The following is a 71609-nucleotide window of genomic DNA, read 5'->3' as shown; positions in this document are numbered from 1 at the left end:
AAAATGTGGCCTATATACACAATGGAATTTTATGCTTTCATCAGAGAGAATGATTTTGCCCCATTCATAAGAAACCGGAAAGACTTGGGAAAAAATGGTATTAAGCAAAGTAAGCCAGATCCTAAGAAACACAGGGTACATGGTTTCCTTCATTTGTAGTAATAAGACTATGCCTATAAATCTACAAGTAAACACAATGGATGGTAAAAAGCAAAAAATTATACTTGGACATGATAAACTAAGCAGGACTGTAAGCATTCACACAACAAAACCAAAGGAGGCTATTCTTTGGAGAGAATCACAAAGGATCAATAGTTATTTGCATATGATCACATACAATGTTTGTCAAAATGACTCCAAGAAATGGGACAAGAGGTTTTGTAATTTATTTGCTCCTTTTTTATTGCTGTATTCAATTTCTGAGTTGTTTGTCTTGTATGTATGTAAGTTTATCTAATTTGGGGAGAGTAAAGAAAACACAGAAATAGTGGGATACTGGACTGGAAGTTTGGCCTACTGGCAAACTTTTGCATGCACAAAGCCCTGGGTTCTATTCCTCGGTATGACATACATAGAAAAAGTCGGAAGTAGTACTACAGCTTAATTGGTAGAGTGCTAGCCTTGAGCTGAAGAGCTCAGGGACAGCACCTAGGCCCAGAGCTCAAGCCCCACTATTGATTAAAAAAAGAAGAAGAAAATAAAAAAGAAAAGAAATAACAGGAGAGAGGGTGAACTAATTCAGCAGTGATACTATATGTTGAAAATAAACTATATAATTTGTAGGGGAGGGAGTTCCAGAGGGAAAAAGTGGGGAGAAATGAGGGAGGAGGTGACACTATTCAAAAAGAAATGTGCTCATTACCTGACCTATATAACTGTAACCCTTTTGTACGTCACCTTCACAAATAAATACATAAACAAGCAAATAAATAATAAATGGATGAAGCTGGGTGGTGGTGGCTCATGCCTGTAATCCTAGCAACTCAAGAGGCTGAGATACGAGGATTGTGGTTTGAAGCCAGCTCTGGCAGGAAAGTCTGTGAGACCCTATTTCCAATTAACCACCAGAAAACTGGAAGTGGAGCTGTGGCTCAAGTGGTAGAGTGCTAGACTTAAGCAATAGAGCTCAGGGACAGTGCCCAGGCCTGGCTTCAAGCCCCATGACTAACCAAAAAAAAAAAAAAAGCTCAGACTGGGAGTTTAGCTTAGTGGTAAGAGTGTTTGCTGAGCATGCATGAAGACCTGGGTTCGATTCCTCAATACCACATAAAGCCAGAAGTGGTGCTGTGGCTCAAGGTAGAGCTCTATCCTTGAGAAAGCCCAAGGACAGTGCTCAGGTCCTGACCTCAAGCCCAGGACTGGCAAATAAATAAATAAATAAATAAAAGTGGGTGGGGGCTGGTGGGGGACAGATGAAGCTGGGTGCCAGTGGCTGGCACCTGTAATCTTAGAGACTCAGGAGGCTGAGATACAAAGATAACATTTTGAAGCCAGCCTGAGCAGAAAAGTCTATGAGGCTCTTATTGCCACAAAACTACCAAAAGCTGGAATTGGAGCTATGGCGCAAGTGATAGAACCTTAGATTTGAGAAAAAAAAAAAAAAACCTTAGGGACAGGACCCAGGCCCTGAGTTCAAGCTTGGGATGGCAGAAAAATGAACAAATAAAAAACAGAAGAAGGATGAGGTTTGAGATCAAATACGTTTGGATTAGCTGAAGTTAAATAATTTTGTTTGGGACTGGGAGTTTGGCCTAGTGGTAGAGTGCTTGCCTAGCATGCATAAAGACCCGGGTTTGATTCCTAGGTACCACATACATAGAAAAAAAAAAGCCAGAAATGGTGCTGTGGCTCAACTGGTACAGTGCTAGCCTTGAGGAAAAAAAAAAGCCCAAGGTCAGTGCTCAGGCCCTAAGTTCAAGCCCCAGGACTGGCAAAAAAAAAAAAAAGTTTGTTTGCTGCAAAACATCTTAAATATTTCCTCTGCTAATGTGCATTATGTACTTCTAATTAATCAGTATCAATCATCTGGAATGAGCATTTCCTTAACTTATTTTTGGTATAATTATTTTCTCATGAACCATTATTAACATTTTATTACATACTTTAATCTTTGTTTTTTTATATAACAGGATGGGAAATTTGGAAATACCATTCTAGCAATCCCGAATGAGAAAAAGGTTTTACTTAGATAATCAAAATAAACTCAAAAATGAAAGGGCCTCTTGCCAGGGAACACCTGTCCCTGGAGATCTTAGGACTTTTCTGATCTGCATAAACTTCAGAAAATTAATCAAAGTAAGATTTCAAGAATGGATTGTTCATTCATTCTGGTCATTTTCCATTGGTGAGCAGTGACAAGTAGTTTCTTGGGGATAAGAACTCACTGGATACCTTGCTATTTGTAGGAGTGCTGGTGTGTGTGTGTGTGTGTGTGTGTGTGTGTGTGTGTGTGTGTGTGAAATTCTATAAGTAGGCAGTTGGTTTGCAACAGAACTCATCGCACCTTTGCTTTGGACCTGAGATGGACCCAGCTGATAACCTTGTCAGCACATTCCTAAGCCAGTGCAAAAGGTCAGTGGCTCAGTTGTGCAGGGAAAGTGACCCTGCCCTGGTGGGTCTTCTCAGAGATGAGCCCTCCACAGCTCCTGCATTTAGTATGGGCCATGGAGGAGATGTCACAGACCTTAATTCCACACCTTAACCTCCCCTCTCTCTAGCTGCTTCTCCACATGTCTTGCTCTGTGTCTGCAATTCCAGTGCTACCTCGTTAGTAGATTTTTCCTCTGTCATTCTGTAAGGATCTCTCATCCACCCAACTGTTTTGACTGTCTGAAGGGAAGAGAGCTTTCATGTGACTGACAGGACCAGTCTGATTTTCGTAGTGAGCTGTCTGCAGGGTTTAAACGAACTTAAAGGTAGGAGGATTCCAAAATACTCTGAGAGGAAGGGGGTTGATCCACTCAGTGAGGACGAGTATCTCTAGGCTCATAAGGACTGTCAGCCTGTCGCCCATTGGGCTGTTGTTTGTGTATTTCTCTGACCTTCTGCAGTCTCCCTCCCTCCCTCCCTCCCTCCCTCCCTCCCTCCCTCCCTCCCTCCCTGCCTCCCTCCCTCCCTCCCTCTCTCTCTCTCTCTCTCTCTCTCTCTCTCTCTCTCTCTCTCTCTCTCTCTCTCTCTCTCTCTCTCTCTCTCTCTCCTTTTCACTATTTCTTCATCCTCTTTCAATAGGACCAGCAGGAAGGACACTGTTTCAGGAACTAGATAGCAACTTTTGGTTCAAGTAATTTATAATCAGGTGGCCTTGACGCTAAAACATCTGGCCTCGGTGGCTCTTCAGCTACTTGACAAATTAAGTTGCTTAGCCTTTTAACTCTTTCTCCATCCTAAAGTCATACCAGAGGCATTTTCTTCAACCCTAATTTCCCATGCATCATGAGGTGCACACAAGAGAATGAAAACTGTGGTGAGTGAACTTTACAGTTGAAATTGTGTTCCCTTATTTCTGAATTTTTTCTCCCTCTTTTATCTGCCTCATAATTTATTCTTCTTCCTCAGTCTGTGCCTTTGTCGCATAGCACTTCCTTCCACAAATAGTCTTTCTGTTTATTTGTGCTTTTTATTTCTTGCTTCTTTGGGAAAACATGGTAGAAGTGTCTTAAAGTGGTTTATGAGTACATTCCAAAATAAGATAAAGATCATGGATACCCAGCCTTCCTCATTTCTTTTATGATCTAGAGAATAAGTAGAAATAAGAAGGGTTTAAGACTTACAAATAAGATAGGAATTGAATGTGCTGCACACACACAAAGAAAGCCAACTTCTGAAAAACCCAGAAAAGTAGTCTTTTCAAAACCATAGCTTCTGCTCAGTGGAAATGGAATATTGTTGGAGTCTCTGAAAGTTCTTCTAACATGTAGCATGAACTAAAAAGAAAGGAGTTAAGAATGAAGAAGAGAGCTGGGCATGGTGGCTCGCTCCTGCAATAATTAGGTAATGAGCAATTATTGGTCATCATTTACATGAAACATATTATATAAATTTCAGTCATCTTTGAATCAACCCACAAATAAAAGAGATTATACCAAAGTTCTACCAGCAAAGGAAAACTAGAAATGTAAGTACAGTTTGAGAACCCCTAATCTGAAAAGCCAATATTTACAGTACTTGTTGTCGTTGACAGTCCTGGGCTTGAATTCAGAGCCTTCGGGCTGTTCCTAAGCTTTTTTTTCCTCAAGACTAGCACTCTACCACTTGAGCTACAGCTCCCCATCTGGCTTTTTAAAGTTTTGGGGTTAATTGGAGATAAGAGCCTTATAGATTTTCCTGCCTGGGCTGGCTTCAAGCCATGATCCCCAGAACTCAGCCTCTTCAGTAGCTCTAGATATAAGAGTGAGCCACTAGCACCTCGTCCCAAACTATTATTATTATTATAATCTACAGTTATACAAAGGAATGTTAATTCAATGTTAGTTTATGAGTGCAGTCCATCTCGATCAATGTTCCCCTTCCATCATTCTTGCCCATCTCTCCCAATCCTATCCATCCCCTCAAGTCACCCAGTTCTGTTATCTAAAGTGCAAAAAAAAACCCTTTTTAATCTAACTTGTTTTGTCTATTTTGTATTCTTTATTCAAGTTAATTATCATTTTCTTTTTTAATTTTTTTATTAAAGAACTTATTAACATTGATTTTTATATCATATTTCAAATGACATGTTTAACAAACAAGTGTTCAAGAAGGGAATCTCTATATCATTTTCTTTTTAAATTTTTTATTGTCAGGGTAATATATAGAGGGGTTACAGTTACATTCATCAGGTAGTAGGTGCATGACTTCTCACACATTGATACACTTTCTCATGGTTTTTGTTCCCATTTCTTTCCCTCCACACCCTCCCAATCATTTTGTTCTCCCCGCTTCCCTTTCCTATTTCAAAAAAAAATACACGTATATATAATATACCAGGTAACAAAGTCAGATACAGTAACAATATGAGATTAACCAAATGGCAAAAAAGAGAAGGGAAATCACATAGTACATTAAAAACAAAAATCACACAAGATAAATCTCTTGCTTTCATATCCTAGAGTTCATTTCATTTAGTCTCATCCTATATGACCTTATGTGCATAGCTTTTGAGCTATTGAAATCTTCTGCTAGGCAAGTCCTAGATGTGTACTAATTATTACAAATGAGGGAAACCATTGAGCCTATGTTTCTTTGGGTCTGGCTTAATTCACTTAATATGATTTTTTCCCAAGTTTTTCCATTTCCTAACAAATGGGGCAATGCCATTCTTTCTACTGGCAGCATAGAATTTCATTGTGTATAAATACCACATCTTCATGAGCCAATCATCTACCGAGGGGCATCTGGGTTGGTTCCATATCTTTGCTATGGTAATTAGTGCTGCAATAAACATTGTTGTGCTAGTGGCTTTAGTATGTCCTTGTTTCTGGACGATTGGGTAAATGCCAAGTAATGGAATTGCTGGGTCATAGGGGAGCTCTATGTTTAGTCTTTTGAGGTACTGCCATACTGCTTTCCATAGTGGTTGAATAAGTTTGCACTTCCACCAACAGTGTAGTAGTGATCCCTCCTGGCCACATCCCTTCCAGCATCTGTTGTTATTAGATTTCTTGATCCTGGCCATTCTAACTGGAGTGAGGTGGAATCTTAGAGTTATTTGATTTGCATTTCTTTCTTTCTTTCCTTCCTTCTTTCCTTCTTTCCTTCTTTCCTTCCTTCCTTCCTTCCTTCCTTCCTTCCTTCCTTTCTTTCTTTCCTTCTTTCTTTCTTTTTGTCTTTTCTTTTTTGGCACTGGGGATCGAATCCAGGACATTGCACTGTCTAGGCAAGCATTTTTACCATCGAGCTACATCCCAGCCCTGATTTGCATTTCTTTTATAGCCAGAGATATTGAGCATTTCTTCATATGTCCGTAGGCCATTCTTATTTCCTCTTCAGAGAAGTCTCTCTTTAAGTCTTTAGCCTGTCATTTAAAGGGATGGTTGTTTCTTTGAAGATTTGTTTTGTAGAGATTCAACTTTTTTAGCTGTAGATAGATGTTAGATTTTGGGGCCTTTGTCTGTTATATGGCTAGTGAAGATCTTCTCCCACTCTGTGGGCTTTCTGTTTAACGTGCTAGCTATGTCCTTTGCCATTTAGAAGCCCTGCAGTTTAATGCAGCCCCAAATGTCCAAACTTTTTTTTAATTTGTTGTGTTTCTGGATCTTTATTAAGAAAGTTTTGACCAATGGAATAGAACTGAAGACCCAGAAATCAACCCGCAGACTTACGGCCATCTAATCTTTGATAAGGGAGCTAAAAAATAAAAGAAAAGAATGGAAGAAAGACAACCTTTTCAACAAGTGGTGCTGGCAGAATTGGTTAAACTAAAGTTGGCAGAAAACTAAAGTTGGATCCTTTTATGTCACCCTGCACCAGGATTAATTCCAAATGGATCAAAGACCTTGGGGTAAAAGCAAAAATTTTATAAGAAGGAATAGGAGCTACACTAGGTCTCCTTGGCATAAGTTGAAAGACCCAGAAACACAACAAATTACTCTACCTTTTTTAAAAAATCTTGATTGTTGTTTTAGAGTGATCTACAGTGGGATTACCTTTACAGATGTCAGGTAATAAGTGCTTTTCCTTTTGCCTAGTGCCATCTGTTCCCTTATTCTCTCCCATTCCCTCCCTTGCATCTCCACCCATGAATTGCATAGTTCACTTTCATTAATGTCCAGTGCATTCCACTGCTGTGCTGTTCACCCTTTTTCCTCTGATTCTGTGCCCTCCCCCAAACCCTCCCACAGATGTGCACGTGAATACATCGTGTATAAGGTAAAGAATTCAGTCAGCAGAAAAAAATAATTTAAGAAAGACACCTTTTGTTTCCATATCTTTGGAATTCCTTTCAGTGTGTATATTATTTTCTATACATGTGAAGTGGTCTGGGTATTGTACTCCTAGGACTACCCTCTTTTGGTCTTACTGTATGGATCTAGAATTCTGTGTAATTTGTGTTACTCAGTGCATTTTAGTTCTAACTTCCACACAGCAGGGAGAATATGTGCCATTTGTCTCTCTTATCTTGACTTACCTCACTAAACATGATTTGTTCTAGTTCCATCCATTTCCTTGCAAATGGCATTATTTTATTCTTTCTGATGGCTGTGTAAAACTCCCATTGTATATAGGTACCACATTTTTAGATGCATACATCTTTTGGTGGAGCATCTGGGTCTATCTTTCCATATCTTGGCTATTGTGAACAGTGCAGCAATGAACATGGATGCGCAGGTGTCCTTTTCATATTCCGGTTCATGATACTTGGAGTAGATGCCTAGGAGTGGTATTGCTGGCCCATAGGGAAGGTCTAGGTTTAGTTTGTTTTCCGGACAGGTTCCTGTCTACTGTCTACTCTGCTGTCTCCTGTCTACTCTTGCCTCTAGGACCTTTTTAAAGATTTTTTTGCCAGTCCTGGGGCTTGAGCTCAGGGCCTGAGCACACTGTCCTTGGGCTTTCTCAAGGCTAGCACTCTACCACTTGAGCTACAGCACCACTTCTGGCTTTTTCTATGTATGTGGTACCGAAGAATTGAACCTGGGTCTTTGTTCATGCTAAGCAAGCACTCTTACCGCTAGGCCAAACTCCCAGCCCTCTAGGATCTTTTTGAACACAAACTAAAAGGAGCCCTAAAGTAACATAATATATCTCATTACTCCAGAAAACACTTTTTAGCATTTCCTGGTTAGTCATTGTTATCGTTTCAAATCCTTAATCAGGAAGCCTTCCTTTGTCTAGTCTAATACTCTGTATTTATCCCAGTATTTACTCAGTCCAATCTTGTCTTATAAGAGATGGAAAATAGCTGATGATCATATTTGAGTGAGGATATCTCCAGGATTGTCTTTCTTAACTTCTGTATCTCTCTTTCAGCATTAGTTTGATATAGTCTCCTATAATATAACATAGTTTTTTTTTTCATTTTAGGGATTCTTTCTTCAATCTGCACATTTTCCTATTTTACTTTTTTTTAGTTTTTCTTCTTTTTTTGGTGCTGAGGTTTGGCCTACATATTGACTTTCAAAGGCAAATTGTATGTGCTAATTTAGTTGTTCTTATTATAACACCTGTGTGTCTTTAGTCAATATCTTTCTTATTTTTTATTTCTTATCTTGTTAATGAGGAGATAAGAATAGCAAATTATAGTAAGAGAGCCTGAGGAAATAGACTAAGATGATTAATGTTTGCCTTTAGATCTCCAAAGGTTCATTTTTTTTAACCTGCAAAGCATAATAAATCACTTCTTTGTGGTGATAGTACAGATTAATCCCAGGACCTGGTGATGTCACAAAGAGCTCTACCACTGAGCCCCATTCTCAGCCCTAATACTCATTCCTCATTTTGTGTTAAACCAAAGAATGAGAAGCTATGGGCTGGGAGTTTGACCTAGTGGTAGAGTGCTTACCTAGCATGCGCGGAGGCCTGGGTTTGATTCCTCACTACCACGTACGTAGAAAAGGCTGGAAGTGGTGCTGTAGCTCAAATGGTAGAGCTCTAGCCTTGAGAAAGTCCAAGGACAGTGCTCAGGCCATGAGTGCAAACGCCAGGACTGGCAAAAGAAAAAAAAGAATGAGAAGCTAGAAGAAACTATTTTATTAGCTTTAAGGAAATGCAGATTCTAATGTGTGTGTGTATGTGTGTGTGTGGTGTGTGGTGTGTGTGGTGTGTTCCCAACTAAATGGACATTCATTAATGGTAAAAGATGTAACAGACCTAAGAGGGATATCTTGATGTAGAAGAAAAGTATTCTAAGGATGAAGAATGCCTCCGCTGTCTCATCATTTTCATTTACTAGCTGAATGACCTTAGCAAAGGTACTTCAGTTTGTTGAATTTCTGCAAAATGGAGATAGGATCTGTTTTATTGAATTGTAGTGTATTAGGTGGGATACTATGTACTGTATAAACTACATGGATAAATAACTTTGACCTAGGAGATACTTTCTAAGTACATATTTCTCCAAAATAGTGGTGAGTAATTTCACGTGAAAGACTTTCCTTTTCAACAAGGGCATCTTCTTCTCTTCCAGAAAGGATCCCATATCAGATGCCCTGTCTGGTCTAGCTCATCCTCAGGCTCCACGTCATCATTGCTCTTACCTGTTTCAACAGACACTTCCATTCCTAGCAACATAATGGGGTAAGACCTGATTTCTGCAATCCTCTCCCATTTTGTGCATGAACCATTCACATAACCATTGCCCAGCTGAAGGCTATATCAGGTTATTTCTAGACCAAAAATAAACAGTGTGGTCAGAATTAATGTCTGCTACTCTCACCTACTGGGAAAAATTTAGGTAGAATTTCTGGCCTTATTACAGTCTGAGGCTGTAAGCACTTGCAATAAACACTTGCAAATCATAAATCTATCCATTCATTTTTATTTTCCTGATGTATTGAAATGCAGTTGTACCAACTCAGAAAAGCTAATTATTAATTTTTCATGAATTTTGAAAATCGGCTATTAGGGGCTGGGAGCTTGGCCTAGTTAGTAGAGTCCTTGCCTAGCATGCACGAATAGCGGGGTTCTATTCCTCAGTACCACATATATAGAAAAGGCCAGAAGTGGTGCTGTGGTTCAAGTGGTAGAGCTCTAGCCTTGAGAAAGCCCAAGGACTGTGCTCGACCCCTGAGTTCAAAGCCCAGGACTGGCAAAAAAAAAAAAAAGAAAAAAAGAAAAAAAAAGAGAAAATCGGCTGTTAAACACAGTCACTTCTAACAAATTACATAAACATATAATTAACCTATACTTAAAAACAATGAGAACAAGCTCAAAATTCATCACTTCCTAATCTTCTTGCTGTATTTTCCTGTTATCCATATCATCTTGGTTATTTACATCTACTGTATCCTGGTGAGGAATCAGTAGTGACATTATCTCTTCTCTACTGTCACGTCCATAGCAGGACCTCAGGACCAGGATGCTGTTCCTGAATTTCTTTTGCCCAAGGCTAATGCTCTACAACTTGAGCCACAGCTCAACTTCTGGTCTTTTTGGTAGTTTATTGGCAGTAAGAGTCTCAGACTTTCCTGCCTACTCTGGCTTCAAACCATGATCCTCCAATCTCAGCCTCCTGTTTAGCTTGGATTACAGCAGTAAACCACTGGCACCCACTTATCACAGAATTTTTAAAGCATTGTTATACCATTACTATCTTTTCTTTGAATCTAGTCCTACTCATTGAGGCTACACAGAAAAGCAAATTTTCTATTCTAGATAGGAAAACGTTGATATTTAAAGTTTTCTCAAGGGTCTGTTACATGATTCCTCCATCTTCCACTACCCTGTTTGGATCTGAACACAGACCCATCAGTGGATAACCACAGAAAGTTAGAGAACTTATGAAAGCTACAGAAAGAGCAAAACACATCCGTGAGGGGACTGGGCAAAAAGCAGGGCAAAACCCCAAATGATATCAGAATTGCTCTTAATTATTAGTATGGTCAGCATGGCATTGCAAATCCACAAAGTGTGAAAGCTGAAAAGGGAACTCTTGTGTAAACTTCAGATACTGATGGGGCAATGTAGATATCTGAATGTAGCACAGTGTGTCACTATGCTTCAGGGCGACCATAATAGGAAGTAGCAGATACCGAAAAAAGGGAAATCTGTACTTTTTTTTCTGCTTAGTTTTGATATTGCTCAAAAACTGCTTTCAATGAGAAAGCCTATCCCAGGCCTGGATATAAAATTTCAAGAGCAATCTGATCACCAAAACCTATATGTCACTTTCCAGGGTTTGGGATCTGATTCCATCCCTGTAGCCTAAATAACGGGGACATATCTCTGAGCCTGATGCAGCCATTTCCTATGGTTAAATGCAATTTTCATTGACAGTCAGTTTTATTCACTGACTCCCCTGACTTCTTTTTATGGAAGAGGATAAGCATAGCTATCTTGCCTGTGACCTTCTTTTCTTCCGCCTTCAAACAGACCCCACCCAGTGGATCTAAACAACAGCAGCACAGTCACAGAGTTCATCCTTGTGGGCTTTGCGAAGAGCTCCCCTTCTACCCAGGCCTTTCTCTTCACCCTCTTCCTAGCCCTCTACAGCCTCGCCATGGCCATGAACGGCCTCATCCTCCTCATCACCTGGACAGACCCCAGGCTCAGCAGCCCCATGTACTTCTTCCTTGGCCACCTGTCTTTGCTGGATGTCTGCTTCATCACCACCACCATCCCCCAGATGCTGGTCCACCTGCTGACCAGAAACCACAGCGTGTCCTTCGTCTCCTGCCTGACCCAGATGTATCTGGTCTTCTGTGTGGGTGTGGCCGAGTGCATCCTCTTGGCCTTCATGGCCTACGACCGCTATGTGGCTATCTGCCACCCGCTCAGCTATGCCCAGATCATGAGCCGCCAGCTCTGTGTCAGCCTGGTGGCGACTTCCTGGATGTTTGGGATGCTCAATGGCATCCTTCTGGACTACATGACATTTCAAGGTCCTTTCTGCAGAGACAACCACGTTGAGAACTTCTTCTGTGAGGCCCCCATAGTGATCGCCCTCTCGTGTGGGGACGTCCACTTCAGCCTGATGGTGATCTTTGCCGATGCCACCGTGGTGCTGCTGAGTCCTGCGGTGCTCGTTGTCACCTCCTATGCCCGCATCCTGGCCTCCATCCTCAGCAGAGCCTCCTCCGCCTCAGGCCGGGGAAAGACCTTCTCCACCTGTGCCTCTCACCTCACCGTGGTCATCTTTTTCTACACCTCGGCTATGTTCTCCTACATGAATCCCCGCAGCACGCACGGACCTGACAAAGACAAGCCGTTCTCCCTCCTCTACACTATCATCACCCCTATGTGCAACCCTGTCATCTACAGTTTCCGCAACAAGGAAATGAAGGGGGCCATGGGGAGAGCCCTTGGGAGAACTGGTCTGACCCAGGCCGGGTCTGCGTAGTACAGAGTCCTGGAGAAAACTTGGGGCAGTATCCCTTCCCAGGCTTTGACAGACGAGTAACTCCCCAGTGCTGAAAGGCTCCAGTGCTAGTGCTTATTATGTCCTTGGACTCAGACTTGCACTGGAAGTTCATCATGTTGTCTGAAGCCCATCGATGTGCTTTTACTTCCAGCATAGATTAATCTTCCCTGGCCCCTTTTAGTGACACATTTTCGTAGCTTGAAGGGACATGTGCAATGAAATGATTTATTTTCTAATTTGAGAAAAGCAGGCATGCTTTTCATAGGAACAGGACTGAAGAAGACCATCAGACCATAGTTGTGACAGTATCCATTTCTAGGGAAAACTCAAATAGTAGGGTTTTCATTTTCAAAAGGCATAAAATTCTTCAGTCAAGATCCTAGGTAAGGGGCCAGGAGTTTGGCCTAGTGGTTAAAGTGCTTGCCTAGCATGCATGAAGACCCGGGTTCGATTCCTCGGTACCACATACGTAGAAAAAAAGCCGGAAGTGGTGCTGAGGCTCAAGTGGTAGAGCTCTAGCCTTGAGAAAGTCCAAGGACAGTGCTCAGGCCCTGAGCTCAAGCCCAGGACTGGCAAAAAAAAAAACAAAAAAAAGATCCTAGGTAAAAGATAAGATTTAATCAGTGGGTATGTATTACCTGCCAAGGCAGCCCAGCAGGTCACCTCTACCAAACAGATATGAATCGACGTGGAAGAGGGAAGAAAGCAGGGAGCTTGCCTGTATGCCTGCCTCGAGTTGTAAAGTGGGGTTTGACTTATATCACAAAATGCCTTTGGGTCACAGAATCTTGGAGAGACATTCGCACTTTACAAAAGTAGAACAAGAGCACTTTAGCTTATTTTCATGGTTCAAGCCCCAGGAATGGCACATACACACACACAAACACATATATAGTCTGTCTGTCTGTCTGTCTGTCTGTCTGTCTGTCTCTCTCTCTCTCTCTCTCTCACACACACACACACACACACACACACAGAGAGAGAGAGAGAGAGAGAGAGAGAGAGAGAGAGAGAGAGAGAGAGAGAGAGAGAGAAAGAGAGAGCATATGTTAGGAAAGTTGTGAATTATCCCCAAAAACACAGGACAAAATAATATGAAGTCTAAGATCAACAGTGTCAAGTTGAAAATACATGTTTTAAAACCAGAAAATGGGGGCTGGGAGGGTAGCCTAGTGGTAGAGTGCTTGCCTAGCATGCATGAAGCCCTGGGTTTGATTCCTCAGTGCCAAATGCACAGAAAAAGCTGGAAGTGCTGCTGTGTCTCAAGTGTAGGGCACCAGCCTTGAGAAAGCCCAAGGACAGTGCACAGGCCCTGAGTTCAAGCGAAAGGACTGGCAAAAAAGAAAAAAGAAAAACAGAAAATTAGCTACCATGGGAATAATAATGTAGGAAGAAAAGAAATAGAAGAAAATTATTCTATCAGAGCATAGAGTTCTCTGCAAATGGTCTTCAACGTAACTTGCTTGCCTTGTGCTGTGCATGTAGTTGTAATAAAAATGCTCTCTAATGCCTCTTTGTGTGTTTCTATCCATGCTGAGCCCAACAACTTCAATTTTTTTTCTGGCCCTGGAACTTGATCTCTGGGCCTAGGCTCTGTTCCTTAGCTCCTTTTGCAAAACATTAGTACTCTACCACCTGAGCCCCAGTGCCAATTCTGGATTTTCCTGCCTGGCTCAGCTCTAAACAGTGATCTTCTGATCTCAGCCTCCTGAATGGCTAAGATAACAGGCATGAGCCACCAGTGCCAAGCAACAACTCCAGTGTTTATAAAGTACATGTTTCCTCCTGTCCAATCATGCCCCTCTCTCTGCCACCAGCACAGGCTCCTACAGATTCTCTCCTTTTGTCCACTCCAAAAAAAAGTCCTATCTGCATGGCAGTTATCCTTCCTTGACCTTACCAATTTCACATTCCTGGCTGTTCTTCATTGGGGCTCCAACAAATGCCATTTAGTGCCAACTGTGGCCACTTGTGAGGAGACTTCCTAGAATTTCAATGGGCGTGTGTGTGTGTGCGTGTGTGTGTGTGTGTGTGTGTGTGTGTGTGTGTGTGTGCTGCGCTGAGGCTTGAACCCCAAGCCTTGGGCTCCCACTAGTCTTTTTCACCCAAGGCTGGCATTCTACCATTAGACCCATATCTCCAATTCCAGCTTTTTGCTGGTTGATTGGAGCTAAGAGTCTCAAAGGTTCATCTGGCTGGACTGGCTTCTAACTGTGATCCTCAGATCTCAGCCTCCTTGGTAACTAAGATTACAGGTGTGATCCCAGCCGAACTTCAGCATTGTTTTCCTCATTCTCTTTCAGAGTCCTTTCTTTCATTAATGTTCTCCTACAGAACACAAAACTGAGATTGCCATATTGTAGAAACTCATTTTTCTCACCACCACTTTAGGAATCTAACTGGTCCTTTTTCTAATTAATTTTCCTCTTCCCAACATCTCCTACACTGGAAATGCATTCTACTCAGAAGAGTCAATTCTACTTTCCCTGTATGTTGGGTGTTTCCCTTTGCACTCTAGAGACAAACAGCCATGTCTTCCTCCACCTCTGGTCGATCTATTGACAGCCTCAAAGAACTTCCCTGTCTTTAGAAAATATTTGATTCAATTAACGAGGATGCTAGCAGGATCCAAAAGAACAGAAGGATATTTTGTGAGGCTGTTTATTTCTTTCCTTCCTTCCTTGATTGTCCTCCTGTATAGTCTTATATTTCTCTGCTTCCTTCCCTGTCTCCTAAGGTGTAACATGTTCCCTGCACTTGACAGGTAGTCCCAGGATGCTTCACTTTCCCTGTTTCATCCTTTCTAATTGTGCTTAATTTTCCATAAGTTCCTTCACTACCCTATTGAACATTTCCTTTTCTCTTCTTCCAATCCACTAATTAATTTAGTAACTGCTACCAGACCCATAATCCATGATATTGCAAAATTATCAACTCAAGCATAAACATTCTGGTAACCTATATGTTATGTTGGATAAGAATAAGGGCTTAACAGGGAGTAAAGGAAACAAACCACCACATGGTGAATAAGTCAGGACACTAACTTGATAAACTTAAATTATATATTAGGTCAAGATTTCTAAAAGTAGAAAAGCTTCTGAGGTTTGAGGTAGTCTGAGAGTTGCTGAAGCTCACTGGGCTATGCAGAATTTAAATGGCAGATAATTTAGTACCAGAGAGAATTTTGGAAGAACGGAGAGATCAGGGAAACAGAATATTTCAGCTTTTTTTTACAAAGGATTTTGTATTAGTATACACTAGTTATAAAAATGAGGTTTCATTGTGACATTTCCATACAGGCACAAAATGTATTCCACAGACCTTGCCCCTCTGTTAAATTTCCCTACCTTTTTGTTAAAACGATATCAATTTGATTCATTGTTCTATTTTGCATACATGCATCCAAAACACTTGAGCAAGATTCATCCTGATTCATTCTCTCCATTCATTTCCACCCTCCTTCCAGTCCCCACCTACGTACAGAGCCTATTGAGGGTATTTCAGCTTTGAAGCAGAAAACTGTGCTATTGAAGAAGTAGAGAGGGTGATGACAGGAGAGAAGCAACATAGCAGATACGTGCGTTCCATCACGGAGAGCTTTTGTCCATCTAAGACCACATGATAGGGCAGCGAGGCTGGTCCTGGCACAGAATGAGTCTCCACGAACATTTACTGTGCACTTAAACTTGGTATGATACTAGAAGCTCTTTTAATTTGGAACAGTTAAGTCAGCACAGCAAACAAAAATACAAACAAAAAACACAACTAAGAAAAAAATTCAAGGTTTAATTGGGATATAAGTGGGTAAGGCTTAAAAAGGTCCCCATGTTGAAAACTTAGACCACAAAGATCACAAGACCCTCTTCTCTATAAAATTATTTGATGGAGGCCAGGTACAGTGGCTCATGCCTGTAATCCTTGCTACTCAGGAGGCTGAGATGAGGATCAAGGTTCAAAGCCAGCCCAGGCACAAAATGACCTGAGACTCTTATTTTCAGTTAACTTCTAGAAAATGGGAAGTGGGGCTTGGCTCAAGGGTAGGGTGGTAGCCTTGAGCTGAAGAGCTCAGGGACAGTGCCCAAGCTGACTTCAAGACCCATGACCCACAAAAAATAAACTATTTGATGGAGGGAACATGAATTTTTTAGGACTATCTAGGACCATGCAAGATCTTCCTGGCCACCCACCATGAGCACAAAGAATTCTTGGAAAGTTCTGATACAAAACCATCCTTAAGGATAACATAGAATAGTCAGGCCTCAAACATAAATACTTGGCTGTATTACAGTTGGCTCCCAACAGTAACCAATTAGAAGCCAGTGTGTATGTGTGTGTGTGTGTGTGTGTGTGTGTGTGTGTGTGTGTGTGTGTGTGTGTGTGTGTATTGAGAAAGAAGGAGGTGAAGAGGGCACTGGAAGAAGGAGCCCAGAGGACCAGCCTATAAATGAGCAGCTACTTTGCAACAGAACCATTGCAACCTCATTTTGCACCTTCGCATTGGTCCTGTGAGCCTGATACCAGCATAGCCAATGTCCTCAGCCTGTGCCAAAGCCCTTGGACAAGGTCAGTGAGTGAATTCACTATGTTGTGAAGCTGACCTTCTCTTTGTGAGCATGTTCATAGGTCTTGACTCCATTTATCTCCCTCCTGCTCAGGGTCTCCCTCTATGGGTTTCTAGCTCAGACTGTTTTCCTGTCTCTCTTCCATGGCTTGCTTCTGCCACATCTCCCTTTTGTATTTTCATTCTCATCTCTCCATTTGTCAATCTGCCCTCTGTTAACTAGCAGCAGTTGGCTTGGGTATGGCAGAGATGGCCAGCCTGCTTGCACAGCTGTGTCTACATAAACTTGGGAGGGAGAGACAACCAGAATCAGTCTTTTGTTTCTAGAACTAGAGGAAAGCTGTAGCTCCTTTGTTCTGAAATCTGTATTTCATAGGTAGGCCTACCTAGCCTGTGGATCAGCATTCCAGAGTATTTTCCATGTTTGGCTCTGTTTGGGGGAATCTCCTGGAAATTACATTTCGATTTTTTCTTCTTTTACCAGTCCCAGGCTTGAGCTCAGGGCCTGAGCACAGTTTTTGAGCCACAGCACCATTTCTGGCTTTTTCTATGTATATGGTACCGTGGAAGCAAATCCAGGTCTTCATGCATGCTTGGCAAGCACTCTACCACTAGGCCAAACTCCTGGCCATATACGTTTGGCTTTTTATCTCTTGCATATTATGTTCCTGTCTATAGATTGGGTTTTTGGTAGCTGGGTGTTCTGATTCAAGGATGAGTAAAATCTGGCCTACAAGCCTGGTAAAGTTCGAAAAATCACTGTTCTATGACAGGACCGATATTTATGCTTCTTGTCACTGCCCATAGCTAGCTGTTTTTCCCATATTGAACATTTTGAGTGGCCTGTAAATAATGTGGTCAATATCTAAATAGCTCTTGGCAATAAAAAGGTTCCCTATCCCTACAGTGCAATGTTTATTTGTTTTTCACCTTTCTTTCTTTTGCGTGAAAAGATCTGTCACCTCTGCCTGATTACTCTCATTTGTTTGTTTTTCAGTACTGGGATTTAAAACCCAGGGCCTCTTACTTGCTCAGCTTGTACTTTACCACATGAGCCATGCTTTTCCAGCATTTTTTGTCTAGCTATCTTACAGATAAAGTCTAAGTAGATATTTCTGTCTGGACTGGCCTGAACCACCATCCTTCAAATCTCAGCCCTCTGAGCACCTATAAATTACAGGCCCAAGCCACCTGCACATGGCCATTTTAGTTTTGCTTGAATCTTCCTCCCTTTAAATTATTGCATGTTGATTTTTTTCTCCTTCTTTAGTATTTTCTTTCGTCTTCTCTGGGGAAATGGATGTTGAAAAGTAGCTAAAGGATGGTCTTTTCTGAGATCGTGATACAGTAAGATGTTCACATTTTGTTCCATTTGCTTTTTTTCTCCCTAACATTCCTAGTAGCCATATTTAAAAGAATAGGTACTTAAATTTTTAAAAAAAAGCCTAACTAGATATAAAGTGCTTCCAGGTAGTGAGAAACAGGGACCATCAAGAAGGACTAGACAAGGTGAGAGCCTCTCTTGCTCCTCCAGAGGCTGGCCAAGCCTTTGTAGTATTCTTTCCTTGTAGGAAAGAAGCCATTGGGACAGGAGAGGAAACATAGATCAGAACTCACTAATGTTTGTTGTACCAGCCACTAATGATATTATTTTAGTTAATCTTCATTCAGAGGAGAAATGAACTTTTTACCAACCAGCCTACTTGACACATTGACTTATATTTCCTGGAAGCCCAGCATCGATAAATCTTGAGAAGGATGTGAAGAAAAGACAAGATTTATAACTGGTATAAGATTGCTATCCCATTGTGGTTTTAATTTGCATTTCCATAGTCATTAGAAATGTGAAAATTTTAAATTCAAATGAACCTATTGGCTATTTTGTGTCTTTTTTTGAGAAATATCTATTCAGGGCCTCAACTGAAAAAAACTATCACCTTTAAGAACAAAGCAGATGTGGACTTCCTCACAAGCTACAGTTCTGGACAGCAGCAAAGCCCTCACAGATGGTCAGACAGGGCGGCTACAGAAGGACCTCACTCTTAAGAGGAAGAAGAGGAGAAAGGGCTAGAACACATGTAACGGGTTCCTCTTTCTAATATCCCCAAGCAGGTCAGCTCTCTCCCCTGCCACAATGGGAAGGGAGGCAAGGCAAAGATGGGAGTGACATGTTACAACCATTCCCTTCCTTTAGAAGGAAACATCTGGAATGTGGAATAAGTTCATCCTCACCCTTCCCTGCCCTTCTCATTGTTAGGCCAGTGAAAACAGAACACCATGCGGTATCCAGGGAAAGTTTTTATTCTGCCATGCTTGGTAAAGACACAGGGCCAAAGGGCCTTGCAAGTGCTTGGCCCCAGTTTATGTAGGGATCTTCCCACGGTCTGAAGGGAGGTGGGGAGGGGGCGGTCCAGGACGTGACCTCAGGGAAGGGGGCGGCGACTGCCTCCAGGTGACCGCCTTCTTCAGGCGGGCCTTCCACTCAGTTCCCAGGATCTATTCTCTTAGCCCCTTAAGTTTATGATTATGGGGTTGAGGGCAGTCGTCAAGACAGTCCTGTTTTCACCCTCATGTGCTTGCTCCCCCAAAGAAAACGCTGCTCTTTGAGAGACTTTGGTGGTGCTGGGAACTTTCTCCTTGGCTCACAGATGATTAAAAATGGATCCGACCGTACATCTAGTCAACCATGACACCACCCTAAACCCACAGCCCAAGACTGCATTCTTGGTTATTTTCTCCTGACAAACTGGGTTCAGTTCTGTGGTGCAAACTAACTTACAGGAAGTTCTTTCGTGGCATCCAGTTACATCAGAGCACAGTAAGAAAATGTAGGCTGAAATGTTAGGAGGTACCTTAAACTACTTGGTAAAATTTTTTTTTATTTAAATGGATGATAAATTCTGAGTCTTCAAGTAAAACAAGGCTAAGGGGTCATGGATATTTGTTTACATCATCTCAATGCTGATTATTGGAGGAAAATAGTATTGCGTTCTGGTTTAAAAGGGAAATGTTGTGTATATGTACTATTTCTACACTGGTATGTATGTACGTATATGTGTGTGTGTGTGTGTGTGTGTGTGCATGTGTGTGTATCAAAATGAAAGTCTAATTTAAACAGACCTATAGCCATTAATTAAGGTAACCAATAAAAATAACATTTCAAAGTTTAAAATTAGTTTTAGAAAATGCAACTACTTGTTTTTTTTAACATTTTATTAGTTGTACAAATATATGAGTTGTGCAAAGGTGTCTCTTTGTAACATTTTCATATATTTATGCAGTGTATTCCAAGTTTACCCTTTCTGTCACTACCTCTATCCTCCCTCCCTGCTTCTTAAAACAGTTTCAACAATTTCACTTCTTTAATACTTGACCATATTTCCCTAGCCAGCCTCCTCCTTTTATCCTCCCTCTTCCCTGTGGTACCGACTCCCAAACAGAACTTTATGTTTTCTGTCACTTTTCAATATTAGATCTTGAACTCAGAGCCTCATGCTCTTGCTTGGCTTTCTCACTCACATCTGGTACTCTACCATTTGAGCCATGCCTCCAGTTGCTAGGTAATTGAAACAGAATGTCATGGACTTGACTGCCTGGATAGCTTTGAACCTTGATCCTTCAGGTCTGAACTTCTTGAATATCTAGGATTACAGATATAAGAAACCAGTACCTAGCTCTGGCAATATTTAAGGGCAAGGTTTTGCTTCTGAAAGACAGGAGTTTTGCCTAGTGGTAGAGTGCTTGCCTAGCATGCACGAAGACCCAGGTTCAATTCCTTAGTACGCCATACATAGAAAAAGCCAAAAGTGGTGCTGTAGCTGAAGTGGTAGAGCTCTAGTCTTGAGAAAGCCTAAGAACAGTGCTCAGGCCCTGAGTTTAAGCCCTGGGACTGGCAAAAAAAATGGAAAGGCAATTTGCAGTATTCATCTTTCTCAGACTTATTTCCTTTAGCATGATAATCTCTAGTTTCATCCATTTTCTTGAAAGATGAGGAAATTTATTATTCTTTATGAATAAATAATACTCCACTGTATATACTTACCACATTTTTTGCCAGTTGTGGGGCTTAAACTCAGGGCCTGAGCACTGTCCTTGGACTTTTTTCAAAGTTAGAGCTCTATCCTTGAACCATAGCACCACTTCCAGCTTTTTTCTATGTATGTGGTGCTGAGGAATCGAACCCTGGTCTTCGTGCATGCTAGGTTAAGCACTCTACCACTAGGCCAATCTCCTGGCCCCTTACCACATTTTTTGCCAGTCCTAGGGCTTGAACTCAGGGCCTGAGCACTATCCTTGGACTCTCTCAAGGCTAGAGCTCTACCAGTTGAGCCACAACACCACTTCTAGTTTTTTTTCTATGTATATGGTACTGAGGAATCCAACTGGGGTCTTTGTGCATGCTAGGCAAGCACTCTACCGCTAGGCCAATCTCCAGGTCCCACTTTTTTTTTTTGTCAGTTGTGGGACTTAAACTCTGAGCCTGAGTGTTGTCCCTGAGCTCTTCAGTTCAAGACTACTATTCTACCCCTTGAGCCACAGCGACACTTCTGGTTTTCTGGCTGTTAATTGCAGATAAGAGTTTCATGGACTTTTTAGTGCCTGGATTTGCTTGAACTGTGATCCTCAGATCTTAGCCTCCTGAGTAGCTAGGATTACTGGTGTGAGCCACTGTGCCCAGCCACATACCATATTCTTTATATATTCATTGGCTAATGAGCATCTGGACTGACTCCATATGTTGGCTATAGAGAATAGTACTGCTATAAACATGACTGTGCAGGCATCTTGATAGTATATTGACTTATATTCCTTCAGATATACATCCAGAAGTGGCATAGCAGGATCATCTGATCGTTCTACTTTAGTTTCTTTATGTAATTTTTATACTTACTTGAAAAAGTATGCACTTATAATGAATGCACTAATTAATATTCTCACCAACAATGTGTAAGGATTTCTTCTTTTCCCTGTCCATTGCTAGTGTTTATTGTTGCTTTCTTGATGATGACATTCTCATTGGAGTGAGATTGAATATCAGTAACGTTTTATTGGTAATATCTTTATTGCAAAGGATGTCGGATATTTTTTCATGCATTAGTCACCTGTACTTATTAAAAATTGATGCTGGGTACCGGTGGCTCACACGGGTAATCCTTTCTACTCATTAGGCTACGATCTGAGGATCAAAGCCAGCCATGGCACAAAAGTCCATGAGACTCGTGTCTCCAATTAACCACCAGAAAACCAGAGGTGACGCTGTGGCTCAAATGGTAGCATGGTAGCCTGGAGCTAAAGAGCTCCAGGTCAGTGCCCAGGCCCAGAGTTCAAGCGCCATGACCCTCCCCACACAAAAAACGTTGATTTGATTGCCCATTTATTAATGAGATTACATATCCTTTTTGGTGTTTAGTTTTTGGAACATGTTATTAATCTTCTATCAAATAAATAACTGGGGAGTTGGAAGATGGCACCAAGACAATAGGGACCCAGCCTAGCTCTCTCCCACAAAAAGAGAGAATCAGGGAATCCCACGAGCCATCTACCTTAAGAAACCCCCAACAACAAATTCAAGAAACAACGGAGAAGCACACAAACTGGAAAAGAAATCCAGATAAAGCTTATATCCAAAGTTCTCAAAGAATCCAAAACGCGAGGACCCCTCCCCTACCCCTTGCTCCTGGCTCCAAGCCGGGAAAGCCTTGGTGGAGGGCGACGGGCCTGAGAAGCCCCGAACTCCAACAGCACCAGCAAGCTGCGAGATCCAGATGCAGGAACCCACACAGACCGGGCTCGGGCAGCACAGATGGCGACCGAGACCAGAGGGGAAGTACATGACCCTTCAATACCGTGGAGCAACTCACATCTAACCCGTCAGTAAGTAGTCCAGCGGGTTCCCCAAACCCATTGGGAAAGCCGAGATGGTGGCAAGCTACAGAACTTAACCCAGACCCCTCCACCCTGCCCAAGAAAGACTGGCAAGTGCAGGGGGAAAGGAACTCAGAATCCTGTCCCTTCCCCCAACAGCACCCTCCCCCAGGCCATTGACTGGAGAGGGCGCTAAGACCCAGCACCCCACCAAAGGGGGCGGAGGTGTCCCTGCTCCCACCTGCCCAGCAGTCTCCTCTCCCAGGCCACTGAACCTGGAGACTGAGGGGTGTTGAGATCCTGCATTCCAACAGCGGGTGGGGGTGTGCGAGAGTCTGGGAGCCAGCATCTGACTGACCCAAACCTAAGTGGGGCGCCCTCCTTCTGGGAGCCTCCAGCAACACAGCACCAAGGGGCCCCACGGAGTCACAGACAGACTCTCTGCCGAAGCGGCTGAAACACAGCAGGGAACTGAAGGGCAGAGCAGCAGGGGCCGAGCTCGACCACTGAGAGCCAGAAAGGTGCGGCTCCGCCCTCAGAACCCACGTCCTCCGCTCAGCCCTGCCCCTGGGAATGGGGCAGAAACCACTCAGATGGGTTTAGCTGAGAGTTACCAGAAAAATCCCAAATCCCAGGCCCTCGGCTGGGCCCTGCCCCTGGGAACAGGGCCAGAAAACTAGCCATTTGCCAGGCTAGTTGAGAGTGAAGAGCACATCTCCATCCTACAGCCCACTGTGGAGCCACTGGGTTGGGCTGAGAGCTAGCCGTCCAGAGGCACACAGCCTCTGGGAACAGGCCGAACACCTGTAAAAGCTACAAACTCTAACCTAGTCAGTGGCGGAACCAATCTGGCTGAGAACCACAAGTATACACAGATTCCCAGAACCACCAGTCCCAAGCCAAATAAAAGACCACAGAGAGAAACTACAACAACAGTCATTGATGCCTCGGAAAGCGCAACAATGTATTATGACACACATAAATAACCAAAGTCCCAAAAAGCCCAAAAGGAAACAAGAGCGAGGGGATGAGAAAGATGTCACCATCCCAAGAAATGATATCTGAAGAGACATGAAACATGACTCTATTCAAGGAGATGATGTGGACATGACTAAAGAGATTAAAGTAGAGTTACAAAAACAATTACAGGAAGATAAGCAGGAAATTACCAAAGAGCTCCTCAAATTCAAATGAGAAATGGAAGTAAAGATTAATACCCTCTCAGCAGACATAAGCAGCTCAGTGTTCACAATTCAAGCAAAAATGGATTAAGCAACAGATTGACTGAGATGGAGAATAGGACATCAGGAATGGAAGACAGAACACAAAAGCTGGAACAGAGAATCATCAGTCTGGAGAAATCAGGCAGAATTCACCAAAAAGAACTCCAGGACACGGCAGACGCAGCTAAGAAATCTAATCTTTGTATAATAGGGATTGATGAGGGGGCCAAGTTACAGGACAAAGGAATGCAACCCTTATTGACTAAAATCATAGCAGAGAACTTCCCCAACCTCAAAAGGTAAAATACTCACATTATTGAAGGTTTCTGGACTCCAAACAGGCAAGATCCTAGAAGGAACTCATCTAGACACATCATAGTAAAGACACTAGACCCAAATTCCAAGGAATTGATCTTAAATGCTGCAAAAACAAAGAAAGAGCTATGCTACAACGGGAAAAAATTAGAATAAGAGCAGACCTCTCCATGCAAGCCCTAAACGCAAGAAAAGCTTGGAAAAACATCATTCATGTCCTGAAGACAAACAACTGCCAACCCAGACTGATATAGCCAGCAAAACTAGCATTTACATTTGAGGGAGAAACAAGAATATTTCACTCCAAAGAGAAACTATATGAATACGTCCACACTAAGCCAGCACTACAAAAAATATTAATTAATCGAGAACAAATTGCAGAACATCAAGAACCCCATCAATAAGCAATTACCTATAAATCACTAAACACAGTAGGGGAAAAAAGAGAGAGAAAGAAACTTAGAAGTAAAATAAATGACAATGGACACTGACCACTTCTCCATAATTTCCCTAAATGTGATCGGGCTGAACAATCCAATCAAAAGACACAGAGCAGCAGACTGGATTAAGAAACACCACCCATCCATATGCTGCCTCCAAGAGACCACCTCACTGCCAAAGACAGAAACAAATTCCAAGTGAAAGGATGGAAACGAATTTTCCACTCCAATGCACCGTGCAAAAAAAGCAGGAGTAGCAATCTTAATCTCCGACAAAATTAACTTCTCAGTAAAATCAGTACATAAAGATATAGATGGCCACTATATATTAGTAAAGGGTACAATCCATACCCAGAATACTACAGTTATAAACATTTACTCCCCCAACACGGGAGCACCCAAATTTGTCAAACAAAACTCTCTTAGAATTACAGAACAAGATAGACTCAAACACAATCAGAGTGGGAGACTTCAATACGTCACTCTCACCAAATGACAGGTCAACTCAACAAAACTTAAGCAAAGACACCATCGACTTAAATGACACCATAGCCCAGCTGGGCTTAACAGATATACACAGAGTCTTCCACCCAATGGCGAAACTTGATACATTTTTCTCAGCAGCACATGGAACACATTCCAAAATAGATCATATAATAGTTCATACAGAAAACTTAAGCAGATACAAGAGGACTGATATAATCCCATGCATTCTATCTGACCACAGTGGAGTCAGACTAATTCTGAACAATGCAGTCAAAGTCAAAAAACATTCAAACACATGGAAACTGAACAACACACTTCTGAATAACTCCTGGGTTACAGATCAGATCAGAACTTCCTTGAAGGTAATGACAATCAAGAGACATCACAAAGGAACTTATGGGACACAGCAAAGGCAGTTCTAAGAGGCAAATTTATCGCACTAGGAGTGCATATTAAAAAGACAGAAGAAGAGCATGTAAATAACCTAAAAAAACCTGAAACACCGAGAGGAGCAAGAAAAAGTTAATTCTAAAACAACTAGAAGGACAGAAATAACAAAAATAAAATCAGAAATATCAGAGATTGAAATAAGATCTACCACCATACACAAAATTAATAAATCAAAAAGTTGGTTTTTTGAAAGAGTCAACAAAATAGACAGACTCCTGGCAAGATTAATCAAAAAAAGGAGAGGGGAGACTCAAATAAACAAGATTAGAAACTCCACGGGAACAATCACAACTAATATCCAAGAAATTCAGTCCATAATGAATAAGTACTACCAGGGCCTATATTCAAAGAAATAAGAAAATCTACTAGAAATGGATGATTTCTTAAATAAATATGGGCTACCCACACTGAACAATGAAGAGGTAAACAAATTGAAACAACCAATCTCTTCCAATAATGTTGTAGAAGCAATCAGAGAAATGCCAACAAAAAGAGCCCAGATCCAGATGGTTTCACTGCGGAATTCTACAAGACATTTAAAGATGAAGTAACATCTGTACTCTTGAAACTCTTCTGAGAAATAGAAGCAGAAGGAGCAATACCAAACTCATTTTATGAAGCTAATACTACTCTCATCCCCAAACCAGAAAAGACCCAACCAAAAAAAGAAAACTACAAATCTGTCTCTCTAATGAACACAGATGCAAAACTCCTCAATAAAATATTAGCTAACAGAATCCAGAAACAAATTTAAAAAATTACACACTACGATCAAGTAGGCTTCATCCCACAGATGCAAGGCTGGTTTAACATTCGCAAATCAATCAATGTAATACATCACATCAATAGAGCTAAGGATAAGAATCATATGATAATTTCACAGTACACAGAGAAAGCATTTGACAAAATACAACATACAATCATGTTGAAAGCACTAGAAAAAATAGGAATAAGAGGTACTTTCCTTAAAATAATTAAAGCCATATATGACAAACCTACAGCCAGTATTATATTAAATGGTGAAAGACTAGAACCATTTACCTTAAAATCAGGAACTAGACAGGGATGCCCCCTCTCTCCACTTCTCTTCAATATAGTGCTGGAACCCTTAGCCAGAGCAATAAGGCAATAAAAGGACATCAAATGGATCCGCATAGGGAAAGAAGAAATTAAACTATCCCTATTTACAGATGACATGATCCTCTACTTGAGTGACCCAACAAACTCCACTCCCAAACTCCTAGAATTAATAAACTGCTTTAGCAAAGTGAAGGATGCAAAATTAACCTTCAGAAGTCAGTAGCCTTCTTGTACACCAGCAATACACAAACAGAAGGCCAAATCAAGAAAATGATCCCATTCGCAATAGCTCCCAAAAGAATAAAATACTTAGGGATTAACTTAACCAGAGATGTAAAGGAATTATTCAGTGAAAACTATAAAAGCCTAACAAAAGAAATTAAAGAGGACACTAGGAAATGGAAAGACATCCCATGCTCATGGCCAGGGAGAACCAACATAGTGAAAATGGCTATACTGCCAAAATTGATATACAAATTCAATGCAATCCCCATCAAAATCCCAAGGACATTCTTTACTGAAATAGAAGACATAATCCAAAGATTCATATGGAACAAGAAAAGACCTAGAATAGCCAAAACAATTCTAGGCAAAAAGAGCAGTGCTGGTGGTATTACAATACCAGACTTCAAACTCCACTATAGAGCCATAATAACAAAAACTGCATGATATTGACACAAAAACAGACCAGAAGATCAATGGAACAGGATAGAAAACCCAGAAATAGAACCACATACCTATAGCCAACTTGTATTTGACAAAGGAGCCAAAGATATACAGTGGAGCAAACACAGTCTACTCAATTATTGGTGTTGGCAAAACTGGGCAGCCACATGCAGAAAACTAAAACTTGACCCTAGCCTTTTGCCATGTACAAGCATTAACTCAAAGTGGATCAAAGACCTCAATGTCAGACTAGAAACCATGAAACTGCTACATGATAGAGTAGGAGAGACACTGGAACTCATAGGCACAGGCAAAAGATTCCTGAACAGAATCCCAGGGTCACAACAGATTGGAGAATGACTCGATAAATGGGACTACCTAAAAATAAAAAGTTTCTGTACAGATAAAAGCATAGTCGCAAAAGTAGAGACAGCCAACCAACTGGGAAAAGATATTTACCAATAATACATCTGACAAATGCTTAATATCCAGTATCTACAGGGAACTCAAGAAACTAATCCTCCCCCAAACCCAACAAACCATTCAGTAAATGGGCAAGGGAACTAAAGAGAGACTTATCAGAAGAAGAGATTAAAATGGCAGAAAAACATATGAGAAAATGTTCATCATCTATGGTCATAAAGGAAATGCAAATTAAAAACAACCCTAAGATACCACCTTACCCCAACAAGAATGGCCAAAATTTTGAACTCAGACAATGACAGTTGCTGGTCGGGTTGAGGAGAAAAAGGGACACTACTACACTGCTGGTGGGACTGTAAACTAGTTCAGCCACTCTGGAAAGCAGTCTGGAGGTTTCTTAAAGAACTGAAAATTATGGCCGGGAATTTGGCCTAGTGGTTAAAGTGCTTGCCTAGCATGCACGAAGACCCGGGTTCGATTCCTTGGTACCACATATATAGAAAAAGCCAGAAGTGGTGCTGAGGCTCAAGTGGTAGAGTTCTAGCCTTGAGAAAGTCCAAGGACAGTGCTCAGGCCCTGAGCTCAAGCCCAGGACTGACAAAAAAAAAAAAAAGAACTGAAAATTGACCTTCCTGACAATCCTGCCATACCATTTCTGGGCATCTACCCTGAACATCATAACCCAAGATATGATGAGGACACCTGCTCAGCTATGTTCATCTCTGCACTATTCTGAATAGCCAGGCGATGGAAACAATCCAGATGCCCTACTGCAGATGAATGGATACAGAAAATGTGGTGTATAAATGTACAATGGAATTCTACATAGCTAACAGACAAGATAAAATAATGGCATTTGCAGGGAATTGGATAAATCTAGAGGGAGTCATGTTGAGTGAGACAAGTCAAGACCTAAGGAACAAAAGGCACATGGTATCCTTAATGTGTGGCTATTAGATCCAAAGAGTATAAGAGTGAGGACTCAATATTTGCATACCCCATGCTATGGACATGGTAATGGAAATATAAACATAACTATATAGACATAAAAACCTATGACTCCATAGACATAATGTTTTATTTCATAAATTAATGTTTCTGTGACCTACAAACCCTTAGTCTAATTTTTATTAAAACTAAAGTGCCAGTGATTGTATAGAGATTCCCTTCTTGAACACTTGTTAAACTTGTCATTTGAAATATGATGTAAAAATCAGTGTTAATAAAAAAATGTAGGGATAAAAGAAGAAAACAAAAAAAATGAAAGATCAGAGAATCTGAGCACCAGTGGCTCATGCCTGTGATCCAAGCTATTTAGGTTAAGATCTGAGGATGGCAGTTAGAAGCCAGCCTAGGCAGGAAAGTCTCTGATATTCTTATCTCCGATTAACCATAAAAAAAGCCAGAAGTGGTGCTGTGGCTCAACTGGTAGAGCGCTAGCCTTGAGAAAGTCTAAGGACAGTGCTTAGGCTCTGAGCTCATGCCCAGGACTGGCAAAAAAAAAAAAAAAGAAAGAAAGAAAGAAAAGAATTTTTTGGCCAGTCATGGTGGCTCACACCTGCAATCCTAGCTACTCAGGAGGCTGAGATTTGAGAATTGTGGTTCAAAGCCAGCCCAGGCTTTTATCTCCAATTAATCACTAGAAAACAGGAAGCGGAACTGTGGCTCCAGGGGTAGGGCGATAGCATGGAGCTGAAGAGCTCAGGGACAGTCCCCAGGCCCAGAGTTCAAGCCCTGTGACCCACAAAAAAAAAAAATTAACCAGAAAAGTCCCAGGAACAATGCCTACATTCTGGGTTCAAACCTTAGAACAAACGCCAAAAGAACAAAAAAGAAAAGTTCCAGAAGAAAAAAATTAATAACGAACTCTTGTCTTCTTGGTTCCCAGTCAATAAAGGAGAAGGTGTGGTGCCTATCAATACCAACACTGCACTCAAATTACTTGTATTTGTGTGTTGCTGGGGAGATGTGGGTGGAAGGGTTGATGTTTCAAACTCCTTCTCTGAAACCCTCTATTTACCACCATGACCGTCTGACAGATCCACTTAGTGTATCTACCACTTCTCTTCTCTATTTTCCATACCCCAAATTAGCCTCCCACTCCACTCTTACTGCCTTGGTTTTTTCTCTTCATTCTTGGATCTCATTCCTATTCAAACCCACTCTGCCTTGCCTCCTTATCTTAAATGGATCCATTTTATTCCTTGTTCTTTTAGGAATGTGCCAAATTATCTGCACCATTACTGAAGCCTTTCTGTTTGCAATCTTTTGGCTCCCTGTAGCAGCTTTCCTAAACTAATCCTGACTTTCTATGAATGAGCCCCACATTCTCAGCAATTTTCTCCCTTTTAAAGTGGCACTTTTCTCATGTTTCTATTATAACAACTACAAAAGCAAGGGAGAGAGGTCTGTTTTCTGCTGCTACTTCTCTGAAGTCAAATGGCATAGATAGGAACAAATAATAGTAACACAAAGGACTAGGGGTATAGAAACCTATATATATATATATACAAAGTAATTACAGAGAACAGTAACAAAACCAGTCAAGTGTGTGTGTGTGTGTGTGTGTGTGTGTGTGTGTGTGTGTGTGTGTGCTGGTCCTGGGGCTTTCTGGGCATTATCTCTTAGCTTTTTTCTCTCAATGCTTGTTCTCTACCACTTGAGCTACAGCTCCACTTCTGGCATTGTGGTGGTTAATTGGAAATAGGTATCTCACAGACATTTTTGTTTCATAGATGGCAAACACTTATCCTCAGATCTCAACTGTCCTGAGTAGGATTACAGGTATGAGTCACAAGTGCCAAGCTAAAATTATTGTTTTCTCTACAGTCCCTTTAATGTTTCTTTGCTTCTTTCTTTTTGGCAGGGAGAAGGGGAGCAGTACTTGGTCTGAGCTCAAGGCCTGAACGCTGTAACTTAGCTTGAGGCTGGCATTCCATCTCTTGAGCCACAGCTCTGTTTTCACAGCCAATGTGTTCTAGAGGTTTACATTTAATCCTCACAAATCGTTGAGATATCTATTTGCAGACGCAAAAACAGGCTCGTAAAAATACAATATTGGTTCTTGTTCAAAATCACACAGCAAAAGATGGTATCTTTGTAGTGCTAAGTCAGACTCCCAGAGCCCCTCCTCCTGGAAGAATGGTGCCAGCTTTGTACCAAGGAGGTGACATTATATTAGACTGGATGTAATCATCAGTAAAAATCCATGCAAGAGGAATTGTCTGATTCCCTGTAGAATCAACTGAAATGCAAAAAAAAAAAAAAAAAAGACTTGGGGCTCCGGAATACTGGGAAAGCAGGTGGCGGGTGAACTAGAACTGTCAGCTTTCTCCTCCAGGCCTGGCGAGGACAGACAGACGTGGGGGAGGTTCACACGGGAGAAGCTCGCACGCCGGCAGCGGCGTCCTCCCCACCCCAGGGCCGCAGCCTCGGTCTCGGCTGGTCCTAGGAAAGACACAAAGAACCCTCAGGACCATCCCCCCCCCCCTTCAAATCACCAGGAAATCCAGAAAAAACGCAGCCTGCCCCAGGGCCAAAAGCGGCGGGGGGGGGGGATCGGTACCCAGAAATCCTGGCCTGGGGCTGGCCAGGACACAGCACACCCCCCAAGCCGGCTCCGCCATTACCCACGAGGCTGTGCGGCCCTGACCCAATTAGACCCGGGAGAGGTAGTGGGCGTGGCCCACGCTGAGAGCCGGCAGCCAATCAACCTCTCAGCTGCTGTGGCAACCAATGAGCGCCTTCTCCTCCCCCCCCACCCCCGCTCCGCGCCCGGTCGGGCTGGGAATGAGCTCATTTGTCTACCTCTGGGAGACACAATCTATTTTGAGAAGTTATTGCGGCTGCAGCGGTTCCCCCGGCAGCTGGCAATGCGGACCGGGATGCTTGGGATACCCTGCCAGCAGCATGGAATTATGGAGAAGCTCCGCCCCTTTGTCGGAGGGTGGGGGTGTGGGGGCGGAGCCAGGGTGGAGGCGGCCCTGAGCAGAAACGTCTGCCAATCATATCGGGCGGTCCAATCCGCGCTCCCCCAAGCCCCGTCCTTTCCAGGCGGTTGCCCCAGTTTTAGAGAATTGTGTAATGTGAGGCTCCTCTTTCAGCCTGTGAACCTGCAGTGTCCTCTAAACTACCTTACCGCCCCATTCCAGTTAACCACTCCAGGAGTCTTTCCTCAGCCCCCATCCCTTCCTGCCTTTTTTTCCCTTGCCTTCCCACAATAATTTGTGCCTTTTCTTATCGCAGTGTCTTCTTTTGGAATCTGATTATTTCTGTCTTGCTCCACTCAGTGGGATGTGTGTGTGTGTGTGTGTGTGTGTGTGTGTAATACGTAGTATATATTATATATTAATACAAATATAAATATATATATATATATTTAAGCACTGTCACAGTACCTGAACAGATGCGGCGCTGTGATGTATTAATCAAATAAAAGCCAAGCTTTTCTGATAGCGCTAAGAGGGAATATACAAATCCTGGGCTCTGCCCTGTCCTCAAAGACGCCTCTGAATCATCTGGTAGTGCCTTCCTCTGAGACATTCAGTTTAACATCTAGAGATATGCTTTATTCAGAACAGGAAAATTAAATATTCAGCACTTCTAGGAACACTTCTTTAAAAAATCTCCTCTTTAGAGGATTCCAATACCATTGTACATATTTTCATTTTTCCAATCTAAAACCCTACCTATCCTCTCTGCCTCTTTAGATGAGTCTCTCATCCTAATTTACCCAGCTATGGGCTTGGAAGACTGGCCTGCATGGATGGTAGGCTCCCTTTTCTCTGTTTTCTCCTGAGTTCAGCCTATTAGCACCAAGGGCAGAGCAGAAGGAAGCAGGAGCTGGGAGTTGGTATTTAATTCTTTGTGGAGATTGTGGTAAACTCTTTTATATTGTGTTCTTTTCCTATGGGGCTTTTCACTCATTTCTCTATTTCCAAACTCTTAAAACGGAACCTTTCCATTTCCACTTCATACAGAAGTTGCTCTGATACTAGATTCCTTGTGATTTCCCAATTCCAGGAATGAGTCCTGTCCTGCTGCATTACTGTCAGATTCTATTTTCCTCTTTGTACAAAATTCCCAATCTATGTTTTTCTTACCCATACTTGGTTTCAATGTTGTTTAAGATGCCATATATAGTTAGTTTTTTTTTCCCTGGGGGGGTGTCTATTTGTCTGGCTAGCCCATCTTTACTTTCTTCAGAGAATTATGGAATGCTGCCTCTACTACTGCTTTTCTTCCAGTTTCATACCAAACATTTTCCTTAGCATAAAATTATGTGTTTTATGACTCATCTTTTTTTAAAACTTTCATTTCTATTTTATTTGTGCTATCTACATATATTCCTACTCTGTCACACACCAGATCCATTTTGCAAATTCTCCATCAATTCAGTTGGCAATGCTCACAGAACACATGTCTTCAGTCTCTAAGAAACATTTAGTTCCAATTTAAGAGCATATCATTTGCTCATCAACAGACTGACAACTCTTTAAAGAAAAGGGCCATGTCTTCTTGGCATCTGCTTTATTGCCTGCCATTTCCCATGAGGCACTAGTACATAGATCACTCAGGCACTGTTCTCTTCTTGGATGTTTTCTTTTCATGTTTGTCCAAGAGTAGAACTTATCTGATACTTTCAATCATTGATTGGTATTGTATCATGAGCCACACCTCCAACCCCTTGGCTGTCTTCTTACAGAATGCCCATCGGTTATCCCCTCATTATAAAAGGAACTTTGACACTCCCTTTTTATTCTCACAATTGTAGGCTACCCTTAGCATATTGTAATTACTTATATTAGAGTAAGGTGTTGCTTCAATGAATGGGAGGAAAACCCCACCAAGTCTATAATTCAGAGAAATAGAGTTCTGTGTCTAGTAGTCATTAACTAACAACAAATGGGCATGTTACCTACTTAGTTATATGTAATGACAATACATTTGCTGGCAAGCTCTTAGAAGCAAAGTGTATAGTAAAGTATTTGGTATAGAAATGTATATATACGGGCCGGGAGTTTGGCCTAGTGGTTAAAGTGCTTGCCTAGCATGCATGAAGACCCGGGTCCGATTCCTCGGTACCACATATAGAAAAAAAAAAGCTGGAAGTGGTGCTGAATCTCAAGTGGTAGAGCTCTAGCCTTGAGAAAAGTCCAAGGACAGTGCTCAGGCCCTGAGCTCAAGCCTAGGACTGGCAAAAAAAAAAAAAAGAAATGTATATATACATTTTATAAATCCAGTGGGCTACATGTAAAAAAATTATTCTTCCAAATACAAGAAAGGCCTGGTACTCATACCTCACACCTTTAATCCTAGCTACTCAGAAAGCTGAGATCTGAGGGTTGCAGCTTCAAACCAGTCCAAGCAGGAAAGTCCGTGAGACCTATCTTCAATTATCCCCAAAAGCTGCAAGTAGAGTTGTGGCTCAAGTGTTAAGAGTACCACCCTTGAGTAAAAAAGCTAAGGGACAATGTCCAGGCCCTGAAATTAATCCCCAGTATGAGCACAAGGAGGAGATGGGAAGCTAATGAAAGATCTAAACTCACCCCTCTCCATCCCACTCCCATTTCCCTATTCATCTACTACAAAACGTAGCAGTGCCCAGTAGGGGTGTATTTTGTGGGAACCAGAGGATTATTTTGTAGGTCATAAGAGTTATTGTTGTAAATTGATAAGGAGCTAGGACTCAGGAGTGTGAATTCAAAGGAGAGAGAAAGAGAATAAACCGCCATACTGCAGAAACCCTATGGAATGGTGTAGACTTCCCAGGATTAGGAATTTAATCAGATTTATTCATAACTCTAATTGCACAGAAATTCCTTCAGATAGCCTGGTGAGGTGGCTCATGTCTGTAATCCTAGCTACTCAGGAGGCTAAGATCTGAGGATTGCAGTTCAAAGCCAGCCTGGGCACTAAAGAATGTGAAACTCTTATCGCCAATTAACCACTATAAAACTGAAAGTGGCGCTGTGACTCCAGGAGTAGGGCAGTAGCCTTGAGCTGCAGAGCCCAGGAACAACTCCCAGACTCAGTGGTAGGGCGCTAGCCTTAAGTTGAAGAGCTCAGGGACAGCCCCCAGGCCCAGAGTTCAAGCCTCACAACCCACAAAAAAAAAAAATCCTTTAAAGGAATATTAGTCCTGCTTATTGTCAGCTTCACTGAGCTCTTTCTGGTAATTTTTTCTTTTTAAAATGCCACCAGTATAAACCAGGTACTGTGGCCTGGAGGAATTTCAGAAATAACGTTTTTCTTCTTTGAAAGAAGTGCAGCTTCACTGCACTTCATATTCAACATGGCCTAGAGAAGAAATGGAAAAATACAGGTAACTCCAAATCAAAAAAGTGACTCAGAAGAGTCAAACCCAAGGTGAGGAAATTATAATACCATAATGACTTTTAGTGATATATGTGTACCTAACTGTGATATTTTTAAAGTGCTACTTTCAAGCAAGTATAAAAACTAAAAATGAAACTTGATCTGGGTGTTCAGACCTTATAATCCTTGCTCATTAGGAAGCTGAGATCTGAGGATCGTGGTTCAGAACCAGCTGAGGAGGAAGAGTCTGTGAGACACTTACTCCAATTAACTAGCCAGAAGTAGAGGTTTGGCTCAAGTATTAAAATGCCATCCTTGAGTTTAAAAAAAAAAAGACAGTGCCTAGGTTCTGAATTCAAGCCCCTGGACCAGCACAAGTGCATATGCATGCACACACACACACACACATGAACTTTTTTTTTTTCAGTCGTGGGGCTTGAGCTCTGGGCTTGGGTGCTGTCCCTGAGCTCCTCAGCTCAAGGATACTGCCCTACCCTTAAGCCGTAGCTCCATTTCCCATTTTCTAGAGATGAATTGGAGATAAGAATCTCTCAGAGACTTTAGGGCCTGGGCTGGCTTTGAACCGGGATCCTCGGATCTCAGCCTCCTGGGTAGCAAGGATTATAGGTGTGAGCCACCACGCCCAGCTTACACAAACAGTTTTTAACTGATAGAAATTATTTACTACATTCCTAGAATTAAAAGCATAAAGGCATAGCCAAGAGTAAGATTTACTTACTCTTTTGAAGGATTTCTTACTCATAGCATAAAAGAGAAGAAAGAAACTGGGTGCCAGTGGCTTGTGCCTATAATGCTAGCTACTTAGGAGGCTGAGATCTGAGGATTGCTGTTCCAAGGCAGAAAAGACCCCGTGAGACGTTTATCTCCAATTAACCACTCAAAAAACAGAAGTGGTGCTGTGGCTCAAAGTGGTACAGTACTAACAAAAGAGCTCAGGGACAGTGTCCAAGCTCTAAATTCAAGCCCCACAACTGACAAAAATGAATTTAAGAAAATTTTAAAAAATAAAGGAACATAGAGAGGAGGTTAAGGGGCAAATGGCATGGGTGCCTAAGAGTGCAGAAGTCCCTTTCCTGGAGGATGGATTCCTGTTTGCATTAGGGGAAATAAGCACTGGGTCAAGATGACTCATCCAGACTAGGGACTAAAAGGAATTGGGACCCCTTAGGGAATAATTTCCAGCTCTGATTTGGATGAGATATGCTTCTGACATGCTCTAGAAAATGTGGTTGAGAAACTAAATACGTGAATGGAAACTGTATGGAGAGTTAATTAGGGAAGACCTTTGTTTCACCTTACCTAGTCACCCACTCATCAGATTTTATAGTTAAGAGGCCCTGGAGTCATGGAACAGATTGCTGAGGATGAATTTTCAGAGATGTGGTTAATTTTTGGACTAGAGATACGTGGGCGAGGTGGGAAGGGATTCCAGTGAGGAGTCACTGCATTCTATTTATTCTGTTTCTTCATCTCTCCTTGCCACCCACCATTTGGCAGAAAGCCAGGCCTGTAGGACGCATTGGGTAGTGCTAGCTGGAGTCATAAATTCACTTGTAATGTCTCTTTCTCTCGACAGGTGGCACCATTACAGAATTATTTACAGAGCAGGATTCCTTCTCCAAGCACAGTGCTTCCAAGCAGAAAAGCTATTTTTTTATTTCCCTGAGGGAATTCACTTTCTGGGGACAGTCTAGAAATGGAAGAGAAGTGGATGATTGCTACAGTTAAAAATTGGAAGGATAAGTCCTTTGGTATTCTATTATTTTAGACTATGCTGGCTGACATTCCTATTTCTAAGCGCATAGGTGAGGAAAGATGCTTATGAAAAGTTGTCTTTTAAAAACAAAGCATGTTATACCTTGCAAGAAATACACACTTGAGTACATGTAGGGAATAAATGGTACTTATTTCTGGGAAAGATTTAGGCAACTCATTTCATTATACCTATCGAACAACAATCATAATCTGTGATGATCCTGAGATCATATAAAACTGCATGTCTGTGATGAAGGCTGGTTTGCACCTTAGGGAAATAACTAATTCTCTAAGAGTAGATTTTAGCAAGCCCATGTCATATCATCATGCTATGAAAGTGTGCATGTTTTTGCACTAAATCCTGAACTCAGAGAGACCTCACCGATGAGCTAGAGATCTGAGTGCCCCAAACTCAATTGTGATGAGACATGGAGTATGATATTGGGCCCAGACATAAAGGACAGCACAGAGCCATGAAAGGAGAGCTATTTCCTTACTTCTTATACAACAGCAGCAGTGTTCTGGCAACTTCAAGGACTACCAGACTCAAGCTATGGAAAACAGGATTTTTTTTAAAGCATGATGTCAATAAAGCTTGAGTTTGTTGACTAGATGTTGAGTAGCCTGCTTTAGATGAAGACTGCAGTTTAGAGTGGGGAATATTCTGGAGACTGCAGGAGGAATGAATGAGTACCAAGTCATTTCTTATTTTTCAAGTTTTTAAAACTGATTCTTTTATGCCTGTATTGGGGATTTAACTCAGGACCTTGGGGAGAGGGCTTGTCTTTAGCTTTTTTTTGTACAAGGATGACACAACTTCACTTCCATCTGAGTGTGTATGTGTGTGTGTCCGTGTGTGTGGGTGGTGGTGTTGTTTTAGAGATGAGTGTGTCATCGACTTCTCTGGCTAGAGTGGCTTTGAACCTCGACCCTCAGATCTCAGCTGCCTGAAAAACTGGGCATTTGATTCTAAGAAGTAATGACTTCCCCAAATTCAATTGTGACTTCTGGCCATAAGTCAGTGGTTAGAAACTCCAGCTGAAAGTCACTTATTAAGAACTTTTCAGGGGCCGGGAGTTTGGCCTAGTGGTTAAAGTTCTTGCCTAGCATGCATGAAGACCCGGGTTCTATTCCTCGGTACCACATACATAGAAAAAAGCCGGAAGTGGTGCTGAGGCTAAGTGGTAGAGCTCTAGCCTTGAGAAAGTCCAAGGACAGTGCTCAGGCCCTGAGCTCAAGCCCAGGACTGGCAAAAAAAAAAAAAAAAAAAAGAACTTTTCAAAGAAGAAACCTGACATTTGTGGGAGTTAAGGAGAACCATCCTGTGCTCTACCTTGGTGAGGTGCTGCGGTGCCAGTGACTATAGAGGCTGAAGAGCCGTTTCTCTGGGGAGGTTTACCCCCCCCCCAACCCACACACACACAATCTATCTAGACTTGCAGAAGGGGAAAAAGCTAGTAGAGAATTTCTAAAAGGACCTGAACTAAGGGACTGAGGATGAATTTTGGAACAGTGTGCATAAGGAAGAGGAACTAAAGTGCAGTCAAGGGCTAAGGGACTCAATAAGAACTTTGTACAGTCACAATGGCTAAGCCATGTCAGGAAATGGTGAAGTGAATGCCAGCAAATGGGACGCCACTGGCACAGGGACTGTGACGGGGAATACATACTTGGCGGTACTGGCTGACCCCACTCAGGCAGCATGTCTAGCCCACCATTGCCTTGATTCTATTCAGATATTGTCACACACTAGACTCTCAGAAGAACCTTTAATCTAAACTGAAATAGAAATTTCCCGTTCCAACACTGAAGATGGAAAATGACTAATAAATTAAGATGCTTTCCTTTGATGGGGGGGATTCTTTTAGGGTCTTGCTTGAGGAAGACCCTAAATGTCTAAATAAGAGCAATTAGCAGTGTGGTTCTCATCCAGGATTCTTTAAATCAGACAAAGGTTTAAGGCCTGACTGCTAAGTAGCAGTCTGTGACCTTGAGCAAATCAGTTTGACTTTAAATGGTTATGTAAATAATAATAATAATAATAATTCCCACTTCCTAGGATTCTTGGGACATAAAATTAAATACAATACTCAATAAATGATATTGACAGTTAATTACTGCTGAAATCTGTATCTGTAACAACGATCTCCCAGTCCTCAGGGACACTTGCCTACTTAGATATTCTAGCTGTCCTCTCCAGGGCTCTGGCACACATTTCACAGCCACTGCATAACTTAAGGCCTCCTGTGGCATCCTATGCATACAGAATTGGCCCCAAGACCTCTAGCTATATGACATATACAGCCATAGCTATAGGATTGTTAAGATGAAAAGGCCCATGCTAGTTTGGGAATCTCTCATCATTCTCCATCCTTAATTCTTTACTAAAGAGCAAAGGTACTTAGGATTCTATTAAAGGAGAGTTTCTAGAACTTTCCCTGGGTAGTCTTATTTTCCCAGAAGTGTCAGTTACCATTTCCACCTACCTTGCAAGAATACTGTGAGGAAAACTAACATTTACAGTTACTTACTAGATACTTTCCAGGTGTTAAATCTTTTTTTCCCCAACCACGTTTTTTTTCCAGTACTGGGTCTTGAACTTAGGGCCTGGACACTGTCCTTGGGCTTTCTCAAGGCTAGCACCCTACTACTTGAGCCACAGCACCACTTCAGTTTTTTTCTGTGTATGTGGTACAAAGGAATCGAACCCAGGGTTTCATGCATGCTATGTGAGCATTCTACCACTAGGCCACAGTCCTGGCACCCACATAACTTTTGTACCCCCATTTTATACAACCCAGAAAGTCAATTCTGGGTTGGAAGTGACAGATGAAGATATGTGCCTCTCTACAAAAAGCGCATGCACACACACACACACACACACACACGCACACACACACACACACACAGAGTCAGCACTCCAGCATATTCTGCTCTTAGATTTTGATCTGGAGCAGTCTGGGGAAATCTCAATTGCCAAAAGGATCAGCCTGGAGCTGATGTCATTGTGAGCTCTCGGGGAACACCTTACAAGATCTTCCACTAGAGGCCCCTGGCAGTTACTGTGCTTTCCTTTGTGATATGTCACTCTATTCCCAGAGATCTTGGGCAACCCCTCCAGAACCACCACACACACACACATCCATGCACACACACCTCACCCGTTCCCTGGAACAGGTGTCATACCTGCCATTCCAAGACTCCAATTCAGAAATCATCTTCCAGGGCCCAGATACTTTGTTGGAAAGCTTACTGCATATGTGAGTAGTGGTTAAAATTCCTTGTTAGCAGATCTTAGTACACAGCCTCACCGTTGTCTATCCAGCTTGAGATCAGATTCAGGGCAGAGTTGGCAAAGTCTGCCCCAACCAGAACAGGGACAGTCAACTAACTCCTTGAAACTGGAGGCAAGGAGAGAGGAGGGAAGGCATGACGACCCTTCCTTACGCACTCAGCCTGGTCCATCCAATGAGCCCAGAAGTCCCACCCAGAGGTCCCCTCAGCACAGTCAGCAAGGAAGGGAGATGATGCCTTTTTATTAAAGTTCACACCAAAGAAAGCATTGAGAAGGAATACACCAAGGAGAGGGAAGGGCACACAAAGTCACCACTTCAGAAGCTAGGAGGAGGCACATGAGCTAAGGAAACTCAGGACGGCAGCATGCTCCAGGCCCTGATTGGGGGAGAGGAACACAAGGGGGAGAGAAAGGGAAAGCGCCATCATCGCTTTGGGGCTCTGAAGCCCCTTGAACCTAACACTGGAGCCATCAGCCCTGCCCCTCAGGGCTCACACACTACTGCACAAGTGGACACACAGGGCACACATAAGACGTTATGGAGGCAACATGGAGAGGCAGCGAGCAGGGGACGTACAGAAAGAAAAGGAACCAAAGTTAAGCAGGCGTAGCCAGAAGACAGAGTTTTTGGCTGTAGCCTCCCCCCACCATCCCTCAAATGTCCCCTAAATCTGGGCTGTTGCTGATGCACACCCATCCCCACCCACAAGTCTCTTTCCAGTGTCCTGTGAACTGGGCTCTTTGTTCCCTAAGCCCCAGCCAGTAGAAAAGCAATCCCAGATGAAGTCAGTGACAGGGGCTCTGCATGCAAAAGTCCTACAGGATGAGCTATTATGTCTTCATGCACCTTCAAAGCCAGCTCCTCCCAACTCAGCGGGCCCAAGGAACCCCATTCACTCAGATTCCTAGGGCTGTCAGTTTCCTCCTCAAGCTTCCTTACCAATCAGCGAGCCTCAGGGATCTGGGGGGTGGGGGAGAGAGGTTTCTGCAGAATACTGAATAGCTTGGATTTCAGCAAAAAGATTCGTTTCCTGTTGCCAGAACAGAATCCCTCCAGATTCCTTTATTTTCTAGGTACATGGTTAAGAGGTTATTTGCCACCCCCTCCCTCCCCATAGTCCTAGATAAGTCCTTTTCAGAGTAGAAAAAAAAAAAAAGCTGAATTTTATTTACATAATTCAGGGGTTCTCCTGGTGCGGGGGTGGGGGGGCAGGGAGGGAAAAAGCCGGGACAGGGTTTCGATCACGAGTCCAAAGGCGCGTACTTTCTCTCCCGGAATCTCACCTTTTCCCGCAGTTGATTATGACGCTAGGATGGGAGGAAAAATGGAATTCCTGAGGCTCCCGATGTCCTTCCCCTACAAGTCCTTCCCAGAGGGAGTCTCTGCACACCTGCCTCGCAGGAGCAGCTGTTCTCACGGACGGGAGCGGACTGCACACCTCGGGGTTCAGTGCCCCGGCCGCGGTCAATCCTCAGAAATCCCAAGCCGGCCGTGGAAGTCAGTGGTCCCCCCAGCCAGCCAGCCACCCCATCAAGGAGTCCCCTCACAGAGCCGCCTCCCCGTCCAGCTGCAGCAGGGTAATGTCAGGCAGATCGAGGGGCTCCACAAGTGGCCCGTTCCCCCCCAGGAGATCAGCACAGGGGCTCTCGGAGCGCTCGCAGTGACTCGTGGGTATGGCGAGGCTGGGCATCTCTTTCTCCTCCAACTCATGTGCGTCCTCGTCCTCCGGATCGTGATCCAGCAAGCCGTTGGCTCCCATCCCAGGGGAAGGGATCTCCGGTTCTTGGGGGGCATCGGGGCAGCTCCCTTTGCCCCCGACCACGCCCAAGGCGCCCTGGCGGGGCGCGGTGGTCATAATCTGGCACATGGAGACGATGGCCCGCTGGTTGGCGCACACGTCGTCGGAGAGCACCTGGATGTGCGAGGCCTGCTCGTCCAGGGCCCCTCGCATGGCCCTCACGTCCTCGAACAGGGCCTGCAGCTGGGCCTTCAGGTGCTCCATCAGCTCCTTCATGCCGCCGTTGTACTCGCCCGAGATCACGTCCCCCACGGCCGGCACGGTGGACACCTCCAGGGGCGCAGGCATGTCTCCGCCGTCCTTGGTCATCCTCTCCAGCAGACCGTCCTCCATTGAGCGGCACTAGCGGGTGGCGGCGGCGGCCCTGGGTGGCGTCCAGCCCGGCCTCCGAGGGTTGAGGGGCGAGGGTGGAGGAGAGGATGTGGAAGAACGGGGTGGGGGGGTCCCTCAAAAGCTGGGGACGACCCAAGGGGGGCTTAGAGGCTCCCAAAGAGGGGCAGAGGGCTCCCCCAGGACCCGGGGAAACCCAGAAACGTCCGCAGGACGAGGCCTGCCCGGAGAGGGTCCCAGGGCCAGCGTTTTTGTTTTTTTGGGGGGTCTCCCTTCTAGGGGTGCAAAAAGCACTCGCTCCTCCGCTCCTGGACTGCACCCGTGTGTCCGCCTGGCTGCTTCCCCTGCGCGGCGGGCGAGCGGAGCGCGCCCGCAGGCTCCCGGTGCCACCGAGGCGCTGGCAGAGGAGATCCGGGTCGGAGGCTGGGCCCCGCGGCGCGTCCTCGGACTCGGGACTCCCCCAGGCCACCGACCCGCGGCGCCCCGCAAAGTGTGGCTGGAGCGGCGGCGGCAGGGGCGGGTCTCCCCCGGCGGCCGCCGCGGATGCTCCTCTGTTTCCAAGGCGACGCACGGCACGTAAATGACGTGTGTCTCCATGGTAACCAGGAAGTGGAGAAGAAGTAGGGAACGGGCGGGGGGGGGGGGGGTGGAGAGGAGGATGGTCCAGAAGCTGCAGTAAGGGGTTCTGTTGTCTGGGCGGGGCCGGGCCGCTGCAGTGGCCTCAGCCCTGGCTGGAAAGGGCGATCGGTTGTTAACTAGGAGAAAGAAAGCATGAGAAAACAGTTTGACACACGAACTTCCCCAAGCCTAGGAGACAGGCCGAGCCTCCACCCCAACTCCCAGTCCAGGTAGCAAATAGTGAGGATTTTCAGCAGCCTTCCTTCCTTCCTTCCTTTCTCAGAAGGTGGTGCAGAGCCAGGTGGGTTCCTTGTCTTCCATCGGTAGGGTCCTAGGAGAAAAGAAGAAAGGAGAAGCCCATGCTAGCATGGCCTGGCCTGGGGTGCGATAACGCCCTGAATCCGGATCCGGATCTGGCCCACTAGGCCTGCTGGTGCCCAACTAGGGAGAGGAGGGCTTTTACAGGGGGTTCGGCCCTCCCATAGGCTTCTGCAGTAAATCAGCCTTCTCGCTACAAAATGAATAAGGAAAGAAAGATAGAAAAAAAATGCACAGGAGCTGGGAAAAGATGGGATTGTCATTCTCATGGGACCCAACTGCTAAGACCCAGGTCACTGAGTTTGTGCATGATGAAACTAAGTACCTAAGTTTTGAGAAGGAAATTCTCAAAAGGAAGAGAGATCTTGGTTTGTTTGTTTTTTCTCATCTTCACCCTCCACTGTGGAATTCCCAGCACCTCAAATAATGGCTAGGACATAGCAAGTTGATAATGTATTTCTTGAATTAGCACTTCAACAACAACAACAACAACAAGGAAACATCAAGTTCCATTTCCTCAGCCAGGGCTCTCTCACTCATGCAGAGTGGATTTTAGAAGGCTTGAATTGAATTACATTTTTTTTTTTACCACTTATTGGTTCAGAGTCTGTATGTGAGACCCATTCCCACACATTAAATGACAACCCTTTTCCTATTTTAAAGGGAGAACAGGAGAGGACAAGAATATTGGATGTATTTACAGATGCACAGTTGGGAAGCAGTCATGTCACAGACAGTAGAATATTAATTTACTAGTCACCATAGTAAATCAGAGAAGCCAAGCCTTCAGAAAGCAAAACAGAGGAAATTCACAAGAACAAATAAGTCTGGAAAGGAGATATGACCACCTACAGTTAGGGAAGAACAAAGTGTGAGGGAGTATTTTCAAACCCTGCTGGTTCAGTAATAGCAACTGTGTTCCTTTTGGGTTTTCTTGCTTGTGTGTCCTCATAATGAGGAGTGAGCATGCTCAGGGAGTTTTATGGTGCCAGAGAACTGTTCTGCCCATTTAACCTTAAAAAAAAAAAAAAAGTTCTGGGCTTGAGCTCAGGGCCTGAGCACTGTCCTTGGACTTACTCAAGGCTACAGCCCTACCACTTGAGCCTGAGCACTACTTCTGGCTTTTTTCTATGTATGTGGTACTGAGAAATTGAACCTGGGTCTTCATGCGTCCTAGGCAAGCACTCTACCACTAGGCCAAACTCCTGGTCTCCCCCCCACACACCTTTTTTTTGGTTGTGGGCTTGAACTCTGGGCCTGGGTGCTGTCCCTGAGCTGTTCACCCAAGGCTACCGCTCTACTACTTGAACCACAGAGCTACTTCCTTAACTTCTTAAAAGCAAGCTGGGAATATCCTAAATATTACTGCAGAATGTTTAAATAACTCAAGGCAAGCCCTGCTTATATAAAAATGTATATTATACAGTACTTAGATATTTGATTTCCCCAAACAAATATGTAAGGAAACCCTACAGTACTATATAGTCTAAAATGATTCAACTGTGTGCTTGTTCATTCTTCTACAAATTTGTTGTGCTATTATTGTCAGTTTTATGTCTATCTTTGCTATGTGCCCAACACATAGTTAATAAAATTTATATTGTTCCTAAAGCACTGACTCAGAAGTGTACGTATACAGAAATGCTTTTTTTTTTGGTATCCCTGAGCAGAAGCACAATAGGCTAGTTTTTACAAAAATACTGGATTCAATAAAACACTCAAAGAAAGCTAGAAACAGAAGCAGGATATAAGATAACTGAGCTTTCACAGTGTAAGTTTCTGATCATACTACAACGAATATATTCTCAGTTTATAGGGTCAACACTATTCTTCCTTCTCCAAGAAACCCTTGTTTTAGCCCACAGAGACTGGTATATTATTAATTTTTCTGCATGGGTTTATTACTTCCCATTTTTTGACCAGTCATTCATGTGAAAGACTTTTATCTTGCAAGTTTTTCAGCCTTCAGAACGGTCTTTACCTTTTACTTACAACGAATGTTTCCAGTGTAAGGCCTCCCATCTTTGCCATCCCATAAGGTTACATGAAACACAGCCTCTCATACAGCAGGAGCTGGCTTATGCCATCATACAAGGCCCTTTGCTACTATTGTTGAGGATACCATTGTATGTCAAGGCTTTCAGCATCAGATTACATCATGCATGTAGCCATGCAATCCCACAGAGAGTACAGGGGATCTGAGCCAAGAGGGAGGGGGAAATTATTGGTGAAGCACCGAAGACCATGGGAAAAAGGTGCAGAGATCCAGGAGTGTGGCTGATCCGATCCAGTTCCAGGTCAGACATTTGAGAGGGTAGGTGGGTACTGGGGGTGTAGACCAAGTAACCAAATATGGAAACATTTAGGGAGGAGACATCAGTGTGTTTCAGATGTAGAATGGTCCATTATGGAAATTCTGGGTGAAAAGTAGACGAGGGAAATTAAGACAGTTCTAGTCTGAGGAAAATGAGGAAGAGCCCACAGCAGCAGGCTAGATCTTGGAGCTGGTCCTCAGAATGCCAAGGCTTTGTTGGTGATCCATTACCAAGTAAAAGGAGGCTAAGGGCCTGGGAATGTGGCCTAGTGGTAGAGTCCTCCCTTCACATGCACAAGGCTCTGGATTTGATTCCTGGTACCACACAAACATTCAATAAAATTGGATAAAATTAAAAAGAAAAAGGAGGCTGATATCCCAGGCATGATGCTAGAGTAGGGAGACTTCTCAAAAAAAAAAAAAAAAACCCTATACCCTCTTCCACTTCCTGCTTATCCTCTAAGAATGCCCCAGGAGAGTCAGTTCCTTTATCTTGCTGTCTTTCATTAGTCCACTGGGATATAGGTCTCTACTGGTACAGCTAGTCTTCTGAAGAGACCTGGCCATTTTCCTCTGCTTGGTATCTAGTTGTTTACAGCTCTATGTTAGATAGCTGGTAATTTTTGGACGATAAATCTAATGAAGATGCTCACTTTATTCAAGTTTAGAGTAATCAGCTAAACCGAGGCATTTTGTTCCTTACTTTCGCACTTTCCTGCTTCTTTTCTAAAAGCAAACCAAACAAATACTCTCCATAATAACAAAATACTTAAGAAAGAGCATATGGAGGTCAATCTTTCCTGGAGAGTAAAACCAAACCAAGCAAACTCCAATCATCAATCAAAGAAACATAATTCTGGGAGTTGAGGTTCATCGATGAATAGCTTAAACGGGACAATTTCAGCAAAGCCCTGTTTATCCACTACAGTGTGGTACAGTCTCCAAGAAGCAGAGAGAAACTTAAAGTGAGGTTCACTAGTGATTGCCTAGACTGCGTGAATTAAACAGGACTGGATTTTCCTCAGAGGCTCACCCACCTGCACTTGTTTCTTAGCTTATTATAAATCAATTTCCTTTGACCAAATGGCATTAAGGGCTGGTGCCACTCAACAGAAAAATTACTATCAGTTAAGACACCCACAGTGTGATAGGCAATAATCTACCTACCATTCCACACAATTCATACTGATGCTTAAGAAATGGTGCCATGGGGCTGGGATATAGCTCAGTGGCAAAGTGCTTGTCTGGCAAGTGCAATGTCCTCGGTTCGATCCCCAGTACCAAAAAAGAAAAGACAAAACAAAATGCAGTTAAAAAAACAAACAAACAAAAAAAGAAGTGGCACTTATGGCTCACGGGGTAGGATGGTAGCCTTGAGCTGAAGCGCTCAGGGGTAACGCCCGGGCCCAGAGTTCAAGTCCCACAACCGACCCCCCCCAAAAAAGTGATATAAATATACTGATACTTAAATTTTAATAAGGTCTTGGGGGACATAGGCTATCTCTCCTTCATACATAGGGGTTTTATTTGTGAAAAGAAAGGTACTGAAAAAGATATCTGGAGTGCAGGCAATGTCATTGGAAACCTGAGGTTGTAATTCAGAACGTAAACTCCAAAGAACAAAAAGTAATAATCAGAGATGTGAGAGAAGCACCAGAAAGTACTTCTCAGTGGTATTTTTAGCTTTGAAATGTAACAGTATTTTTGTCATTTTCACTGTGAGAGCAAGATATAGGATAGAAATGAGTGCTCCTTGCCAGGAGTTTGGCCTAGTGGTGGAGTGCTTGCCGAGCATGCACAAAGACCTAGGTTTGATTCCTCAGTACCACATACACAGAAAAAACTGGAAGTGGTGATATGGCTCAAGTGGTAGAACTCTAGCCTTGAGAAAGCCCAAGGGCAGTGCCCAGGCCCTGAGTTCAAGGCCCAGACTGGCAAAAAAAGAAAAGAAATGAGTGCTCATGTTTCATGTCTTTAATACTAGCTACTCAAGAGGTGGCGATCTGAGCATCATGGTTCAAAGCCAACCAAAGTAGAAAAGTCTATGAGACTAATCACCACTAATCACCAAAAAGCTGGATATGGAGCTGTGGCTCAAGTAGTAGCCTTGAGGGAAAAGGCTAAGGGACAGTGCCTAGGCCCTGAGTAAGTTCTTGACATTCTTATCTCCACTTAACCACCAGGAAGTTGGAAGTGGCTCTATAGCACAAGTGGTAGAACACTAGCCTTGAGTTAAAAAAAAAAAGAAGAAGCTCAGGTTCAGTGCACAGGCCCCAGGACTGGCACACAAAAAAAGGAAAGAAGGAAGCAAGGAGGGGAAGGAAGGAAGGAAGGAAGGAAGGAAGGAAGGAAGGAAGGAAGGAAGGAAGGAAGGAAGGAAGAAAGGAAGGAAGGAAGGAAGGCAGGAAGGAAGGAAGGAAGTCATTGTAAGCATTTCTCCTCCTGCCCTAGCCCTCACTCTTATCACTGTCAAACCTACCCTAAAAGTTTATAATAATAGTAACCATCTTGCTTTTCTTTATAGTTTAGTACATTTATACATTTCTGAGAAGTACAGTGTAACTTTGTCTGGTTTTAAATATCATAGAGTGGGCCGGGAGTTTGGCCTAGTGGTTAAAGTGCTTGCCTAGCATGCACGAAGACCCGAGTTCGACTCCTTGGTATCACATACATAGAAAAAAGATGGAAGTGGTGCTGAGGCTCAAGTGGTAGAGCCCTAGCCTTGAGAAAGTCCAAGGACAGTGCTCAAGCCCTGAGCTCAAGCCCAGGACTGGCAAAAAAATAAAAAATAAAAAATAAATATCATAAAGTTGGATCACACACAATATGTTGCTTTTTTTTTAATTTTACCTGAATGGACTCACCATTTTTTCATCTTGTTTCTTTCAGGCATTATATTTGCCCCAGGCATCAGTGTCATTAAGTCCTAGTACTAACACAAGGGGGGGAAGCCATTTGAAACAAGTGTTTATTTCTTTTGGTTTTTTTTTCTTTATCTTTTCTTTTTTTCTGTTAAATTTACATTTTGAATATGTAAAACAATTGCATGATTTTAGAGGCAAAAGTATATAAACATTTATACTCAAAGCCTCAGCTTCCTGGGTAGCTAGGATTATGGGTATAAGCTACTGGTTGCCCGGCTTTCCATATTATCTTCTAATGGGTTCTTCCTCGTATCTATGAAACATTCTAACTTCTGTTTGAAGTTTTCAAATCCTCAATCATCTTTTTGGTTACAGCAGTTTTACATTGCTTGCTCCCCTTTCTTTCTCCTCTTTCCTTTCTCTTTTTTATTTCCCTCCTCTTCCTCCTCTTCCTCCTCCTCCTCCTCTTCCTCCTCCTCCTCCTCCTCCCCTTCTTCTTCTTCTTCTTCTTCTTCTTCTTCTTCTTCTTCTTCTTCTTCTTCTTCTTCTTCTTCTTCTTCTTCTTCTTCTATTAATTTGATGGTACTAAGGGTTAAACTTAGGGCCTCACAGTTCCAAGGCAGGTGGCTCTACCATTTCAGCCACACACCTAGACCTTTTTTGCTTTAGTTAGTTTTTAGGTAGGTCTGCACTTTTCTTGCCCAAGCTAGTTTGGACTGTGATCCTTCTGTTTCTGCTTTCCATGTGACTGGGATAACAGATACATATCACCACATGCAAATTGTCTATATATACCATCATGTCACCAGGAATTCTCATATAGCTAATTGTTTTCTCTTGTAAAAATGCTTTGGTCAATACCTTCAAAGCTATGTGAAGGGGTGTGGTGACTGCAGCCATCTTGTTTCAGACATTAACAAGAATGCCTTCTGTGTTTTCCAATGAAAACAGTAAGCTTTTAGCAAACAAGATGCATTATAACATGAAAACATGCTTCCATTTCTCTTCTGAAATTGTTAGTAGAAATACATCTTCAATTTTTCATGGATTTTCAGCATTTATGGGCATAATCACATGGTTTTAATCACATGGTTTTCTTTTTAGTTATGGGAATATTAATTGACAAAATTCCTAACTGAAACACTTCGGCATTCACAAAACAATTTCTAGTTGCTTGTAACACACTGGTTTTTGTTTATCTTCTGCTACTGGGGCGTGAACTCAGGGCCTCAAGTTCTTCAGCTTTTCCACTCAGATGTGCTACTCTTATCACCCAAACTACATCTCCCCTTCCTGCTTTTTGCTGCTTAACTGGAGATAAGAATCTTTCAGATATGACTGCTGGGACTAGCTTTGAACTGTGATCCTCACATATCAGCATCCTGAGTAGTTAGGATTGCAGATGTGAGCCACCAGTGCCCAGACATACTATGCTCTTTGATTCCATTTTCTACTATTTTATTAGTACTTTGTCCTAGTATATGCAAAGGAAATTTGTCTGGCTGCGTACCATGGCTCATGGCTGTAACCCTAGCTATTCAAGAGGCTGAGATCTGAGGATCAAGGTTCAAAGCCAGTTCAGGTAGGAAAGGATAGGAGACTCTGCAATTAACCACCAAAAAGCCAGAAGTAGATCTGTGGCTCAGGTGGTAGAGGACTAGCCTTGAGCAAAAGAGCGCAGGGACTGTGCCCAGGCCCTTCACAATCTCATTTCAGCTTCCTGATATTTATTTTTTTAATTTCTACAATTGTTGTATTTTATTGTCGGGGCTATGTATAGAGAGGTTACAGTTACTGATGTTTATTTTATTGACCTGTCTGTTAATTGCTTGAAAAGTCTGCTCCCTGGAATTTCACTCCTGTGTATACTTTAGGCATCTAAATCGTGTACATAAGCATATGCCTCTATGTGAGTTTTTATGGGTTACTGTATTTGGGGAAGATTCTGTTACAAATCTCCACCATCATCATACTACTTGGTAAAACAAGACCAAACAAACAAACAAAAAGCTATTTCTTCTGAAATCAGGAAACAAGGGATCCTGTGTATCTTATCCTCAGTTGGATCTTCAAGATTGACAGCATAGTAACAGTATCATAAGTACTGGATGGATGAATAGATGATCCAAATAATTGATGAACCAATGAATAAACAAAGAATTAATTATTGAACTTTTGAATAAGCCTGAAGGAGCAAATGCTTTCTTTCCCCTCTAGGAGGAGACATACTCCTACTAAAAACAGCTCCTGCGGCAAGACGCCTTAAATTCTTTTAGATCAGCTCTGAGGGCCCTGAAATGGATTGAAACAACCGGATCATTGCTTTGCTAGCAGAGGTTCCAGATGGGTCAGGATCGCCCAAGGCAACCAGACAAATGGACTTATCATCTGCTAATCCTTTTCCTTGACCAACATTTAAAGCTCCCTGTTATCCACTTCAGTCAATGACTACATTCTTGGAAAAACAGTATCATATCCATATTATTTCAACATGACCATAATGATCATTATTATTGTGTGTGTGTGTGTGTGTGTGTGTGTGTGTGTGTGTGTGTGTGTGTGTGTGCGCGCCAGTCCCAGGGCTTGAACTCAGGGCCTGAGTGCTTTAGATTTTATTTTATTTTTATGGTCATGGGGCTTGAATTTTTGTCTTTAGTATTCCTTACACCCCTTTGTGCTCAAGTTTGTGAACACTTGAGCAACAGTACCATTTCCCACTTTTTCTGAGTAGTTTATTGGAGATGAGTCTTATAGGAAAGGGAGATGTGGCTCAAATGAGTGAAAAAGCCTGGCAAGAACATAAGGCCCTGAGTTCAAGTCTCAGAAGTAGGACCAAAATAAAGCCCAATACAAAACTGTCCTGTCATTTGCTGGGTGCTGGTAGCTCACACCTGAAATCCTATTCAGGAGGCTGAGAGGTGACGATCAAGGTTCAAAACCAGCCCAGGCAGTAAAGTCTGTGAGACTCTTATCTCCAATTAACCACCAAGATACTGGAAGTGGTGCTGTGGCTCAAGTGGGAGAGTGCTAGCCTTGAGCTCAAAAGCTCAGAGACAGTGCCCAAGCCCAGAGGTCAAGCCCCATGACCCACAAAAGAGAGAAATGGGAGGGGGGAGACAGAGACAGAGAGAGAAAGAGTCGGGGGGCTTCAAGCCACAATCCTCAGATCTCAGCCTTCTGAGCAGCTAGGATTACAGGCATGAGTCATGGGCTTGGCTTGTCCCTGAGCTTTTTTTTTTGTGCTCAAAAACTAGCACTCTAACATTGCTGGCTTTCTTTCTTTTGGGGGTGTGGAGTTTAATTGGAAATGAGTCTCACAGCCTTTTTGGCCAGGGCTGTCTTAGAACCATGATCCTCAGACCTCAGCTTCCTCAGTAGCTAGGATTAATAGTTTTATTACATTTTGTTTTTTAACAAAATCTCACAGGCAATCTTTCTCCATGAATATTTAAACATTTTTAATTATTCTGACAGTGGAAAGTACTGAGAGTTAAGGGAGGGAAAAAACCCCAGCCTCATTCACAAATTACCCGGGAGCTGTGGGGAAAGTTAAAAGGAATAAGAAAAAGAGTAACATTTGAATATTAAGAGCACATCTGCCTCAAGCAGTTTCTAAAAGAAGTCCTTGTTTGATCTGTACCGCATGCCCTGGAGGCTGTCCCCCAAGCCCGTCCCCCCCCCTCCATTCTGCCCCATCCTGTGCACACGAATATGGTTCTGTTCTTGGCCAAGAAACTTTCTCCAGTAGAGGCTGAAGCATATGAAAAGTCTTAGGAGGTTGACATTAAATTTCCTTTGAAGTTTCTCTCTCTTTTTTCTTCTTTTTCTCTCTCTTTTCTTTCTTCCTCTCTTCTCCTCTCTCTCTCCCTCCTTCCTCTCTCTTTCTCTATTTTCTTGGTGCTGGGGCTGGGGCTCAAACTCAGGGGGCCTAGGTGCTGTCCTTTAGGCTCTTCACTCGAGGCAGGTGCTCTACTGCTGGAGCCATAGCTTCACTTCAAGGATTTTTTCCTTGCTTTGTTGGTTGTGGGGCTCAAACTCATGGCCTGGATACTGTTCCTGAGCTTTTCTGCTCAAGGCTAGTGCTATGCCACTTTGAGGCACAGCACTGCTTCCAGTCTCATCAAGGTTAACTGGACTTGCCTGCCTAAATTGACTTTGAACCTTGATCCTCAGCTCTCAGTTTCCTGAGGAGCTAGGATTACAGGTGTGAGCCATCAATGCTCTGCTCACTTCCAGCTTTTTGCTGGTTGATTGAAGACAGGAGAGTCACAGATTTTCCTGCTAACTAAGATCCAGTGATCCTAGGATCTCAGCCTCCTGAGTATCTAGGATCACAGGTATAAACTACCAGCCTCTGATTAGCTTAACTTTTTCTTTTCTTAATTCTAAAGCTTTCTATTTCCCCATGAGTTTATTTTTCAGTCCAAGAAAGAGATCAGGACATAGAGACCTTTCACTATTCCAGTCTTTGAGAGATTCATTTGCATTCACTTTGCCCTCAGCAACTAGCTAGCCTCTGTTTAGAACTCATGGTGCCAGACAGGGGATGAGTAGAGGAAATCGAAATCTAAATCTTGGCCATGATCGTGGATACCATGTAACTAGAAGGAAAAGACATTTGGTAATCACTCTGAACAAATAACAAATAATAGAAAGATGGTATGGATTATAGCCAATATCGACAGAGCTTACACAAACAACTTTTCATAAAAAGTGTTTAGTGAATTTAATTCTTGGGGTAGGTGATATTCTTGCACCTTTGCATGTCATTGTACAATCTGGTAAACTGAGACTTAGGTAATGTAGCTTGCTTTGAAACCATCACTACTGTCGCTGTAGAACCTTGATCCCTACAATGTTGGCATGCTATTAATTCTAAGTATAGAGAATGTGTCATGAATGATAATCTTAAAAATCAAAGAAATTCAGCTGGCGCAGTAGCTTACACAGTGATCCTAGCTACTCAGGAGGCTAAGATCTGAGGATCTCTATTCAAAGCCAGCCCGGGCACTAAAGACTATGAGAGTCTTAGCTCCAACTAGAGAACCACTGGAAAACTGGAAGTGGTGTTGTGATTCAAGGGATTGAACAGTAGCCTTGAGCTGAAGAGCTCAGGGACAATGCCCAGGTGCAGAGTCAAGCTTCACAACCAACCAAAAAAAAAAAAAAAGGCAAAGAAATTCAAAGTAAAAACAAAAATACACTATTAGTGAGGGAAAGCTATTTTCTCCCCAACTAGTCAATGAGTCATATTTAGATTTGTCTTTTCATCCTACACTATTATTTTTGACTCCTTTAACCTTAGGGTATCTCAAACTTCCCTTTGGTTCTTTTTCTGTGATTAAGGGGAATATTTATTTAGAAAGAATCTCTTCTTCATGCCAAGGTCACCTTTCTCTAGGAAGGAGATCAGAGAAACTTCACCAACATTAGACAGGTAGTTCTAGGACAAGATGCTTTGTGATAGAAAAGTGTTTGATGTGTTTGGCTAAAGGCCAAAAACAGGCTATATGAAAGGCTTCATGTGATCAGTTAGATTACAGGGCAGAATTCCTCTCTCCAGGCATGTTGTCACTCTGGAAGATCCACTGGAAATCAGAAAATGACTTGAAGACAGTAGAAAAAAGGAGGTTTTTACTCCTTTCATATGAGGTACAAAGGGCTAGATACCAGAGCTCTGACCTCTACTGAGGGTGGATTCTAATCCACGCTGAGCAGTGACGCAGAACCACGATGTTACTATCAGATTTCCAGCTCAAGTTCAGGCCAAGTTCTGAAAATAGGTACACTAGTTTTACTGTCAGTCAACACTATTTAATGAACACTTCTTGAGTGTAGAACTGAAATTAGCAGAGAAGAAAGATTAATGACCTAAAAGTCTTATGGGAGGCACAGCATGCAGAAAAAAAGAAGAAAAGAAGAAAGATGAAAGCAAAAATTTCAGGGCATTAATTATAACCAAAATATGAAGGAAAGAAATAATCAACTAAAATACATAATATTAGTTGGAATCCAATTATGAAATGCAATATTCATGATATGTGATGAAAATACAATTTTATCTTTTGGCTTTTACTGGGCTCTAGGGGCTGAGTATGTGGCTTAGCAGTAGAATGTTTGCTTAACTTGCATGAATCTCTGGGTTCAATTCCTTAGTACCACATAAACAGAAAAAAGTGGAAGTAGGGGCCAGGAGTTTGGCCTAGTGGTAGAGTGCTTGCTTAGGTGCACAAAGACCCAGATTTGATTCCTCAGTACCACATACAAAGAAAAAAAAAAGCCCAAAGTGGTGCTGTGGCTCAAGTGGTAGAGCTCTAGCCTTGAGAAAAGTCCAAGGACAGTGCTCAGGCACTGAGTTCAAGGCCCATGACTGGCAAAAAAAAAAAAAAAAAAGAAAAGAAAAGAAAAAAGAAAAGGGCAATCTAAGCCAGACCCTGGTAGCCCACACCTGTAATCCTAGCTATTCAGAAGGCTGAAATCTGAGAATCATAGTTCAAATCACGCCCTTGAAGGAGTCCATGAGATTCTTACCTTCAACTAGCCACCAGAAAATGGGAAGTGGTGCTGTGGCTTAAAGTGCTAGCCTTGAACAAAAAGAACTCAAGGACAGGACCCAGGCCCTGAGTTCAAGCCCCACTACCAACTCCTCCACCTCAACCAACAAAAAAAGGCAGTCTATGTCTGGGAAATAAATTGCTCACAAAAATATATTTTAGATTTAATTCATGGTCCATGCTTTGGATGAAATGGAAGAATTTGTGTACTTCATAGCAATATAGAATATAGTCAAGACTTAGGGACAAAAATACTAAATAGTAGTAGAAGTTCTGAATTCTTAGAATTCTTACACCACTACCAGACATCTATAGGCTTTCTAATAACACCCTGTACCTAAACATGCATGTTCACTTGTGAATAAATATGCATGCATCTACTTGTATATTTTATGTCTTAATTATTTATATTATTAATGTGCACAAACATAAATGTTAAAGGATGAGGAAAATAAGCATGATTAAAATTCCAATATGCTTTTTTTGAAAAAAAAAAAGGCAGTCTAGATTTTGTAGTTTTAATGATTCCCGTTCAATATGGTAATCAAATACTTTAGTCTTCATTGTAAGGTGTTGCTCATTCTAAGACTACTCTCTCCTCTCCCCCTTCCCCAGGCCTATGGCTCCTCCATTTACCTCCTCCCCAACTAGCCAGCTGTCATTCAGTCTGCTTATGTAAAATTGGGAGGAAGCGGGATAGCTGAGAGAGCAGTGTAATTCCTGGGAAGAATGGCTCTGAATTTTACAAATGGCCAAGGCAACTCTTTTTCTTTTTCCCTGAAAGAGGGCTTTACATTTTGTTGGAGATTCCATCATCAGAGATTCCTTATGTGAGTAGAGCAGATAGATGCAAATGACAGACCAAAACAAAGGGTGGATCCTAGGATTCTGACTTTCCCTAGCTTCTGGTCACTTGGTCCTCTACCTTCTAGGTAGCCCTTTAGAACAAATCAAAAGCAACCTTATGTTTGTCTGTCTGCCTTCTATGTGACCTCCATTGGTATCCAGGGAAACAAGGACCAATAGATTCATTGACCATGAGCATCTGCAAAATTAAAGCAGATCCTATCTCTGTGGCTACAGCCATTCTTTTAATTTACAGATAAGAGTTAGTGTGATTCTCTACCTTACAACTACAAGAAACAATTTTCAAGTTCTCTTATCCTAAGGAAGTTCTTTTTTTAATTGTGTTTTACTGTCGGGGTGAGGTATAGGGAGATTAGTTACATTCGTCAGAGAGTGGGTAAAGGAAGTTCTTCTTTAGGCTTGAAGGGGAAATGAAAAGCTAATGGGATAGTGGACACCCAATAGCACAAGCAAGTTTTCCCCCATGAAAAACTCTTCACTACTCTCCCTCCCCACATTCTTCTCATCTCACCAGGAAAGATATGTCTTTCAGGGTTGCTCTTGCACATTAAAAACCTTGTTTACATAATCATGTTACATAATTATGCATTGCAACTGACAGTGTTCAGATTGGTCTCCCAATGCTTGGTTTTAAGAACTTAATCTCTGTCTTTCCTCTATCCATCTAGGCACAGAACCTGAATAAAAAGTGGGGGTGTTTAAGAAGTGCTTGGTGACTAGGTGGATCTAAAATCAATTTCTGATGTGCAATGATCTCTCAGAGATACTTGAAAGTATGGCTCCTCTGTTTTATTACTATTTAGTTTTGCTGGCTGTGGGTCTTAGACTCTGGGCCTGGGAGTTGTTCCTGAGCTTCTTTTGCTCTAGGCTAGTGTTTAACCACTTGAGCCACAGTGCCAGTTTATTGGAGATAAGAGGCTTTTTTTTTTTCCAGTCCTGGGCCTTGAGCTCAGGGCCTGAGTACTGTCCTTGGGCTTTCTCAAGGCTAGAACTCTACCACTTAAGCCACAGCACCACTTCTGGCTTTTTCTATGTATGTGGTACTGAGGAATCAAACCTGAGTCTTTGTGCATGCTAGGCAAGCCCTCTGCCACTAGGCCAAACTCCCGGCTGGGCTTTCTTGCCTGAACTGGCTTCAAAATGTGACTGTCAGATCTCATTCTCCTGAGTGGCTAAGATTACAGGTGTGAGCCACCAGTGCCCAGTATGGCTATTCTATTTTTATCACCTGCTAGTTTACCTCAGTCATTCTATAATGATAATTGTTTTCTATGATATAGATACTTTAGCATTTATCCACTGATAATACAGTGGAAAATACCTTTTCTTTTTCATGGAAGAAATGGATAAATGGTTAAGTCATCTAAGAAAACAAATTTCTTCTTTCTTCTAAAAAACAAACGTGTGCTGCTGGTGGGATTGTAAACTAGTTGAGCCACTCTGGAAAGCAGTGTGGAGGTTTCTTAAAGAACTGAAAATTGACCTTCCCTACAATCCTACCATACCACTTTTGGGAATCTACCCTGAACATCATAACCCAAGATATGATAAGGACACCTGCTCAGCTATGTTCATCTCTGCACTATTCACAATAGCCAGGCGATGGAAACAATCCAGATGGCCTACTGCAGATGAATGGATACAGAAAATGCGGTACAGGGAAGTGGATGAATCTAGAGCGAATCATGTTGAGTGAGAAAAACCCTTAGCCTAATTTCGATTATGTCCTAAAAACTAAGTGCCAGTGATTGTATACAGAGATTCCCTTCTTGAATACTTGTTTGTTAAACATGTCATTTGAAATATGATGTAAAAGTCAATGTTAATAAATTCTTTAATAAAAAATTAAAAAAACAAAAACAAAAAGCCAAATGTGTGCAAAATGCTCTGAATTTCATAGAGAACGTAGATGCTATCCTTTGTTTTGCTGGAACTCTGATAATATCATCTCTGTTATGTACAGACACGTTATACAGTAGATTCTCAGACAAGTAAACCTCCAGAGACCTGTTAATCACAGGATTGTCCTTAGTCCTTCATCCACAGAGCTGCCCAAACAGCCTTTGGTCCAGAGTTTGGAAAAGGTGGCTTTCAGACTGAATGTGGCTTATCTTAAAAACAAAAAATCTTAAAAAAAATGCTAGCCAGAGCTTTGGCTCATGCCTGTAGTCCTAGCTATTCAGGAGGCTGAGATCTGAACATCAAGGTTCAAAGCAGGCCTGCCACAAAAGGACCTGAGAAGTGGGACTTGGCTCAAGGGTAGAATGGTATCCTTGAACTGAAGTGCTCAAGGACAATGCCCAGGCCCAGGGGTAGGTGGTAACCTTGAGCTGAAGAGCTTGGGGCCAGTGCCCAGCGCAAGTTCAAGCCCCTTGGCCCACAAAAAAAAAAAAGAAAGAAAGAAAGAAAGAAAGAAGAAAAAAATGAATCTTTGTTTCAGCTTCTTTGAGAAATTGGACAGTTTCATCTGCTATTTCTACAAGGGCAGACAGAAGAAAACTTTACTGCATGGAAATATCTATATTTGAAATTCAGAGGATGCTCGTTTCTTAGCTCCTGAGCTTTAAATTCACCATTCCTTCACTGCTGTACGTGGAATAATGCACTCTCCTTTAATCTTTACTGGCTGACTAGTTATTTGGAAGAAGCAATAGGGAGTAAGATCTAGGACAGTCTTTTTTTAAATTATTATTTTATTCTCTGAACTCAGCGTAGTTTTTTCACTCAAGGCCAGTGGTCTACCACTTGAGCCACTGCTCCATCTCTGGATTTTTGGTAGTTACAGATAGAGTCTCACTGGCTTTCCTGCCTAGGTTGGATTCAAACCTCAATCTTCAGATATCGACCTACAGAGGAGAGCCCACTGGATACTCTTGTTAAACAGGATGCAGGATAGATCACAGCACTTAACAATCTGCCCATGCAGGTTGCTTGATGCTTTGCATGCACTACTGTGTGCTGCTGACTTTGAAAAAAAAAATTGGGGGAGGGGGTGGGTCATGTGGCTTGAACTTGGCCTGGGTGCTGTCAGCCACTAGAATACCCGTGTCTCCAGTTAGACATTTTTTTTCTTTCTTTCTTTTTTTTCTTTTTTTTTTTTTTTGGTGGGTCATGGGGCTTGAACAGGGCCTGAGCATTGTCTTTGAGCTTTTCAGCTCAAGGCTATCACCCTACCCTTGAGCCAAGCCCCACTTCCTGTTTTCTAGACGTTAATTGGAAATAAGAGTCTCAGGTCCTTTTGTGCCTGGGCTGGCTTTGAACCTTGATCCTCAGATCTCAGCCTCCTGAGTAGCTAGGATTTACAGGAATGAGGCTTTTTCAATTTTTATGGTTTGTATGGAAGGAGGTGTCAACATCTCTGTGTGGGCAGGATTGTGGTCATTTGAAATACTCCATCTTTTGGGAGGTTGACTTTATATTGAAAAGACGATAGTGGTGAAAAGATAATGGTGGACACCTATACTTTCACCACTGGAGAGGCTTAGGAGAAGGATTTCTGGATCTGGGACACCCGCCTACAAAGAGAGACAAGAAAAGGAGGAAAGGAGGACAGAAGGAAGACGAGTAACAATATCCATAAAAATTCGGTGGGGAGGGGCCAGGAGTTTGGCCTAGTGGTAGAATGCTTGCCTAGCATGCATGAAGACCCAGGTTCAATTCCTCAGTACCACATACATAGAAAAAAGCCAGAAGTGGTGCTGAGGCTCAAGTGGTAGAGCTCTAGCCTTGAGAAAGTCCAAGGACAGTGCTCAGGCCCTGAGCTCAAGCCCAGGACTGGCAAAAAAAAAAAAAAAAAAAAAAAAAAAATTCGATGGGGACACAGACCAGTTGAATCATGCCAGTTTTGTTGTTGTTGTTGTTGTTGTTTGTTTACTCAAGGCATTCCTCATTAAACCTTCAGTCTCCCAAACCGGTGCGAATTTATTGGATAAAAGCAATTTTGGCTCAGTGCGTTTGGGAATACTGTGGGTATGAGATGCGCAAGGCTGATCTCGGGAAAGGACAGTGCGATGGCTCCACTGTTGGAACGGTCCATATAGGCACGGCCATACAAAACAGCCAGGGCGGGCACTCCTGGCTCACGTCTGTAATCCCAGCTTCTCAGGAGACTGCGATCTCAGGATTGCAGTTCGAAGCTAGCTCGGGTAGGAAAGTCCATGAGACTCTGATCTCCAAGTAAATACCAAAAAGGCAGAAGTGGAGCTGTGGCTGAAGCCGTAGCACGCTAGCCTTGAGAACAGGAACACACCCCCCACACCCCCACACGCCCAGATTAGTGAGATTTTTTTCGCCAGGACGAAATTTTGTGGCTGAGGGCACAACATTGCAACCGTGCCCAAATACTCTGGGGCAAGGGAGCCCAGAGGAAGTCCAGGCTAACCCGCAGCTAGCTTACAAGCCTGCGCAGGCGCAACTAGTCCCATGGCGGAGCTCCGCGCGCACGCGCAGATCCTACCCGCTCTTCGGGTTCCATAAACCCGGCCTCCCGCGGCCCACAGCTTGTGCTTCCGGGTCACGTCTTGACAGCGGCTTTCCCGTCTCAGCGTAACCCTGCTGCTCGGTGAGTGCGGGCCTTGGCGGGACGCTCTGCAGCCCCGTCCCCACCACCGGCACCGCGCCCATTAACGCCCCCTCTCTGGCCTCCAGGCTGAGACGTCGTTCTGGGGTTTCTAAGGGAAGGGCTTGGGGTGGGGCGGGCCGGCGTCCGAGGCGGCCCCGGGCAGCCCAGGGGCGATCTCCGGTCCGGGGCCGCGCCTCACACGGCTGCCGGATGGCGGGGGCTGCACCGCGCGTCCCCGCGCTGCGCGCCCTCCGCTCCGCTCCCGGGCCCCGCGAGCCTCCGCCCGGACGCCGGCGCCGCCGGGGCTCTCCCCGAGGGCGGGCCGCAGGCCCGGCGCCCGGGAAGCTGCAGGCCGCCTCTCGTCCACACCGTACACCCGGCTTTTAGCAAAGACAGAGAATAAAAAGTCAGGCGCCAGTGACTCACGCCTGCCACCCGAGCTACACCGGAGGCTGGGATCTGAGGATCTCGGTTCAAAGCCGGCCTGGACAGGAGGGTCCGTGAGACTCTTTATCTCCAGTGTACTCCCAGAGAGGCCGAAGCAGAGCTGTGGTTCAAGGTAGCTCCCAGGCTCAGGGACAGCGCCCAGACCCTGAGCTCAAACCCCAACAGGCACAAAAATAAATACGCACATAAATAAAAACAAACGAATAGGTAACCCTTTGGTACTGCTTTGCATTCTAGAAATGGGGGAGAGGGGGGCGTTTGGCCCTTACTGAGGAAAGGATGACCCCTTGAGGGTCAAACCATGCATTAGCCACTGTCCAGAGAGAAGGTAGCGTATGACTCTTCTTCAGTTCTTTCTGACAGTGAATGTTGTTAGTCTGTCCTGAAGTTTCATTGTTTTACCTAGAGCTTTGAGGTAGCAAAGGACTCACTGGCCATACTCTCAAGGATTAAGTTGGAGTCCCAAGAGCAGTCTGAAACATGAGAGTAGGGTGTTGATTTGTCAGATTATCATGGGACAGACATTTTTAGGAAAAAACCACTCCAGTCCATGCCTCCAGCTTTAGATTACGTCCTTTGCTCCCATCCTTACAATCGACTCACTTTTAACTCCTCCCTCTCTTATTTGTTACAAAAAGTCTTAAGAGATAGGAGTCTAGTCTGTAGAGTTGGGTGTGTATATGCACATTCCTATACATCTGTATGCCTATTTATTGGGAGAGGGGTGCTGGGGATTCAAACCACAACCTTAGAGATGCTTAACATGTGCTCCTTTACTAAACTATGAGTACAGCCATATATATGGCTATAAATATGTATATTATGTTATACTGTGTTTTGCATGTATGGGGGGGTAGCTGTGGGGCCTGGGTGCTGTCCCTGAACTTTCTTGGTCAAGATTAGTGCTCTATCCCTTGAGCCACAGTTCCACTTCCAGTTTTTTGGTGTTTAAAGTGGAGTTGAGAGTCTCATGAACTTTCCTGTCTGGGTTAGTTTTAAGCCACAATTCTCAGGTCCTAGCCTTCTTGTGTAGCTAGGATTACAGGTGTGAGTCATTGCCTGGCGCTATATATATATATATATATATATATATATATATATATATGTGTGTGTGTGTGTGTTTGTGTATATATAGCTATATATTAAATACAAATGGCTATTATAAACTCTACATGTGCAAAGGGATAATTACAAAAAGCATGTTATAAAATTACCAACATAATACACATAATATGCTTAATTGGTGCAAACCTTGTACCTATTAGGAACTAATGTGATAAGCTTTATATTGGTTAAACAAATTTATTGAGAACCTACCTACCATGTGCTAGGAACTACAGAGAGGAAAAAAAAAATCCCACTATTTTTATTGTGGTTTCTTTTTTTTTTTTTTTTTTTTTTTTTTTGCCAGTCCTGGGGCTTGAACTCAGGGCCTGGGCACTGTCCTTGAACACTTTTTGCTCAAGGCTAGTGTTCTGCCACTTGAACCACAGCACCACTTCAGCTTTTTCTGTGTATGTGGTACAGTAGAATCTAACCTACTTTGTGCATGCTAGGTGAGCACTCTACCACTAGGCTATGCTCCCAGCACCACTTCCGGTTTTCTGGTGGTTAACTGGAGATAAGAGTCTCACATACTTTTAAGTGCCTGGGCTGGCTTTGAGCTGCAATCCTTAGATCTCAGCCTCCTGAGTATCTAGGATTACAGGCGTGAGCCACCACTCCCATCCCTGAGCTGCTTTTGCTCAAGACTAGCACTTTACTCCTTGAGCCAAGTGCCACGTCCACTTACTTTTTTCTTTTTCTTTTTTCTTCTCCTCCTCCTTCTCCTCCTCCTCTTCCTACCTCTCTTCTTCCTCTTCCTCATCTTCTTCTCCTTCTTCTTTTTCCAATCCTGGGCTTGAGCTCAGAGTCTGAGCACTGTCTTTGGGTTTTCTCAAGGCTAGAACTCTATCACTTGAGCCACAGCACCACTTATGGCTTTTTTTCTTTGTATGTGGTACAAATCGACCTGGGTCTTTGTGCAAGCACTCTACCACTAGGCCAAACTTCTGGCCCCTACTTCCACCTTTTTCTGTATATGTGGTACTGAGGAATTGAACCCAGGGATTCATGCAAGTTAGGCAAACACTCTACTGCTAAGCCACATACTCAGCCCCTAGAGCCCAGATTTTTAATCAGTTGCATCTAAAGAGTTGGTAAATTGTATTTTATATATGTTTACAGGTTTTCTTTTTTGTCAGTCATGAGGCTTGAAATCTGGCCCAGGTGCTATTGCCGAGCCCTGTCGCTCAAGAGTAGTGCTCTACCATTTTTGAGTCATATTGCCACTTCCAATTTTGGGTGGTTAATTGGAGATAAGGGTCTCATGGATTTTCCTGCCCAATCTGGCATTGCACCACTATCCTCAGATCTCAGCTGAATAGCTAAGATTACAGGCAAGAGCTAACTGCATCTAGCTATTCACAGTTTTGATAGGTACAGTTTCATTAAAAGTGCACCATGTAATTGGCTGTAATTTTACATGTTCTCCAACTCTAGCAAATCCTGCATTGTCATAATTGAATGTATCCTACAATTTCCATCATAGTTTCAACATAAATTTGCCCAAATATATTTCTCAGTTGTCATGAATAGCCAATGTAAAGTTTTAAAATAGATTTAAAATCTACATATTTTTCTACAAAGTGGAAGGGTGTTTTATTGGTGTGAACTTTGTTTTTCAAATTTTATATAGATGACTCCAAAGTAGTTGTAGTTTTTCATTATTTTTAAATTTTAAGTTACCTCACGAACTTCCCTTTTTTCTCCTTGACTGAAAATATATCACAAGTGCCTTTTCGTTATTAAGACATATGTACTTATTCCATAGCCTTCTCTCTATCCTCACAATCAGCAATCACTCCCATACTCTTTTTTTTTTTTGTCGGTGGTAGGGCTTGAACTCTGGGTCTGGTCATCGTCCCTAAGCTTTTCAAGGCTACCACCCTACCCCTTGAGCCACAGTGCCACTTCTGGTTTTCTAGTGGTTAATTGGAGATCAGAGTCTCATGGACTTTAGTGCCTGGGCTGGCTTTGAACCTCGATCCACAGATCTCAGCCTCCTGAGTGGCTAAGATTACAGGCGTGAGTCATCACGCCCTGCTTCCCATACTCTTTAGTTAGTCAAGCACCAATATTTGTTAAAGATCTACGTTTTGTGAGATTCTGTGGCTGGCCTTACTTACCTGGGCAAAAGAGAACAAGGTCTTTGCCTTCTAGTTGATCACAGTTTAGATAGAGAAACAATATGTACATAGCTCTAGTGCAAGGTTAATATATATCATCTACATGTGAATGCTGCTAACACGTAACAAAAGCTCAGAAGAGGAAGGGAATGTTTTATGGACTCTTCAAGCCTTCAAAAAATATTCCTATTCTTTTACTAGTCTTGTTTGCAAACTACAAAGAATTTCACAGAAATCTTAGTATTGAATTTCTAGGGAAGTCTTGTGTTTGTCTAGCCCAGAGAGTAGACCAGAGGGCTGCATCCAGGTTTACTCAGGTCTCCAGCAACCCCAGCAAGCTTATGATGAAAGATGGTATTCATGAGCCATTTATCTCCTTGACATGTGTGTTTATTGGTGGGAAGCCCTCAGAGAACATTTAACCTTAAGGACAGGCATGCTCAGTGATATTTTGTATATGCCTAAAACTTGTTTGTTTCAGGCAGTTTGGAGCATGTGAACACACTCTGAGCCTTGATGAGTTCCAGTATGTGGTATATTATGCAGAGCATTCAGAGCAAATACTCTCTCTCAGAGCGCTTAATCCGAACCATTGCTGCCATCCGTTCCTTCCCACATGATAACGTAGAGGACCTCATCAGAGGGGTGAGTGTGCTGCTGCTGATACGATCCCGCTGTGAAGGAGGGGGACATTACTGGTCAATCCTAAGAGATTACAGACTGGCAACCTTAAGTGAGATCACAAAAAGTTCTTCCAGTCTTCTTAAATGTATTCACTTGATATTAAAATACATTTCCCTTGATACTTTGCTTTGCTCACCTCCTTTTTACTTTGTGTATCATGAAATATGTTCTAGATAACCCTAGTTTCACGTTCTCCGGGTTGGAGTTTGGCCTAGTGGTAGGGTGCTTGCCTAGCATACACAAAGACCTGGGTTCAATTCTTCATTACCACATATATAGAAAAAGCCAGAAGTGATGCTGTGGGACTCAAGTGGTAGAGCTCTAGCCTTGAGAAAACCCAAGGACAATGCTCAAGCCCTGAGTTCAAGCTCCAGGACTGGCACAAAAAAAAATCTCAGTCTGGATATGATATATAAGGAAGCTATCGAGCTCAAAATATTCTGTATTTTGGAAGTGAGCAAATTAGAGGTGTTTTCAAATCTGTATAAGCTTTTCTCTACATCTAGATTACAATGACTACATGGAGAGTTGACATGATTGCTTTCCTTCTATCTTAACGGCTGCCAATTCTAGTAACTAAAATACTTTACCTGATATATACCTAATCACTTCTATTCCATGGTTGCATGAATGGCATACTAGAAGCTAATTGATCACCTATTTTGTATGTTTTTCCTTGTAGAAGAAAAGCTAGAACAGAGGCTTTTAAACAACTGTAGGATCCTTCATTATAGCCTGAGTTAGGGGAGTGGCTTCCAAGTTACACTGCACAGCTGCAGAAGTAAAGTGGCATGTAGTCTTAGCTTGTTCCCGTTAAAGGTGGGATCAAGAAGACTCAGCCGTAGAAACTTTGTCAGTTCTAATTCTAGCTCATCTGCTGAGTCACTCAGTGACTTTGGTCTGACTGGCATTTCCATCACCTTCATCAGATTAGGAATAGAAGAGAATTGGATTAGGTGGCAGAGCATGCTAAGACTGAGGGATCACCTTGAAAGCATTTATAAGGAAATAGGAAGATGGCCATACTGTTGGCAAGGGTCATTTGTTGAATGGCAAAAAGAATGTGCCAGATCTGGCTTGAGTCTGATATACTCACACTTTACTTTCAGAGCAGGATGACTATAGAAAGCGGATTGCTAGTCCAGCTTTCTAGCCAAATGATAACATTCCCTTAGCATTTACACATAAGGTTATGTCCTCAAGAATATTGGGGACGTGGGGGAGGTTGGAGGCATGCCTCAATTGGTAGAGTGCTAGCCAATGAGTAAAAGTGTCAGGTACACATTGGAATTACGGTCTTAGACTTAAAAATAGAAAAGAAAAAAAGAAAAGAACGTCCAAGTGGTCATTTTAGCACAATACCTTGTGGAGAAACCTAATTGCTTGCTCTGAGGAACTGACAGTGTCTTCCTTCCTCTTTTGTGTATTTCCTTGATTTGGACATAGACTTTACAATATTGTTTACCTATTAGAAATGGAAAGTAGGAACCAGTGGTTTGTGGACACTAGTGTCATAGTTAGTGCTCTCTTCCCCCAGATTCAGTTCTGAGTCTCATCCTACTGTGTGAGCCAGAGCTGAGCACACTGACTAAGCTTCCTCCTTTGCCACAGGGAGCAGATGTGAACTGCACCCACGGCACCTTGAAGCCCCTTCACTGCGCCTGTATGGTGTCAGATGCTGACTGTGTGGAGTTACTCCTGGAAAAAGGAGCTGAGGTAACTGCTGTTTTCAACACTTTCCTATTACTGACTTGCTAAATATCCTCCAGATTGACCTTCTAATTGGTGCCCATCCTTGGCACAGCCAATATTAAAGCAAAAATCTAGTAATGAATCCTTAAGATAATCTGAGGACTTCCTTTGCCTTTATTTCTTCTTCAGTCAAACTGTCCATATCTCCCAGAACAAGCTTTTTCTTTCTCCTCCCAGCTCATTTCCTAAGGGCTGTTTATAGTTCCACTGAATTGTCTTAGCGTATGGATTGTCAGGTGCTGGAATCACAGAGTCCCTTCAACTTTGGTTAAATCTAAACTACTAGAGACCATCTATCAGGTATCTGCAGTTCTGAGAGACAGAGTGTAATGAGCCAATCCCTTCCTTGTGACTGAGCTACTTGTATTATTTTTTTTTTTGGCTCACAAATTGTTTGGTTTTAGTTTATCTGTTCTTCTTGAGGATCACAGTTCAAAGCCAGCATGGGCACTAAAGAACATGAGACTCTTATCTCCAATTAATTACTAGAAAATGGTAAATGGGGCTGTGGCTCAAGTGGTAGGGCAGTAGCCTTGAGCTGAAGAGTTCAGGGACAGCACCCAGGCACCAAGTTTAAGCCCTATGACCCACAATAAATGAATAAATAAATTAATTTTAGGTTTGGGTTGGGTTTTTTTGTGGGTCATGGGGCTTGAAATCTGGGCCTGGGCATTGTTCCTGAGCTCTTCAGCTCAAGGCTACCACCCTACCCCTTGAGCCACAGCCCCATTTACAGTTTTCTAGTAATTAATTGGAGATAAAAGTCTCACATTCTTTAGTGCCTGGGCTGGCTTTGAACTGTGATCCTCAGATCTCAGCCTCCTGAATAGCTAGGATTACAGGCTTGAGCTACTGCACCCGGCTAAACTTTTTTGAAAGTAGACCCTTGGCATTGGCATGAAGCAGCATTGTGACTGAAAGAAAAGACTTTGGAGCCAGCCTTTATGGGTTCAAATTCCACCTCAGTCACTTCCTGTGGTATGACCTTAAACGAATGCCTTAAATCCTTCTTTGCCTCATCTTCTCCATCTGTGAAAAGGGAGTGATCATGGTATCTTATTCCATAAGGTTATAACATGTGGAAAATAAGCATGTGGCATTTGCTGTCCAGTAGGATTTCCTGACAAACAATGTTAAGGACTTTGACACCACTCTCCCTTGCCTTACTCTGTACTCTGTGGTAGAGAGTCTGAATAGAGATGTGAACACTGCGGCAAAATCCTAAATAACACCAGGCCAGCTATTCATGCATAGAATAGTGTCAATTATTCTGGGACAAATCCCTTCCTATTTGCACCTAAGCTCCTGCCATAGCTTCCTCTTGATCATTCAAGGCTCCCTGGGAATTGTTTGTTGACCCTCTTGCTCAGAACACTCCACAGCAAACATAATGGGTAAACATAAGGAGAATTCTTTCTTTCTGTCATCTGTCTGCTGTAATACAATTGGTCCCTTTTTTACAGGTGAATGCGCTGGATGGTTACAACCGAACAGCACTGCACTATGCAGCTGAGAAAGATGAGGCATGTGTGGAGGTCCTGTTAGAGTATGGTGCCAATCCCAATGCTCTGGACGGCAACAGAGACACCCCACTACACTGGGCAGCCTTTAAGAACAACGCTGAGTGCGTGCGGGCTCTCCTGGAGAGTGGGGCTTCTGTCAATGCCCTGGATTACAACAATGATACCCCACTCAGCTGGGCTGCCATGAAGGGGAATCTTGAAAGTGTCAGCATCCTTCTTGATTATGGTGCAGAGGTCAAGGTCATCAACCTAAAAGGCCAGACACCCATCTCCCGCCTGGTTGCTCTGCTAGTCAGGGGACTTGGAACAGAGAAAGAGGACTCCTGCTTTGAGCTCCTCCACAGAGCTGTTGGACACTTTGAATTAAGGAAAAATGGCACCATGCCACGAGAAGTGGCCAAAGACCAACAGCTATGTGAAAAGCTGACTGTGCTCTGCTCTGCCCCAGGAACACTTAAAACACTCTCTCGCTATGCTGTGCGCCACAGCCTGGGCCTCCAGTATCTGCCAGATGCAGTGAAAGGCCTTCCACTGCCAGCTTCTTTGAAAGAATACCTGCTACTTGTAGAATAGCCTGGAGATGCTTGAACCGTCACACAGGAAACTCTGGGTGAGGTTTTCCCTGCAGTACTATCTCTCGATCATGGAACACAGAAAACAACTTGTTCCTGTTATGTGGTTTAAACGTTTCGACGCAACATGTCACAGCAGTAACCTCCACATAACCTCCCCTCCCCTCGCTAAGCAACCAAACCTCCCCAAAAAACCCCACAAAAATCCGTCACTTTTCTTTGCTGTTTATTGCTTACGTGGCTTTTTATACTGCAAAAGAAGAGGTCTCCCCAACATCTGCTCCTTTAGGGAGAGTCAACCATGCAACTAAAATTTCTCTAGGAAGATAGCAAGTAAAGTGTGTGTGTGATTTTCCTTTGGGGATAGGATTTAATAGCACAGAAGAACCCCTTCTAGAAAGCTTTTTAGTTGATTTGTGAAAAAGTTTAAAAAAAATCACAGTTCCAGCTAAACAATTGGCATGCCGGGATGAAGATAAGCCTGCCTGCTTGCAAGGGTATCACAGATTGTGAGCTGAGCATTTGAAAGGGACTCTACTCCCTTGCCTAAGGAAACAGCAGGCTTTGCCTCTCTTCATAGGTGTGCCCAGGGATTATTTCAGCTACCTTGCAGTTCCTATATTGAGGAGAAAGCAGGTTTGAAGCAGTCCTAAGAACTCCTGAAAGTCCTCAACTATTCTCATGTGGTTTTTTTCACTAATGAGCTTAGCAGGCATTTCCTGCATCTTGAACAGAGGTGTCTCTGCTTTAGTCAGGAGAATGGGCCGGGATGCCTAAATCCCAGGGGTCTTCTCCATTCTCTGTGGAAAGCTTTCTCTACTCAGAGGTAGCATTTATTGTGTGTTGCAATCTTTGCTTTTCATTGTCCTAGAGAAGACTGGTTGGAGGTAAAGTTAAGGGAATGAGAAAGAGCATGTAAGAGATGGATCTCCTACCCCCAGAAAGATCAGATTCAGTGAATGATACTTATCAACAATACCCTCCCTCTTGTTTGAAAATTAGATCAAGTTAGAATTGGTTATAGATGATCTGTATGCAAATTTGAAAATCCATTTTAAAAAGCTGGTTAGAAATTACAAAATGGAGTTTGTTGACAGGTAATTTGGAATGTCTTCGTCCTTTTGCTGTTAATGGGGTGTGTTTTTTGCCCATTAAAAATAAATAGTTCTAAAAGCAAGTGTGATCATTTCTGTTTGTACATTTTTCCACTTCCTTCTCCCATTTGTAAAAGTTCTTTACTTCCTGGCTCTTCATTATATCTTTCTAGCTCAACCTTTCCCATCATGATTGTGGGCATGGGGTGGAAGAGAGGTTGGGCACTGTGTTTACAAAGCTTCCCCAGCCAGGCAGGGTGGCTCACACCTGTAATCCTAGCCACTCAGGAGACTGAGATCTATGGATCGAGGTTCAAAGCCAGCCAGGGCACTAAAGAATGTGAGCTCTCATTAATTACTAGAAAATGGGAAGTGTGCTGTGGCTCAAGAGGTAGGGTGGTAGCCTTGAGCTGAAGAGCTGGGGGACAATGCCCAGGCCCAGAGTTCAAGCCCCATGATCCCCCGCCACACACACACACACACACACACACACACACACACACACACAAAATAATAAAGCTTCCCCTTTATATCTACCTCACTTTGAGTTGGGAATTATTGTCATAGCTTAGTGGTAGAGTACTTGCCTAAGGTATAAGGCCCTGAGCTTGAATCCCCAGCACCTGAGATCTGCAGATCAGGGTACAAAGCCAGATCAAAAAGCCAGGAAAATCCATGAGGTTCTTATCTCCAATTAATCACCAAAAGGCCAGAAGTGGAGCTGTGGCTCAAAGTGGTAGAATTCTAACTAAGCTCGGGGATAGCACTCATGCCCTGCGTTCAAGCCCCATGACAGACAGACAGACAGACAGACAGACAGACACACACACACACACACACGCGCGCGCGCACAGACTCATTCTGTTTGCATAATAAATCACCAAGAAAACTAAAAACACTAGTGCCAAGATTTCACCTAATACCAATTGTTTAGAATTTCTTAGGGGTAGGCCTGGGCTATAAAGTTCCTTCAGATGTTTCTAGGTGTGGTCAGAAATGAGATCCTATTATTAGATCCAAACAGTACAAGAGCAATGACTCAATATTTTGGTACTTAAGGTCATTAGCATGAACTTGGAGATATAACTATATAGACATATAAATCTATGATGGGCTATGTATTCTATAAATATATTGATGTATAGATCGGTACATATCTATTACAAAGTCTCAGCTTAATTTTAATTTTGTTCTTAAATTTATGGGCCAGTTGGGGCCGGGAGTTTGACCTAGTGGTAGAGTGCTTGCCTAGCATGTACAAAGACCCAGGTTCGATTCTTTGGTACCACATACTTAGAAAAAGCTGGAAGTGGTGCTGAGGCTCAAATGGTAAAGCTCTAGCCTTGCGAAAAATCCAAAGACAGTGCTCAGGCCCTGAGCTTAAGCCCAGGATAGGAAAAAAAAAATTTATGGGCCAGTGATTGCATATAAACTTGACATTTGAAATACGTCAGTGTTAAAATCTTAAAAAAAGAAAAAAAAAGAAATGAGATCTTAGCTATTAATTACATGTACCTAGAGAGATTTTCTACCTACTAAGGGCTAGGTTCCATCCCCACAAACGAATTTAATTTAAAACCTAATGCTAATTGTTTGGAATTTCTTGGGGGAGGGCTGGGTTATTAAGTTCCCTTCAGATTTTTCTAAGGTATAGCCAGAATGAGATCCTAGTTATTAATTACAGGCATATAGAGAAAGTGAGTGTGTGTGTGTGCTAGTACTGGGGCTTGAACTTTGACTGGGCACTGTTCTTTAGCTTTTTCTTTTCTTTTTTTTTTTTTTTTTGCTCGAGGCTTGCACTTTACCATTTGAGCTACAGCTCTACTTCCAGCTTTATCTTTGAGTAAAAACCCAGACTTTACTACCTGGGTTGGTTTCTAACTGATCCTCATATCTCAGCCTTTGAGTAGCTAGAACTATAAGCATGAGCTATTGGTTCCTGGCATAGAGAATTTTTTTTAAAATATTAAGGCCTAGGTTCCACCACTAAAACTGATTTAATATCTCAAATGGGGTAGAACTAAATTGGGGTAGAATATCAGTATTTTTAAAGGTACCCATAATTATTCTATTTTAAACTACAGTTTTACATGCTATTCTATTTCTTCTTATTTATCCTGTTGATCTTCTAAAAGGAAAAAATATTGTCTTGAGTGGGAAAAGGTATTCTGTTTCCTAGTGAATTCTTCCACTCCA

The 71609-nt window shown here is 42.8% G+C and overlaps 2 protein-coding genes across 9 annotated transcripts; one reads left to right on the top strand and one right to left on the bottom strand.

Annotated features, from left to right (window-relative positions):
* Positions 1–41035: 41035 nt before the first annotated feature.
* Positions 41036–42106, bottom strand: Ccdc184 (coiled-coil domain containing 184). Its single transcript, XM_090355594.1, has 2 exons — positions 41281–42106; positions 41036–41197 (listed from the first exon to the last, which is right to left on the bottom strand). Exon 1 carries the CDS (start codon positions 42019–42021, stop codon positions 41434–41436), a length of 588 nt encoding a protein of 195 aa, XP_090211720.1. The 5' UTR covers positions 42022–42106; the 3' UTR covers positions 41036–41197; positions 41281–41433.
* Positions 42107–45138: 3032 nt separating this feature from the next.
* Asb8 (ankyrin repeat and SOCS box containing 8) lies at positions 45139–69496 on the top strand. Of its 8 annotated transcripts, none has more exons than XM_090324843.1 (4): positions 45139–45251; positions 64274–64433; positions 66084–66188; positions 67688–69496. In XM_090324843.1, the coding sequence occupies exons 2-4, from the start codon at positions 64305–64307 to the stop codon at positions 68318–68320; spliced, it is 867 nt and encodes a 288-aa protein (XP_090180969.1). In that variant the 5' UTR covers positions 45139–45251; positions 64274–64304; the 3' UTR covers positions 68321–69496. The 8 variants fall into 8 exon arrangements, with proteins under 8 accessions (XP_090180969.1, XP_090180979.1, XP_090181011.1 ...); XM_090324853.1 differs by having other exon boundaries at positions 64270–64433; XM_090324885.1 differs by having other exon boundaries at positions 45139–45268.
* The last annotated feature ends 2113 nt before the right edge of the window (positions 69497–71609 follow it).

Source organism: Megascapheus bottae, chromosome 2 (assembly GCF_031878675.1).
Source record: "Megascapheus bottae isolate mThoBot1 chromosome 2, mThoBot2.hap1, whole genome shotgun sequence".
Classification (NCBI taxonomy): Eukaryota; Metazoa; Chordata; class Mammalia; order Rodentia; family Geomyidae; genus Megascapheus; species Megascapheus bottae.
The sequence above is the reverse complement of the archived record's forward strand: the minus strand, read 5'-3'. Positions and strand labels throughout refer to the sequence as shown.

What these genes read in the sequence shown, in the direction of transcription:
- Ccdc184 (XM_090355594.1), bottom strand. Translation starts at nt 42,021, where the DNA reads ATGGAGGACGGTCTGCTGGAGAGGATGACCAAGGACGGCGGAGACATG.
- Asb8 (XM_090324843.1), top strand. Translation starts at nt 64,305, where the DNA reads ATGAGTTCCAGTATGTGGTATATTATGCAGAGCATTCAGAGCAAATAC. An exon ending in TAGAGGACCTCATCAGAGGG is followed by an intron (nt 64,434 to 66,083) that starts GTGAGTGTGCTG and finishes CCTTTGCCACAG; the next exon opens with GGAGCAGATGTGAACTGCAC. An exon ending in TCCTGGAAAAAGGAGCTGAG is followed by an intron (nt 66,189 to 67,687) that starts GTAACTGCTGTT and finishes CCTTTTTTACAG; the next exon opens with GTGAATGCGCTGGATGGTTA.